A 72089-nucleotide genomic window follows, 5' to 3' on the forward strand; every position below is an offset into this window, starting at 1 on the left:
CCCACATAAATGGAGGATTTTTTGTAATTGCAAGAGACCCTGTTTCTCACCCCTCCTCCCTGCCTGCAGGTGCAAAGGCAGGGGAGCAACGAGGTCTCTGTTGAGCCTACGAGAATCCTTCCTTCATGGACTGGGCCTGTTCTGGTCCAGGAGTCAGCTTTGCCTGTTGAACAGCAGCCTGAAGAAGAGAAGGCGGAGTGACTCCACCTTCAGCTGATCAGGAAATGGGTGAGATGGCACTGGTGAGACCCAACTGGCTCTGGCATTCTTAAATGGAGCTCTCGGCAGCAGCAGCCTGTGGTTCCCAGCCCAACCTAGCTGCTTCCTGCTCTCCATCTGGACCCTTGGTCCTGTGAATTCTCTGTCCTCTGAACTGACTACGCAGATTGCTGCCTGCTCGACCCTCAGAATGGACTTGACTTCAGATGTGGATTCGGCTGTCAGGCCAATGTTTCTTGGAGACTTCTAGCCCCAGCCTCCTCGGCAGCGGGGCTCAGATGGGCCTGCCATTTTTAAGAGTATGCATTAAATGTTTTGTGTGAAGATATGAAAAGGTCATAGAGGGAAGAGCGGCCAGTTCCCAGTTTTGGAAATTCCCAGCACCTGAAAAACTCAGCACAAGAATTACCTTTCAGTCTTTGGTTGTACATTTCTTTCTATATATCTCAGGATACAGGTGACAAAAATGTGCACCCAGCCAATTGGCTCAAAGATTGGCATATACAGCAGAATGATTACAGATCATTTGTCAGCTTTTTGTGGTGCTCTAAACAGTGCTATGGCGAGGTTTTTGTCCGTGAAAAGCTACAGGTTGTCCTGTTGTGCAACAGTGTATGCTTGTACAATCATTTTAAGAGATGACCATAGGGAAGGCTATGTTACTAGGGAGGCCCTCTGAACCTTTGGCCATCAATGTTGTGAGAGTCCCTCTGCAGAAAACATATGGAAGCCACCGCAAAATATTGCTTCCTTCTCATCTACCTTGTGTCAGATGTCCTGACTTGAAATAGTGTGTGATAGACTCAAAACATCCCTACTTTCTTGTTGTTGTTACAATACTCCCTGATGTGATACAGGAAGATGAGTCCTGATTGCTGAGCCATGATAAACCTGGGTACAAATGTGGGAACCTGCTACACTAGAAATGTACCAAGTTGCAAAAAAAATCTTATTACTTAAAAATGCCCTAACTTATCCATAGTTTTGCTTTGACACTCAGGAAAGCACATTTACAGCAATTCATTATTTGTCCCCGTCCCCCATTTCATAAAGGGCAGGGTGAAGTAGTTCTTAGAGTGAACTTCTGGAACTCCCGAGATATTAATAAATGTTTTAAAAAATGAAATACTTTTGGATGGAAATTTGCATCATTTAATTTTGAAATGAAACAATTAGCACAGTTCATTATCCCATTATTGGATCTACTCAGGATCAAATCATGTGCTATGTAATGGATCTCTCCATGTAGTTTTGCTCTCCTAAATGGAATTATCAGTGGGCTAGGGAAAGAGGAGATCTAAGCCTTGTACTGTATTCCTGTTCCTCAGCCATCATGGCCCATGGTCAGGGATGCTTTTAGCTAGAAGTGGCAGCCAAGAGATATAGTTTTCCACAGGGGACCATGGGATTTGTAGTCTTCTCTGCTTCACGAATTGAAACTCATGATCTTTGTCAGCAAATACTGGCTGAGATGCATAGCATTTTTAGTTCTCCCTGCCTCCCAATTCAAATTGAAGGGAGAAAATGACAAACTCCCTAATTCCCAGCGGGAAACAACACTCCTTAGCACCAGTTTCAGTTAGAAGGAGGCACCACAAACTTCCTCCCTTATGTAGTGGACCCTCCCTGATGTTGGTTGCTCATGTTCCCTTTGCAAAATTAAGGTTTTTATTGCTTGGGAATGGAGGATTGGCAGGGGAGGACTGCCTAGCAGTTGAGGTGCTGAATAAACCAGTCAGATGGGTGGGGAAAAATAATAAAATTATTAGTATTATTATTATTAAACCATCTTTTAAGATGGACCCAAACTCAATGGAGTGATGCCTCTCCAATTGCCCTTCCAATTCACAGTTCATTTCCAAGTTTAATTGAAACATTCAGTACTGTCCTAGACACTGAAATGGTACAACCAAGCAACAAATTAATTGCATGGGGCTCCTGTTCATCTGTAGTAGGGATTGCTTATTACACTTCCTCCGAACCAGATGCTGAACATTCATTATGGCTATAGTTGATTCTTTCAGGTACCTGAATAAAAGTAATTTTTAAATTAAAAAGGTTACTTAATCTTTTTATTTTCAAACACCCCCCCCCCAAATACTAAGTTATTTGGCTTCATTCAAATGCTAGCAGAGCAACTTATTCTATTCCACCGCATTTTATCATAAAGCACAACAATTTATTCCACAGACTATTCCTAGAAATGAGTTGAAGAGGATTGTGCAGTGGTATTTGTTTGTTTGTTCCCTGTCCATTCTTTCTCCCTCAACTAAAATGCCTCTGATCTCCCTTTGTTGCATACCCTGTTGCATTGTGGGGGATGTGAAAGCGACCTCTCTCCTCCGTTGGGCCGTTGTCAGTTATCTTCTGCTGTGGATACATCGGGACTTGAATCAATATCACTGAAGGCCTCTTTGTTTGTGAAGGTGGTGCTTAGAGCCAAACTGTGCCGAGGGTTCACAGGGGCCAACTCGTTTAAAACAATATTGTCACTTTTCACAAGAGTGGCCTTGTCCATGTTCTCCTTACTATGCTTCGCAACAACGGCATCCAAGAAGTCAAATTTGGGTGACAAAGTGCCGCTTTCGAATAAGTATTTTGCCAGATAGGATACTCCAATGTTAGTGAAGAAAGAGGTAAGCATGGCTATTGTTTTAAAAGGGAACCTCTGAATTTGCTGTTCTTGATCATAACCAGGATACAAAATCAAGGGTTGCAAGTGCAAATACGGTTCTCCTCCAGTAATTCGGAGTATGACACCAAACAGATACCCTACAACGGCACCGTAGGTGTTGGTTCCTTTGATGAAGAGGACACACAAGAGCTGGGGGAAGATGATGATGTAAACCAGGTCAGAGCTGAGGTACCAGAGCCCATAAACCGACTGAGCTAGTAGGGCCATTAGTGTTGCTGCTGCTCCAAACACAAAAATGGTAATTCGCATGACCCAGACTATTTCTTGGTCTGACGCCTGTAAAAGAAAGGAATGGGATTGTATTGTTTTCTACCACTGAGTTTTCTTACAAGAATATCCATAAAGGACAGAAATATATAGATTTAACGCAATTAGCGGAAAAGAAACACTTGAATCTTAGACATCCATAACCAAAGTGACCTGAAAGGATTCTGATATTTATCAAGTTCACTCTTCAAATCTCCAATGACTACAGAGCTTTGGAGAGGAAATCCCGTTGTAGGACATGGTACTTAATATTACTGAAGTTAAGAACAGATCTCGAAATATCACAGACTATGAGCTGTATACAATAGAACAAACATTGGTTGCAGCATGAGGTTAATCTGGAGAGACCTAAACAGTGATCCCAGATTTGGAAGACACATTAAGCCAAACTATGACTTAGCTCAGTGCAGTGCCACAGCAAAATTAGAAGGGAGGACTGTGAATCATCTTCAACAGCTAGCTTGAACTGAGGCAGACGATCATTGCTCAGAATATACAACCACTGAGTATACCAAGAAAATCTGGGCTTCTTTGTGTACCAATTTAATGTGTGCTCAAGGTATTGAATTGCCTTCCCTTGTTCCTTATGGGTGGAACTGGGAAGGCATTTGCACACAGCCCAGAGTTTCAGGGCATCAGAAGCTGCAGTTGTAGCTTCCTTATATCCAGCACTATTTTTCTAGAAAAAGAGGTGCTGGAACTCACAATCAGCACCTCCCACATTCTCTTGGAATGGCAATGGCACCCACCTGAGAGATGCTGGAACTAAGTTCTGGTGAGTTCTAGCTGAAAAAAAACCCGCCCTGCTCATATCTCTATATTTTGTGCAGCTCAGAAACAATTAAGTGCTCATTTTTCTTTCTCTGTTCATTGTGTCACCAGCCACTATTGACAGCATGGTTAATCCTATCGCAGAACGAAACTGTGGTTGCAATAGTGAATCTTACACTTTGCCGAAAAGAAAGCTGGTAGATGTTCCGGGCAAACATGGAACTCGCCGATAAGATGGAAGAGTCAGCAGATGACATGACAGCAGCAGAAACTGCCCCGAGGCCGAAGAAGGAGATATATACTGGGCAAAGGTACTGGAGGACGATGGGTAAAATCATGTCAGCTTCATAGTTGTCCTTGGGGTCTGAATTACCATAGTCCGTCTGGTTCCAATCTGTAATGCAAACATGTGAGTATTATGACCAGATCCACTAATGAAGCTTCAACTTCTGCACTGAGAGAAGCGTTTGGAGCCCAAGGACTGCATTTCATTTTGGAGAAACTTTTTCAGGGGTGTCCACTGCCAGTGGTGGTTGTGGCCAGAGACAAAAGTTGGGTGGATCAATGGATGCGATTCTTACCTTTGACAACAGGCTACGTCGCACTCACCTAAAACTCAGGTTTTTACACCAATTCACGTCTCCTTCCAGACAAGCAGAGCACATTGTCACAGTTCAAGGACACCTTCCAGCTAGGCAAAAACTCTCAAGGAAGGTGTGAGGCAAAAGCAAGGAGAGGTGTTGCTTTGGCAGGAGCAATGAGGCAGTGAAACAACTGAGGACCAGATAAATCCGCCTGGAGGACTACATCTTGGCCCTGAGCCTGATGTTATCTACCTCTGCATTAACCCTTCTTTTATAAGAGTAGTATTTCCAAGTATGAGGGGTGTGTGTGTGTGTGGGTCTATCTATATCTCTATCTCTAATCTATCTATATGATTTTGGGATGGGATGGGATGGGGAGAAAAAAGACTTCCCAAGATCACCCACCTATATGTATTTTTTTTACTACTTTATTTTCCAGTTTCTAAAAATACACATAACTAACAATCCCCATATCCCCACCCGAAGTGCTGAATCCAGATTTTCTAAGGGTCAAACTAGATGCTACATGTATGGTCACATTTAATAAACAATTTGACCCTTAGAAAACCTCGATTCAGCCTTTGCTTGGTAGGTGACCTTGGGGACATCCACACATTTAACATGTGATAATGTAAATGTTCTATGCATCTCTGCGTGCTTTAAAAAAGGAACTTCAAGGGGAATCAAATCCAGACTGCAGTGCAGAGGACCTTTCCCTCCATGTCATGGTCCCGATGGAACTTCCCCCCTCACCTACAAAGCTGCTGTTTGCCCAGAAAGGAAGCTGCTATTTATGCCAGTACCAGCTTCCCTGGTGGGTCAAAAAATATCTTCAGCAGAAGGGAAAGTGCTAATCCCTTTCACCACTCACTGTGGTCCTGATCATTGTCCGAATACTGCATTGCAAAATTGGGATAAGTGCAAATTTCTATGGATAGTTATGTTTCATTTTGCATATTGTTTCAGAAAGTGCAAATTCTATAGATTTCCTTTTAAATGAGAATTGAATTGGATTTCTTCGCCGTCCCTGCAGTAATGGCATTCCCTTTGTACCCCCTGCTTTAAGTAACGGCGATCTGGACACTCAGTGTACCTGTTGATGCACCAATGGCACCAATGAGAATGGCAGGCACTGCCATCACAAGACATCCAAAAGCTGCCAGAAAGGATAACACTTGTGCATAGGTAGCAGAAGAGGAAGAGAGAACTCGCTGGAAATATGCTTGCCATGGGATTCCTCCTAATGTCTGCAAATAAAAATAAGGAAACCCTCCATCATTTCTGGGCTAACAAGAAGATCATTTGAGTTCATTTGAATGCTACTATTTTACTATTTCAGAATGATTTCACCCAGTATTTAAACCTGTAATCATGAAATAGCTGCACCTTCAGCTTGAAAATGTATTTAAAAACAAATATTGGAAGGGTTTTTTCATGATGGCAACATGTGGGATTGAGGCAAGAAGGTATTTGCTCCCATAAAGCTAGATTTGCTCAGGTACCATTGCTCCTTGGCCCAAGGGTCTAGAGAGCAGCATCAGAGGAGAACATGGATGGAAATTTTCAGCATCCCACACTTGTTAAAAACACAGCAGGAAAGGTCGACCCCTCAGTCTTTTAACATCAGGAACACTTGTGCTCTCTTATTTCTGAACAAAGTGTAATCCCCCCAAAAACCCTGGTTGTAATCCAAAAGAAGGGACACACACTTCCAGGTTTGACATGGTTGTAATCCAAAATGGTTGTAATCCAAAATGGTTGCAAACCAAGGTACCACTGTATTGGTATCCCACCTTCTCGTTCCCTTTAAGTACAGATTCAGTCATCTAATGTACCTCAGTATCCAGACAATCCAAATATTATAAGAGTTTCCTAAGTCACCTGCAACACTTTTTCAAAACTGCTACATTAATGCATGATAACTGTTAAGTGGCGTGTTGGTTTGCTTCAACATATGCTTAGATAATTAAAAAGCAGTAATTGAGCATCTCTTGCTTAGTTGGTTTGTAATTGTAGAGTTTTTAGAATAAAACTGTGAGTGTCAGGCCATGGTTTGTCACAGGAGTGCTCACCAATAAGAGGAAATTGTCAATCCACTTGTAGATATCAGGTTTTTTAATGGTTCCAAGCCAAGGCTCCTGAAAGACATTGTGTACAGCTGTGTATCCAATATCTGTCACTGCAGGATGGGACATGGCAAATGGAACACTGATCCACTATAATAAAAGAGAAGCTATCATTCAAAACTGGGCACTAAGGAAATAATGAAGAAATAGCAGCAATATAAGATTACTTAATATCCCCCTTTTTTCTTTTTAGCATTATTCAGGTCCAAATATAGATTTCTATAGCTAAGAAAATACAGGCATTACTTTTTCTGATCACCAGGATTTCTTTCAACCAGAAATAAAATTCGACACAGAACATAGGTAACAGCAGATTAAAATGGAAACATAAAATGAGTATATTGCAGACAGGATATTTTCTAAGCTGAGCTTATAGGGCAGGTGTAATTCCTGCCCTACCTTGAATGAGATTGATAAAGACCTGTGAATGTAATAATAATAATAATAATTTATTATTTATTATTTATGGATTTCCCCAGCCACTCTGGGCGGCTTCCAACAAAATATTATAATACAATAGTCTGCCAAACATTAAAAGCTTCCCTAAATAGGGCTGCCTTCAGATGTCTTCTAAAAGTCTGGTAGTTATTGTTCTCTTTGACATCTGGTGGGAGGGCATTCCACAGGGCGGGTGCCACTACCGAGAAGGCCCTCTGCCTGGTTCCCTGTAATTGGCTTCTCGCAGCGAGGGAACTGCCAGAAGCCCCTCGGCGCTGGACCTCAGTGTCCGGGCAGAATGATGGGGGTGGAGACACTCCTTCAGGTATACTGGACCAAGGCCATTTAGGGCTTTAAAGGTCACCACCAACACTTTGAATTGTGCTCGGAAACGTACTGGGAGCCAATGTAGGTCTTTCAAGACTGGTGTTATGTGGTCTCGGCGGCCGCTCCCAGTCACCAGTCTAGCTGCCGCATTCTGGTTTAGTTGTAGTTTCTGGGTCATCTTCAAAGGTAGCCCCACATAGAGCACATTGCAGTAGTCCGAGCAAGAGATAACTAGAGCATGCACCACTCTGGCGAGACAGTCCCCGGGCAGATAGGGTCTCAGCCTGCATACCAGATAGAGCTGATAGACAGCTGCCCTGGACACAGAATTGACCTGTGCCTCCATGGACAGCTGCGAGTCCAAAATGACTCCCAGGCTGCGCACGTGGTCCTTCAGGGGCACAGTTACCCCATTCAGGACCAGGGAGTCCTCCACACCTGCCCGTCTCCTGTCCCCCCCAAAACAGTACTTCTGTCTTGTCAGGATTCAACCTCAATCTGTTAGCCTCCTCCAGACACTCACACAGGACCTTCACCGCCTTCACTGGTTCTGATTTGAAGGAGAGGTAGAGCTGGGTATCATCCGCATACTGATGAACCCCCTGATGATCTCTCTCAGCGGATGCATGTAGATGTTGAAAAGCATGGGGGAGAGGAGAGAACCCTCAGGTACCCCACAAGTGAGAGCCCAGGGGTCTGAACACTCATCCCCCACCACCACTTTCTGAACATGGCCCAGGAGGAAGGAGCGGAACCACTGTATAACAGTGCCCCCAGACTCCCAGCCCCTCTAGACAGTCAGGAGGATGTTATGGTCGATGGTATCAAAAGTCACTGAGAGATCCAGCATCAGGGGCGTAGCCAGGATGAAAATTAGGAGGGGCAAGGGGCGGGGCCAAGGGGCAGGGCCAAGGGGCGGGGGGAGGGACCACAGTGGGGCAAGGAAAGCTCCCTTCTCCCTTGCCAGCTTTCCTTCCACCCGCACCGGCGATCGCGGAGGGGGAGGAGGGGATCAGAGCAGCCCGATTTCGGGCTGCTCCGACCCCCTCCTCCCCCTCCTCGAATGGCAGGGGCGAGGGGGCACCAGGAACAGCCTGAAATCGGGCTGCTCCGACTCCCTCCTCCCCCTCCGCGATCGCCGGGGCGGGTGGAGGGAAGGCCCCAGAGCCGCGCAAAGCGGTTGCCTGGCTTTCCCTCCGCCCGCCCCACAGCCAGCCAGGGAGAAGGGAGCTTTCTCCCTGGCTGGCTGTGGGGCGGGTGGAGGGAAAGCCCCAGAGCCGCGCAAAGCAGTTGCCTGGCTTTCCCTCTGCCCGCCCCACAGCCAGCCAGGGAGAAGGGAGACGTCCCTTCTCCCTGGCTGGCTGTGGGGCGGGCAGAGGGAAAGCCCCAGAGCCACGCAAAGCGGTTGCCTGGCTTTCCCTCCGCCCACCCCACAGCCAGCCGACTAGAAGGGACGTCTCCCTTCTCCCTTGCTGGCTGTGGGGCGGGCGGAGGGAAAGCCAGCCAAACGCTTTGCGCGGCTCTGGGGCTTTCCCTCCACCCGCCTCACAGACAGCCAGGGAGAAGGGAGACAGCACCGGGCGGGCAGCGGGGCAGGCTGGCCAGCGGCCCTGCTTCTAGGGGGGGGCAACTTCCCCCCTGCCTACGCCCATGTCCAGCATGTATTGTGCAGGATATTCTCTTCTGAAGAGTGAGGACACACTATGCAGTCTTTTACAACCAAAACGCATACACAAGCTATAAATCAACAAAACTAAGCTTTAAAATGGATAGACCCACCAAAATAAAACATTGATTTTCCCTTTCAAACAAACATCAAGCCAAAATCAAATGGCAATGAAGTATCTCTGGAAGATACTTGGGTTCTGATTCTGCTAAGTTTCCAATGGGAAAGAATGTGGACATTTCTCTGTGCACCCTTATCACATGAATTAAACACAAAGTTAAGGTGTTGCTCTGATTAATTTTGGATATAATAGCTGTAAAATATAAACTGACATATATATATATATATATATATATATATATATATATATATATATATAGTCAAAGCCAGCCTCTTGACTTGAAGCATAATAGGGATCCAGTGTAGGAACAGAGCAGTGGTCTAGTAATCACTCTTGTCAGAAGACAATTGTGTCTACCACTACGTATCATGGGCTGCACCACACACAAGTCATTATAGTAGTCCAGCCTTAAGGGTCACAAGGGAATCACAAAGAGTCCAGTGTTTCTCAGACTTGAGCCTTCAGCTGTAGTTGGATTACAACTCCCATCATCCCTAGCTAGCAAGACCATTGGTCAGGGATGGTGGGAGTTGTAGTTTAATAACAGCTGGGGACCCAAGTTTGAGAAACACTGTGGGAACAGTAATAGTATTCAATCTGGACAATTTGCTATTGCGGTAAGGTTGTCCTGTTGTTGTAAAGAGGTAGGCACAAAACATATTTGGTTCTAGTTCTTTCCTGACCAACAGGAGTCAGTTAAAACTGTAAACTTTGCAAAGGAACAAGGCATGTTCCTTCTGCACATACTACAGATACTATAATCATAATTGCACCTGTACAGTTTGACTGATGAGAACATAATTCCCTCCTTCCACCAACCCACAGAGTTATTCAGCACCTCTCTCACAATTCAGGCTTAAACAAAGCATTTGCAAGACAACCATAGTTTCAGACACATAAATATTATACAGAAACTTACCAGTCCAAGGAAAATGCAGAACAGCTGGACCACATCAGTATAGGCTACTGAGTAAAGTCCACCCACCAGTGTGTACAGAGTTGCAATTAGGGCAGAAATACCAACTGAAATATTGATATTGACATCAATGATCACACTTATGGTGGCACCTGCAGCAGAGGTTGGGGTTAAGGAAGGGAAACAAACCTATTTTAGAAATGCATGCCCTTTTCAATGTGTTTCAGTTTGCCCCAGTTTCTAAGACAACACTACTGCTTGCTGGAATCTTTTAGGACAGATTCAGAAATAGTCTAATCATTTGTAGGGAATTTATACTTTTTTTGCATTCTGCAAGTTTGTTTGTTCTACAACTATGTCTTTTTAGAAGTCCAAGGTACATTGATTTCTTAATTTAAAAAGTGGTTGCTTCTTGAAAATATATCCACGTGGTATTTTCTCAAAACTACCACTGTCAGGTTGCTCTTCCACATGATAGAGTGTTTCAAAGTCTCCACTGGCCATCATTAGAAGCATTCAGCGCTGGTGTGAAAATTCTGTAGGCCAAGCAGAAGAATTGCATGAAGCACTACCGATATCACCACAAACTATCCTGTTTGAAAAGTGACACCTGCATGTAGAGTTGTGAAAAGAAAGCACAGGAAAAAGGAAGAAGATCTGGCGAACCCTGAGTTCTGTAACAACAAAACTCTCCAAACTTGCACAAAGTAATTAGGAGGCAAAAATGTTCAGTGTATGCTGACATATTGTACTCTAATTTTAAAGGCAGCTCCAGTCTCTGAGATGAAATGCTAAAGGCATACCTAGAGGGGTAGGCGCCGATCTGCTTTGGGGTTTAAGTCAAAAGCCTGGGCCAGATTCAACTAAATAGTTGTGCTAGCAGGAATTAAACCCTCTGCTTTCTCCCCTTTTCCTCACCTCCATTAGCTGTGTGTGTGTGTGTGTGTGTGTGTGTGTGTTGTCAGCTCTCAGGGCAGTGCATTTGGGTGGGGGAAGAGGGGAGATAATTCCATCAGAAAAAGAACCTAAACACACACACACACACACACACACACACACACACACACGATCTCTTGAGTTGTGATCTGATAGCCCTAGATCTAGAATTTAAAAAAATCTATCCACCCAGAAGAGATCTTTTCCTTTGACATTCAATAATGCTATATGGCAGCTACACCTCCTATAGCCTCTCTTTCATGGAGAGGCTTCACGTGACAACTTGCTGTTCACTTTCTTTGGCACAATAGGGTCATCCACACTATGGCTCAATTTCACTGCACTTAATTGCTATGCACTTGATGGCTTGCCGCTGAATAGTGGGGTTACCTGACCCCACTTAAAATGTTGCATTTGAGGTGATGTGTCAGTTCTATCTGTGGTGTTAAATCTGCAACAGTCTTTCTGAGCATTCATGATCACACATGTATGAGTGAACCAACACTAAGTGGATTGGAAGGACCAACAAGCTTATGGTATACTTGAATATGTTGCTCTCCAAGGTCCTAGCTCAGAGTTGATTTTGCCCATGCATTTTGTTGCCTTAACACTTATAACTGATAAATTCCACCTAGCTCCTAGACTGCAAGTTGCCCTTTTATGAGCCTACCAGATTGAAAGGCATTCACAGTGCTCGCTTTCTCATTGTGAAACCACAGAAAATCTTTATTAAGTTTGAGCTGTGCTTTTTAAAAAAGAGGAACAAAAGAACACGTTTTAAATTCCCTGTTTAAGCCACTCAGTTTCCATCACCTCAGCATGCAGTTATTCTCAGACTCTTGAGCACTTGCAATAAAATTATGGTTAAAAAGCTCCCCATTGATTTCCAGTTAATCAGAGCACAGTTGGAAAGAAGGCTGATTATTTTATTTTTAAGAGTGCAACACCAAACAGCTTTATATATGCAGTTGATGTGTGTGTGTGTGTGTGTGTTTTTTTTAAAGTAGAGAAAGTTGCAAAGGTCACTTACAGTAATTCATCTGAATGCCCCCCCCCCGAAATGCTAGAAGAGCTATCTAACTTGGTTCTTGCAACAGAATGAAAAACATTCAGATACAAAATTCCACCAGGGACTGAAATTCAGTGATTTCAAAAACTCTAGATAATAATTTTGTACATGAAGTTTCAATGGAATGCATCATGCAGTTTCATTACTACCAGTTGAAAAAAGATCTTTTTCACATGTTAGAGAAGTGCAAACACACATTAAAAAAACACACACTCTCTCTCACACTCTTTATACAAAATATGAAATGCAGAAATAGCACAGACACAGGTTTATGTGTGCACAGACAATCCTGTAGGTATGTAGCATGTTAACTCTTTCATATGTGGGACATGCCACTAGCTCCTCTACCAACCAAACTAGATCCTAGATTTTAAGGCTGCAATCTTATACTTATCTGGTAGTAAGTTCTATTTAACTCATTGGGTCTTATTTTTGAGTAGATCTGTATAGGATTGCATTGCACATCATTAGTTCAGATTAAAAGATATACAGTGGTACCTCTGGTTACGAACTTAATTCGTTCCGGAGGTCCGTTCTTAACCTGAAACAGTTCTTAACCTGAGGTACCACTTTAGCTAATGGGGCATCCTGCTGCCGCCACACCACCGCCGCATGATTTCTGTTCTCATCCTGAGATAAAGTTCTTAATCCGAGGTACTACTTCCAGGTTAGCTGAGTCTGTAACCCAAAGTGTCTGTAACCCAAGGTACCACTGTATGTATTCTACATTATTTGATCAGTCCTAGTTCATTGCATGCAGCAGAATTATGAAAAAAAAAATTCCCATGAAATATTCTATGGTAATCAAAGTACAATACCCACACACTAGTAATGAAAGATATAATTGCTGTGTTTTGAGCCCTTCACTACAAAGGCTGAATTGTTTAAATCAACAAGAGCATTTTCAATTGCAATGTAATCTCTTTAATATTAAAACAAGTTGGGTAGCTAAAGCCTTTCATGATGAATCTTCTCAAATGTTACTATAAATAACGATGGTTCTTATTTTGCAGTCAGTTTTCTGATAAGCAAGTATCACCACATGACTAGGGTCACATGATTTTATGGTGAGCATTTGGATTTAGCATTTCTCTATGCCAGTGTACTTCAGGCTTGAGTCTCCAGATATTACTATACTTCAATTCCCACTGTGCCCAGTCAGCTTAGCCAAACATCAGGGATGAGGGAGTTGTATTCCAGCAACATCTAGAGACCCAAAGCCGAAGAAGACTGCTCTATACCACATGGATTGTTAGCATTTGTATTGATCGCTTTTCAAAAGTTGTCCTGGAGCCACTGATTGGATTTCTTGGCTCCATGCTAAAAGGTAAAGGGACCCCTAGTAAAAGGTAAAGGGACCCCTGACCAGTAGGTCCAGTCATGACTGACTCTGGGGTTGCGGTGCTCATCTCACGTTATTGGCCGAAGGAGCTGGCGTACAGCTTCCAGGTCATGTGGCCAGCATGACAAAGCCGCTTCTGGCGAACCAGAGCAGCACACGGAAATTCTGTTTACCTTCCCGCTGTAGCGGTACCTATTTATCTACTTGCACTTTGACGTGCTTTCGAACTGCTAGGTTGGCAGGAGCTGGGACCAAGCAAAGGGAGCTCATCCCGTCGCAGGGATTCGAACCGCCAACCTTCTGATTGGCAAGCCCTAGGCTCTGTGGTTTAACCCACAGCGCCACCCACGTCCCCACCCACCCGCATCCTTACCTAATTCTTTACCCGTATTCCTTACCTAATGCAGAAAAGATGGCTGCAGCCCAGAACATTTCCCCCATTACAGCAGGTATGAAGATAAGCCCTCCCATTCGTTTTCCATAAATTTGCTGAAAGGGGTCCAACATTGTCACATAGCCTTTGGAGCGCATGGGCTTTGCAAAAAACAAACCACCTGAAGCAACAAACATGAGAAAGACAATAGACATGAATAATAGCAAGTGATCTCAGACATGCCTGGTTCCATGTAAGCCCCATCTCCAGTAATCAATCAAAACCTGTGGTTCTGCACTATTTTAATATATTTTCCCATTTAATAGAAGACTTCAGATATTCAGTGGTGTCTTGGGGTTGCAGTGCTCACCTGACCTCCTGACAGCTGAGTCACCGCTGGGAGGAGAGGGAAAGGGGTGAACTGGCAGGAAGGTGGGGGGTGCAAATGGACTGGTGGAGGCAAGCCAGTGCATTTGCACCACACCGATCTCCCCACTGCCTTACCCCCACCCCCCACCCCCGTTTTGGTAAGTGGCGGTGATTCAGCAAAGGGGACCATGAGATTTTGATTATAAGTACCACCTCGAACTTATGGACATGTTTCACAACCATACATAGGCAGATGATTCCTGTTCTTGTCTCTGAGAGAAAACATCCTGTTCACATAGGGGGAAGTGAATGTATCGACTGCAAATTACTTTTCATCTAGATGAGAAGAAGGAAAATCCCTCCCATATTCAAGACTCTGGAACAGTTCCCTCCTTAAGGGCCACTGAGACAGACCTGAATGAAGTAAATAATTGCACCATTCAAATTCAGATTATGCCCAATTGCATTCTGTCTCGGGATGCAAGCAAAAATGTTAACTTTGTGAAGTGCTGAAAGCATTGAAAAGATTTTGGATTCTCATGAATTCCTTAGTTTGGTGCAGGCAACCAAATAATGATGGTGCTTAGCAGTTTTAATGTGCTGCTACATTACTAAGCTTGTGAGTAACATAACTGGTGTCTAAGCACAGACTAGGGCTTTCCCTCTACCCATAATAAACTGTCCAATGCACTGTTACTAATTACTGCCAAAGAAATGGCAATCTGGTCATGGGATTGGCTCTTGTTGCTGGCAGCCTTACTCATCATCACAAAGGTGTATTGAAAAAAAGTACACATCACAGAGAATACCTGTGACAATTGTATTAAAGCTCCCCTCCTCTCCAAGATCCTTGCAATGTGTACTTAAACAAGACTGCTGTTATATTGCAGGTATGTACTGCAACTTTGTTCTTAACACAATGCTATCACATTATTGTTGTCTTATAGTGCAACAAAAACCGGTCAAAAATAAACTGAAACATTTGTGGCATAACAAGTTACAGGATTTCAACAGGAAGTTATGACATATGTACTGATTCAGGTTGAAGCAGTGTGACTGCCCCAAACAGTGTTATAAGTGGGAATGAGTCTTACTGTCCCAATAACATCATGAGCAGAAAATCACCAAGAATGCACAAGTAAAATGATGTCCGGAGAAGCCCCATGTCTTACTGTAGGCCAGTTAAACATAGGTCCCATGGGCATGTCATGTCTCAAGTGCTGAGTCCCTCCTTCCCATTACCCAGAAATATGTCGTAATGAAAAGAGGAACAAGGAGACAGTCTTCTAGCTGGTGGGCTCAGAGAAACAATTCATTTTAGCTTAAGCTTCAACTATAGTGTATCAACTAAACTTGACATTTGCTTGGGTCGTAATTCCAGCTTACCTACGACAAGGCTAAGTGAATATCCAATGGGTGCCTGGGCCCAGGCCAGCCCATAGCCTGGTACATACACAGCCTCCGCTGTCCCGTTTATATAACCTCCTCCAACCCAGGTGGCTGAAGAAATGGAGATAAGCATTAAAGCATGTCATAGATATGAAAAAGAAAAACAACATCCTTTATTTGTGCATCAAACACAGAATCGTAGAGAGGAACAAAAGTTGCATCTCGGCTAAAGAATTCATACTGGTAGTAGATTTACAGCACATACTCAATCAAATCTACTAAGACATTCATTCTATTGAATTCAGCAAGGCTTACTCGCAGGTAAGTGGCTTGGGACTGCAGCCTTAGCTACTCTACAGAACTAGAGATAACTAAGAGAGAGAGAGAGAGAAAGGTAAACTGTAATAATCTAGTACACCCACCCATGTGTTAACCTTGACATCATTTGCTATTTTATTTCAGATGCATGGCTGAATTAAGCTTTGGCTTTACTCTTATGTTTTGCCTGCACACACACAGGAAATGGCAGCATCTGTGATGTAGCTCTCTCCTGAGCAGCTAATGAGTTGATTCTCAGTGGCGTCTCCATCAAATTTTTTTTTGGGGGGTGTTGAATGCTCTTAGGCAGCTCACAGACAGAACAGATATGTTATTGTTATGAGTTTGGTGGGGGAGGAATAGGCTGTATGCTGTATGCTGAGATCCTTTGCCTGGGTCTCCCTCTAGTTCTTGGAATAGCCAGGCTAGCTTCCTGATGAGGTGATTGCCTGGGTGATGGGCCATTAGGGGGAACAAAGGAAGTGGATCTGTGTGAGATGGCAAATGGGTGGGGCGCCCTCCCCCAACTTGTGGGTAGTTGAGAGCAGAGTGTAGAGTGATGTAAGCTAGAAGCAAAGCTTGATGTAGTAGTATAACATCATAACATAATGTGGGTAGTTATTCTTCCTGTGATCTTGCTGAAGGCAATTGCTGGTCTATCATCAGACTGCACACCACCACCTAGTTCCTGACTCACTGTGGGATAAAATCCCCACAGACTGAAAGGGATACAATAAAGCATTCATCCAGTACCATGTTTCTGGTGGTTTAGTGATGGATAACAGACATAAACAGAGGTTGTGTGGAGCATGTATCCTGATACTAATTCCGTACATGCTACCAATCTCCCCACAATGGAAGAGTCGCATGGGGAAAATAATGGCAAAACTTCTGTTGCTATCTGCTCTGCTTGTGGTCATGGCAGAGAAGCTTGCCGTGTACTTAGCATGGTTGCCTGTCAAGAAAATGCAGTGGGATGACACAGATGGTCAATACCGCTAACAATCCTTTGTGTGTGTCCGTGTGTTATAGATATATGGGTAGATTCTTAATCTTCTTTATTAAGTGAAGCACATACATGATCTGCTGAGTGATTTTGCCAATTACTGAAGCTCAGAACTGCTGACTCTTCAGGTTAATTTCATTTTATCAATATTCAGTTCATATCTGAGGTGTTTGGGGGTTGTTGTTGTTGTTTAAATCCATTAAAGAACACCACCACCTAGGGTGATGCCTTATTAAGTAATACTCAGATTAGACCGCTTCAAATTGGTGGATTTAAGTTACATGGGAAGATTGATTTCAGTGCCTTCACTCTGAGTATGACTAACAGCAGAATTCACCCCACGACTTTATTGTTATCTGTTCAACAGGAGGATTATCAAATACCAGACCTGCTTTACAGCCAATTTCTATACTTTGCCAAAAACATTCCTGTCAGTGCGAATGACTCCCAAGTCATTTTCAGACAAATTTACTCACCCCCCCCAAAATCCATGCACTAAGATTGTTTCATCTCCCTTAAGCAAAGTGCTGAACTGTATGCTTACCTCAGAGACTCTGCATAGAGCCGAGGGTTTCTACAAGCCACAGTCTGTCTCCTATGCAACACGGTTACAGATAGATATTGCCAGAGTCATGCAGCTGTTATCATTATGCCATATAGAGATTCATTGTATATTGTTGTAGTAGTTATTTACAATTCTCCCTCACGCTTCCTCACAAGAAGCCCAGTTCAGCAAACATAAAACAAAACAGGTTTGTTTTTTTAAAATGTCCACCCCCCCCCAGCCTTCTTTTGGAGCCCATTTCTTACACCCGCAGTTGGTGTTTGGGATATAAATTTAGCAAATCAAAAACAGTATCTGAATCTGGAGCTGTCTTTCATCTGGTTTTAAGAGCATTTGCTAGGGCGACAAATGGCAGAGTTTTGATTTTAATATCAAGGCGGTCCCTCCCCACCCCTGGTAATCTTAACTCAGGGTATTTTAAAATTAGGGAATCTTACATTGAAATAAAGTTACAAATTCAGTCAACAAAAGGGAAGAATACATGTAACTATGCAAAAGGGTAGGTAATTAAGGAGAGAAGGAAACAGACTGCAATCTTCTGCCTCTTTAGAGTAATCCCTGTTTAACACAGAGAGTTGTCTCCAATGCCAGTCTCCTCCTCAGAGCCCTACCCACTGACATTAAAGGACATGACTAATTTAGGTGCATTCATTTCAAAGGTCTACTCTGAATATATTAGTTGGATATAACCCTGTGAGCCTTACTTCAGAGTAAACACATAGGATTGTATTGTTATTTATTACAGTCCATGGGGGTCTACTGTGGATCAGCTTCTGGGGCAAATAGAATACAACAATCTAAGAACAAGCTCGTTGACTATCTTGGGTGTGTAGACAAAATGTGTAGCTGAATTGTAGACAAAAGTGTGCACCTGTATTTTAGTGGAATGCAATCAATTCCAAACTCAGGAAGTTCATTTATTTTGGAGATGAGATTTTAACTTTTTTTAATACTAGGAAAAACGATTATATATGTGGTGCTAGTTAAATGTGTGTTTGCTATTCCTGGTGTCTAAATCTGTTTAAATGTGTTGTTTCTTTTTAGTCCCGCCAGTAGGATTTGTTTGCATTTTGTGAACAGACACATTTAGCTTTGAATTCTTTTCTAAAATTTAGATGTTTTGCAGTCTTATTTGTCTTGTAGATATCATTGAAGACATTTTGCCACTTTCTAAATATTTATTAACACCAGTAATCACAGTGGACAGCTGGTGCTTCTCCTGACGAAACTGCCTGCAAAATTCTCATAATTTTCACGGCTGGCAATCAGTTCTGTTGACAGAACTGCATCTAGTTTCCTTTGAAATGTTAGAACCTTTTATTCCTGGCTGACAAAACACAGATCAGCAAACATCCCCCTGGCTGCTATTTTACAATTTGCACACTAAAAATCACTGCATAATTACTTACACTGCAAAAGTATAAATGCCAGCATAATTGGGAATTATAACCCTACCAAATACTCTCTTTTCTTTACATGGTGTATGAGTGGGTTCTGTAATGTGGCAGCTGTAGTCACCCTGGAAATCTTAGAAACTCCCATGGCATACACCAAGGTCCTCTGCCCTCCCAATTTTTAAAATTTAAGTTTTCCAGGAGAGGTATTTAGCTGTGGAAGTATGGCCTGGTTTTTTTTTGTCTGCATTTCTTTCATTTGTGAGGTGTGTGTGTATGTTTTGCCTATTTGGGGTGTTGTTGTTCAAAGTATCGCCACTTTTTCTTCTGTGAAATGAGTATTTTGTGGTGTTCACAACTGTTTCTTAGATTTTAAAAATGTGTCCCTGGACCTAAAAAGGCTGGGGACCCCGAGTGCATGGCTCCAGAATCTAACATTTTAGACAAAGAGTCTTGCGACTCTCCACTTCATCTGTGCTAATGCCACAATAAATTGATTAGCCTTCAAGACTCCTTGTTGATTTTGCTTCCACAGATTAATGTGGCCACTACTCTGGAATTTTTGTTCACAATAGGCAGCCTTTCAAATCATGAGCAATAATTACTCCTTGAAGTAAAAGGAGAATAAAGGCTCCAATTTTTTAATCAAAATGGTGGAAGAAGGCAGACTTTTACTTGCTTTAACTGATATACTATTTTCCCTCCCCAATGACAAATCTGAACCCCAACCCAGCCCGTATTTGAATGAAAATTTAAATGAAATCAACAGGAACTCATCCGTTCAACATAGTTATGCAAATTAGTGCTGGACAAGTTTAATCGTAAACCTGAAACGACTGCAAAAAGAGGGGAAGAAAACAATGAAAGAATAATCAAATTTGGAACTGAAATGGTTTTTCTTTCAAATGAATTCATCTTGTTTCTGGAGCAAAGCCCTTTATAACAAGTAGAGTGGGGACATTTCATATCTCATGCCATTTTGCATCAATCTGAAATGTCACTTTGGCAATTCTTGTAACTGAAGGCCCAGCCACAAACATTTTAAACATTTTGGTGCATGATGACTCACCGTTCGGCTCCTTTGCCCTCTCTGATGATGTCATCATGGAGTCAATGCGGCCTGACATTGTGTATAGGAAAGTAGACATGTAGATTGACCCATCATTTTCTTCTGATATCTGTGCAACATGAAGGCTACAATCCTATGTGACTCACTTGGGACTAAGTCCCATGACACAGAGTCAGACTTACTTCTGAGTAAACATGTACCAGATTGCATTGCATGAATTACTTAACTATGTTGGCTTAACTGAAAATATCTTGCCTAAATTGCTTTGAGGATCACCATGTGAAATCCCAAATTATTTGGTTAAATTATAATAAGGCTGGCCCAGTGAAATTCTTTGTGAAGCGCTACTGTAGTTGATGGCTATGTTTGGTTTAGATTTTACTTGGTGCACCTACAATGGCATCTGTCAAATATTTTGATCCTTCCCTATATGCAACATGCTTGTCCTATTCCGTGTAATGTTCAGAAGCAATAAAAATATATCTATAAAAGATGCAAGCCCCATTGATAAACTGTTCTGGCTCCTGTTGGATATTGTGAAGGTAATAGGAGATGCGACTCATTCATTAGATATTCGATAAATCATGGTTATATCGACCTGTTCATACTGCATTATTCAGTAAGCCCAGTGGGGTGCATTTTCCAGAGGTAAAAAGAAAACAGTTCTCAGTGTGACTACTCAGAAGCAACTGGTTGAAGCCTTCCTGTCAGAACTATTTATGTGGCATGCAATTTTACTGGCGGCTAAGCAGCATCGTGAAGTTCTGCCTTTGCAAGGCATACATTTAAATTCATGTCAGATGAAGGATGTAGACACTTGAATAACAGGTAAAAAGAGAGGAACATACCAGTCATGGTAAATACACCAACCAGCAAGCCAATATCTCTTCCGCCAACTATAATAGCTTCCCTACGATCTCCATCACTACCACTGTTTTTGGTTTTCCATGCAGCCCATATTCCAACAAAGAGGATAGCCAGGTAGAACACAATGATAGCAATCAGTCCCGCCACATGAAAAGCCATGTTGAAGTCTCTCGACACTTCTCTGGATTGCTATTTCATTAACATGAGAGCTAGACAAAAGGTAATAACATATTATGCATATCAGTTGTACATGGCAAAAAAACCCAACAACCCTAAGTCCAAATCAGACAATAACATGATTGTCTTATCCTACAGTTCATCCTGATATGATTATGCTACTTCAGATGTAACCTCTTTTGTTTCAGATAATCCACACACATTTCCTAAACATTGCAACATCTCCAAACAAATATTTCAATCTAAAAATCAAAGTGTCGGCTAGAAACTTGGTTGAAATAAAGTCACTTTATTTAAATCTTTCTTATAGATGATAAAATCGAAATGTCAGTTCAAAATCAAAGAATTCTCCACAAACCTCAAGAATATGATAAAAGCAGCTTAAAATGGTATACAATGGTGAGCACATTTACTTTTTTGGTTAAAAAAGAGCCAGCTCTTCCTTAACCAAAAACCAGTATAACAAAACAAATAAATTATAGCTCAAAGAATGAAGGTCAGAAACGAACAAGTTATTTCTGCCACTTTTGCAAGCGTAGTTTTCATTTTCATAAGAATGACATTTCTGTGCCTTGAGAAGGTCTGCCTCAAGTTTGCCATTAGGAGAAACTCATCACTAGAAGATTTAAAGTGTTAATAGAATCCAACAAAATCAATAGCTCACATGAATGAATGACAAAAAAAGAGTAGAACTATTATCAACAGTTGATGTACCTTAGACTGTGCCTTCCCCCCCCATTCCTTCAGAATTTACTTTTGCTTTCACAGCTAACCTACATTTAACATGGAATTGAAAAGTGTGTTTTCAATCAAAAGAAGAATGTCCATGAAAGGTTTTCTGTGTGACATAAATATTTAAGTCTCCGTACCGTAAGAATCAGAGTAAAGTGTGATCCAATTAGCTGACATAAGCAGGGGCATCCAAGTGGGGCTTGGTAATTCCTTTCCCTCTACCCAATCATTAGTGACTATTTCCTTAGAAATTGTTGATCAGCTTCTAAAGTTTGAGCAAAAGCAGGTTGCCAGAGGTGAGATTTGAGTTTACACAGCCAATTTCTAAACTCCCAGACTAGCGTCAGTAACAAGTTAGATTTATTGGATTACTCACAACCCTTGCAAAAACAGGCATTGTTCCCGGCACAACTATCACCTCCTCCCAACTCCCCCCCTTTTGTTTCACATATCCTCATCCCCAATTCACCTCTTTTTCCAGCAGATATCCTCTTCTCCCTTCTTCCTCTGTGCTCTGCCTCTACTTTCCCTTGATCTGGCATCAAGCAGCTCAATCCCAGCACCTTGTGTTCACCCACAGAGGCAGAGTGTGAGAAGCAGCTTTCCCTTTCTTTAAAGGGACAGGCACAATTGCAAAGAGCTCCAGTCCTACGAGAATTTCAGGCTAGTCTGTACACATCCAGGGTCCTGTGTAGCACAGAAGGGAAGCCAGACATCTTCCCTAAGAGGCTGAATTTCCTCACTTTTGGGGAACTGGTGCCTTCCCTCCTATTTCACCCTGTTCCCAATGGTTCTGTGAGACTACAGCTATGGAGGCAGAGCATCAGCCATCCTCAGTGGGAGAATTACCTAGGGCTCCACTCTCAAGGGAGCAGCAATTCTTTCAGGAGCCGATCAGGAACAGCAAAACAGAAGGCCCTTGGCCTGGATTAACCCAGTTTACCCAGCCCACTGAAACAGGTGCAGAAAAGATGCTGTTTCCCTTCTCCTCCCCCTCCTATTGAACCTATGCTCGTTTTGGGGCCTGCATGTGGTTATTGGATTAAAAGAGGCGATTCCATTATAAAGGAGTGGGGTGCGGAGATTGCATCCGTCAGAGCTGGGACAAACACGTCACAGGGCAAATGGGGGCTGTGGGGCAGAAATGACTCAACAGAGCGTGATCTGCTACGTGGGGGACAGAATGAAGAGAAGAGTGGAAAAAGACAATGAGTGTGGGAACGGAACATGAGACAAAATGCCAAGGGGTGAGTTTTAGGGTCCAAGACTGTATACTGAGCAATCGGGAAAGGGAGACTTCGTCAGCAGTAGAAGTTCCACTGTGTGTGTGTGTATTTGTGTGTTTGTAACATTGTTCGAAAACATTCAAGCGGCTTAAGTAAAATGATTAGATTTATTAGATTTTTATCCTGACTTGCCTGCACAAAAAGGAAAGAGCATTCATATTACTTTTGCTGAATTCAGGAATTTTAACATCAGTATGGGGATTCTCTATTGTCCCAGTAACTTGGTTGTCATAGTGTTTTGCCATAAAATGGCAAAATCCGTGCAAACCAACTCCTATAATTTCCATCCATTCCCAAATAATCTATTTTTAATTTTAATGTATTTAGTTTTGTTGTTGAGTTGTATTTTAACTAGTTGTTTTATATTTGGTGTTAGCCGCTCTGAGCCCGGCCTTGGCTGGGGAGGGCGGGGTATAAATAAATTTATTATTATTATTATTATTATTATTATTATTATTATTATTTCATTTGCCAAGAAGACAGAGTCAAAACTTAAAATGTTTACTCCCAGTGTATGAGAAAGCAGCTGTGCAGCAGTGTAGATGCAGAGCCTGGGAGTAAGTCCCCCAACATATGGAGGGACACAGGTTCCCCATCCCTGCTTTAGTAAATAGCTCCAGATGGAGTTACATATTAGTGACCCCATCATAAAATGAGTGCTCCTACTATCCCAGATTGTTTGGGCATCTTTCTCTGGGTGGTTAGTGTGGGATATTACACAGCCAAACATAATAGTGCATATTCACCAGTAAGAAAGGGGTTAAGGATCACAAAGTTCTGTATTGGTAGACAGGGCCATCTCAAGCAGGTCGGGCGCCCTGGCGCCATGATTGCTTTGGCGCCCCACCCTGGTGGGCGGGCGCAGCGTCCACCTGCTGACCCGGCGCCCCGCGCCACCAAAACTACCCCTAGAGCCAGGCCTGGGTAGAGAAGACTCAGATTGGTTGTGACTTCTCACCTTGGGGGAGGGAGGAAGCAAGCAAGGGTTGTTTCCTGTTCCCCCCCCTTTGAACCATGTAACTCAGCAGACATCTGAGGCTGGGGCTCCAAACTTCTGTATTTCGTAACCAAGAATACCTTACTAATGTTTCTGGTGTAGCATCACAAAAGCACTCTGATTACTGTAAGTCAGGCATCCCCAAACTGCGGCCCTCCAGATGTTCTGGCCTACAACTCCCATGATCCCTAGCTAACAGGACCAGTGGTCGGGGAAGATGGGAATTGTAGTCCAAAACATCTGGAGGGCCGAAGTTTGGGGATGCCTGCTGTAAGTAAAGCATTTAAAGCATTTAAATTTACTTAAGGATGTAGTCTATTCACTTTGAGATGGGTAGAGGTGGGAAAGTACATTATCAGTGCTTAACACTGGGATATTTGCAGGTCTAACAACCTATATGTCCCACACTTTGCAAACACTGTACATATTTCTGTTTAAAATGCTACTGGGGTCTAATTTGGCTAAAGAGTGAGTCAAGCCCACATTATTTAATTCAGGCAGTCAGCTTTTTTTTTTTTTTACTTTTGTAGTTTCCCACACAAGTGGGACTTCAGAATTAACTGGTATCCCCCAGTTATTTCCCAACAATTAGATCATTATATATGAATATCCATCCATGGCTCAGGCTGCTGATTTCTAACCCTTAAGCAACCCTTCATTTTCCTGCCTGCAGTCTTTGCTTGTGCAAGGGACATTGCTGATCAGGCTATAGGCAGGAAGAGGAAGGAATACAGTGGGAGGGGTGGGCAATCATGAAGATTGTGTGGAGTATGGGCAGAGGAAGCCCATGTCTCACGCAGTTTAATTGTACCTAGTCTGCTCTTAAGAGGGCTAGGATCCAGACTGCCTGAACAATGGCAGTTTTCAGGTGCAAGGGCACATTATCCAGGCACTTGGCTTGAGATAAACAAAACAAACAATAATAATACTGCAAGAAGTTGTATTACACTTGTTTTATTTATTGCCATACTAGCCTGAAATCCTAAGGGCATTTTTGTAGAAACAAGTTTCCACCGAAATCAGTGAAACTTGCTCAAGTTTGCATGCACAGGACCGGCTGTATAGATCAGAAATCACAAAAGGATATATAGATGCTTGATTATAGCTGCTGGGTTTACATTTCAGAGACATTTGTTTTACCTTATTAAATCTGTGCACTTGTACTGCACACAGGCGTTCTCACAGCGGCTTACAAAACTAGCTGAAAAATTCAAATGACAAATTCTGCAAAATCCGATATTTGCCCTATTCCTTACGTGCCATATTAACAAAAGTCTACAGGACTTTTTAAGTAGGATATTGCAGGTGAGACATTCAGCACATTCAGCTTACTGACTTCCTTGAACAGAACTGACATTTGAATAAGTGTCCTTAGAATAACATCCCTTGCAAACTTAATTCCTTTATGGTGCAGGCTGTTATGCATCCTTAAGTGATGGAACAGATATCTTTCCAGGGGAGTAGACCAACATTTTTCATTTTTAAATAAGGCTATGTAACATGGAAAAAGAGTGAAAATATACCCAATGAAGGTATCATAATGTGGCAGGTGGCAGTTGTGTTTTGGGTTCACCCCCTCCCTTGAAAGTATTCTGATTAGTTACCCTACACAAAACAGGCTTAAGCAAAGTACAGTACTGTAGTGTGCTTTCATATGGAGTAGAAGACTATTACCCAAATGAAAGAAGCAACTAAACTGTCTCATTTGCTCTCTGTGAGTTTATGACCAAGAACCTCATCACTATGATATATAGGCTCTCTGGGACTCCAAGAGCACACGAGCCCATCCACATCTTCCCTCAAAGCAATCAGTGACTGTTGATTTCCTTCAGAAATATTTTCCATTTCCATGCCTTCCTTTCCCCTCCCCCCTCAATTCCAGGCAGGTGGTTTGTCTAATCAATGGCTGGATAATTTCTTTGGGGACTCTGTAGTTGCTTAAAGAAATTGTACTGGGACACTCAAGATGAATGACATCCTGAAAGCCACAATTTCAGTCTGTGGCCTTACTTCTGTATGTATGTATGCTTTCTGATAATTCTGCTGTAAAGCATTTCTTAAATTAAGCATCTGCCACCCAAAAAGTTTGTAAACCTGGCTTTAATGGGAAAGCCTATCCTAACAGAAAGCTCAATTTTCAGTTTGATTACACATAGTTTGCCATTCCTTGTTTTATATTGTTTTAGTATTTTTAGCACATGGTGTTCTGATCTCCTTCTGGAGGAAAAGTAGGCTATACTTGACAATCAATACAATAATAAGACTGAGATAAGTGCCTTACTTTAGCCATGGTGATTGGCTGTGCAGAGAGACTGATCCTTGTGAGGACTGCACATAGGCTTGCCAGACTCAATAGTGGACAGGACTTCTGTGCCTTTAATTGCCCTGCTCTCTTTTGAGTCTGGAAACTAAAGAGAAACCAGCAGACCCTTTGCTTGGAAATTAAACAACGGGTCTGCTGGTTTCTCTTTAAGTTTTCCAGACTCAAAAGAGAGCAAGGCAATTAAAGGCACAGAAGTTCTGCCCACTATTGAGTCTGGCAACCCTAACTGCACACTTTAGAACTAAGCCACAAACTCCCCAAAAGCATAGTTAGGAAGGAGCTGGGGTACTAACAATAATTAGCCTGGTCTCCTAACCTCTGCTACAGGTTCACCTGTCACCTATCTGAAGGGTGAAACCCCCGTTCTAGGGTTCACATCTCACAATCTGGATCCTGGACACACCCTGTTCACTCTTTCACTAAAGTAGTAGATGAGCTCTACTGCAGCTCTTCTTCCCTATTCACTCTGTGGTCCTGTTATCAGATCCTTTCCTCACCTGCTATGGTCTACAGATTTCAGGGAGCAGATTAGGGAGGGAGCAGGAGAAAGCATTGCAAATGGTGGGAGGAGCCACAGCCATTTTGTCTTGCTCCTAAATGAGAGATTAAAAAAAGTTGTGCTTGACCATCTGGGTTGTGGAGTGGAAATGTTATCCTTTCCCCATTCAGTCCAATTGGAGTAGGGCGAGTTGAGAGGCTCCTTGCAGTGTTAAGCAAATAGTCCACACAGCCAGCAGAAGGAAGGACAGAGCTAGAATTAGAAGTGGACCAGCCCCTTCACCTTTTGTGATTGACCCTAAATTGATGCTAACAGAAAGATACGTATATTTGGGCTAAAATTGCAAGGAGGGCTTGTGGAGGATTTTATGATGGCCTTCCCTCTCCCCTCATCATTTGATCCATTGTGGGATAAATGGATGGTGCAGCCATTTTACCATTTTAATACCATGTTTGCCTTGCCTAAAGGCTTCATCTCTACATGACAGCTGTGATGCACAGGGCCTAATCAAGGGGCCTCAGTTACCTCACTGACATGCTACTCCTCACCTCACTGAAAGCCTAAGGCAGGCATCCTCAAACTGCGGCCCTCCAGATGTTTTGGCCTACAACTCCCATGATCCCTAGCTAACAGGACCAGTGGTCGGGGAAGATGGGAATTGTAGTCCAAAACATCTGGAGGGCCGAAGTTTGGGGATGCCTGGCCTAAGGCCAACAGCCAAAGCTTTGTTTGGCACATCTTTATATTTTTTTCATACCTTTTATCCAGTACTGTTCGTTGACCATGCCCAAAGCATGTCCGGATAATACTTCAGAGGGCCTGCATATTATACCTGTGTGCTGAATAAAGGAGAATAAAGAATCATATACAGTGGCAACTTGGTTTAAGAACAGCTTAGTTTATGAACAATTTGGATTAAGAACTCTGTAAATCTGGAAGTAGGTGTTTTGGTTTGTGAACTTTTCCTTGGAATAAGAACATGTTTCACTGCCTGTTGAATGTGTTCCATTTGTAAATTGAGTCAGCCGCTGCTATGGGAAAGCACGCCTTCGTTTAAGAACGCTTTGGTTTAAGAACAGATTTCCAGAACGGATTAAGTTCGTAAACCAAGGTACCACTGTATAGAGAGAACATATTTGCTTATTTAGTTTGTACAGGCTGCCCAGGAGGACTCCCCTGCCGTCAGTGCCTGAGGTTCCTACCTCTCACCACCTGGCCCAGGGCAGGGCCTGACAGGCCTCATAAGGACTTCTGCTGCCGCCCAGGAGGACTCCCCTACTTGAGGGCCTGAGGGCCCCATTCCTGCCTCTCACCACCTGGCCCAGGGCCTGCCTGACAGGCCTCATAAGGACTGCTGCTGCTGCTGCTGCTGCCGCCGCCGCCCAGAAGGAAACCCCTACTTGAGTGCCTGAGGGAATGGGCCCCATTCCTACCTCTCACCACCTGGCTCAGGGCAGGGCCTGACAGACCTTATAAGGACTTCTGCTTCTGCTGCCGCCCAGGAGGACTCCCCTACTTGAGTGCCTGAGGGCCCCATTCCTGCCTCTCACCACCTGGCCCAGGGCCTGCCTGACAGGCCTCATAAGGACTACTGCTGCTGCTGCTGCTGCTGCCGCCGCCCAGAAGAACTCCCCTACTTGAGTGCTTGAGGGAATGGGCCCCATTCCTACCTCTCACCACCTGGCTCAGGGCAGGGCCTGACAGACCTCATAAGGACTTCTGCTTCTACTGCTGCCCAGGAGGACTCCCCTACTTGAGTGCCTGAGGGCCCCATTCTGCCTATCACCACTTGGCCCAGGGCAGGGCCTGACAGGCCTCATAAGGACTTCTGCTTCTACTGCTGCCCAGGAGGACTCCCCTACTTGAGTGCCTGAGGGCCCCATTCTGCCTATCACCACTTGGCCCAGGGCAGGGCCTGACAGGCCTCATAAGGACTTCTGCTTCTACTGCTGCCCAGGAGGACTCCCCTACTTGAGGGCCTGAGGGCCCCATTCCTGCCTCTCACCACCTGGTCCAGGGCAGGGCCTGACAGGCCTCATAAGGACTGCTGCTGCCACCCAGGAGGACTCCCCTACTTGAGGGCCTGAGGGCCGCATTCCTGCCTCTCACCACTTGGCCCAGGGCAGGGCCTGACAGGCCTCATAAGGGTGGCGGCTGCTGCTGCTGCCCATGAGGATTCAGAACACCGCCGAGTTCTTTTTAAAATGTTTTTTTTAATTTTTTTTTTACCTTTTTAAATTCCTTGTGGTGTGGGGGTGGGATGGAAGTTTAGTTGGGTTTGGGAATGTGTTTAATTTTACTACTTTTGTAATTTTTATTTTTGGTTTGTATTGTTTTATGGTGTTTTGTGTGTGTTTTATATAGGTTTTATTTTGTTCTGAAGGGGAGGGGTCAGGGCTGCCTGGGAGTGGGTCCCTGCCAACAAAATGGCTGGGGCAGGTTCCACAGAGTGTGTCCCCCCCCTCTGTGTGTGTGTGTGCGTGCGCACTCAGTCCAGTCTACCTGAAGGAGCGTCTCCACCGCCATTGTTCTGTCCAGACACTGAGGTCCAGTGCCGAGGGCCTTCTGGTGGTTCCCTCGTTGTGAAGTTACAGGGAAGGCCTTCTCGGTATTGGCACCCGCCCTGTGGAATGCCCTCCCACCAGATGTCAAAGAGAACAACAACTACCAGAGTTTTAGAAGACATCTGAAGGCAGCCCTGTTTATGGAAGCTTTTAATGTTTAATAGATTGTAGTATTTTAATATTCCGTTGGAAGCCGCCCAGAGTGGCTGGGGAAACCCAGCCAGATGGGCGGGGTATAAATAAATTGTTATTATTATTTATTACAGGGAGGAGAAACATGTGGATTCATAACATGGATTTGCAATGTTTAATTTGGACCTGGTTCACTCAGCTTTTCCAGGTCTTCTCCAGTTGTATTCATTTTTGACGCTGTAGATGGAAGTGCCCATAAAGAAGTGAGACAGAAAGGCCATAAATTAGTCTATTTTCACAAAGCTGCTTTTTAGTACACTGGTGCTTCTGCAGATTTATTAGGAGGTTGTTGCAGCCTCTGCTTTTATAACTTTAAACAAATTACACAGAGATTCTATGCTTCCCCTCTTCCACCCCCAGCCCGGAAAGCTTTTTATAAAACCATATTTCAAAAGTGGTTCATAATTTATTATGTATACACTGGAACTATGCAAGCGACACAGTTGTTAGACCTAATGAGAAAACATGAGAGGCCTTGTGCGATTCAAATAGATGACATAAAACCTACAAGAACCTGAAATCCTTTCAGCTAATGTTTAAGGAAGCCTCACAAAGTCAAAGTTAAATCATGCTTCTTATTCCATTCTTTACTCATGCCAGGGCTGCCTATATTTAGCATGGGGGCTAATTCTATCAGTTTTTACTGACAAACCCCTCACAAAGTCTCACAAGGGCCCTCTCCTTTCTGTTACTCATGCTCCATAGGGTTAGGGAACCTTTGGTTACCCAGCTGTTGTTGTTGCCCCTCAGATCCCATCAGTTCCAGCCAGTGTGGTCAAGTGTCATGGATGATGGGAGCTGAGATCCAGCTACACCAGGAGGACCACAGGTTCCCCACTCCTGTCCCAGAAGAAGCGTTTCTGCAACTTGGTTGAATTTTTTTTCTTTTGCCCTTTCCTGAAAGCACTCAGGCCAGGGTTGTTTAGGCAGCCAATTGCACTCCTCTTGGGTACCATTTTGTTTTCTGCATCTAGGTCACATGTGCTCTAGATCTATAATAAGTAGTCACTCTGTGAATGTTAGTCTTTCCCCTCTACATTTACATGTATTAACACTCTACCTTTTTTGTATTTAGAATCTTTCTATTATTCAATTATTTGTTATGTATTTGAACTTGTTATGAATGAATGATCGAATGAATGAATGAATGAATTCCATTTTTAATCCACCTTTCACCATCAGGTCTCATGGAGTGGTAAAGGTAAAGGGACCCCCTGACTATTGGGTCCAGTCGTGACCGACTCTGGGGTTGCAGCGCTCATCTCTCCTTATTGGCCAAGGGAGCCAGTGTACAGCTTCCAGATCATGTGGCCAGCCTGACATAGCCGCTTCTGGCGAACCAGAGCAGCACATGGAAATGCTGTTTACCTTCCCGCTGTACCTATTTATCTACTTGCACTTTGACGTGCTTTCAAACTGCTAGGTTGGCAGGAGCTGGGACCGAGCAATGGGAGCTCACCCCGTTGCGGGGATTTGAACCGCCAACCTTCTGATCGGCAAGCCCTAGGTTCTGTGGTTTAACCCACAGCACCACCCGCGTCCCCATGGTGGGGTACAACAACTTAAAAATCAATATTAAAACAAATTACAGTCACATGTCTTGTTTTTGTTTTCTTGATATTATGTTGATATGGATATTTTATTTATACATTTTGATGATGTGATACTGTCAGATCGTTTGAGATCAACACCATTGATGGAAAAGCTATTCACACATATTGGATGCCCGGAGCATGCGTGGACTATGCCTGTCTTGAACAATTTTGAAAACAATGTCCTTTTCCATCAACATTTTTTTCAACCACACCTTGATTAGCATTTGGTAGTGTTGCCAGGGTGTAGATAACATTGCTTTGGGATCACATTTTGCCCTTTGAGGGAAAATGTGCTGATTTTGTGAATTTCCCTTTTTGCTTTATTCTTGCCCTTTCTGTTAAAAACAAAAGCTTGTACATCGGATTACAATATCTGGCCTTTCAAGATATCACAAGTTTATGTCACGAAAAGGGATATGACAGGCATACAACAATGAAGTCAGAAAAGAAGAGAAAAGGAGGGGAATGGCCAAGGTGCAAGTGAAGGCTGGATATATTGGGTTGGGTCTGGTCCACGTTGTTCCCACTTGGTTCCCACTAACACCAGTGAGATGAGTTAAATCATAACTAACATTTTGCATTGATTTTGGCAGGACTTGGGTGCAGTTAACTTAGACTGGATTCTACTTATTTACAGTACAATAAATAGGTACCGCTCCGGTGGGAAGGTAAATGGCGTTTCCATGCATGGCTCTGGTTTCGCCAGAAGTGGCTTAGTCATGCTGGCCACATGGCCTGAAAAAACTGTCTGCAGACAAACGTCGGCTCCCTTGGCCAGTAAAGCAAGATGAGCGCCACAACCCCAGAGTTGTTCGCGACTGGACTTAACTGTCAGGGGTCCTTTACCTTTACCTCTACATGCTCACCTAGAAGATATCCCACTAAATTAAATAGTAAATAGGTATAGGATTGCAGCTACAATATATCTGAAATGTGACTACTACAAACATCCAAGGACTAATCTTCCCAAAGCTACTCAACCATTTCAATTCCTTTTGTAATCGTTTTAAATACCATATTCCGAGGAAAGGATTATGGCTCAGTTCAGATAAAAGATATGCAGTTGAGGTTCCCCAGAAGTGACTATGCAATTGGATGTAATATGTTTATGTAACATACCTAATTTGTTATCCAGCAGGTGCAAATGCTATTCCTATTTTCTGCTTATTATATGCTGGAGAAATAGAAAGCAAACAGCTAATCAGCACCATGGACAGAGAGCAAAGTGCCCCATTCTTTTTTGCATTTACTTTTGAAGTTTTCAAACTGGACCTGCTTTTTTAGGGGGGGAGAGGTGGTCCTCAAGAGAAAATGTTAAAACAAATCTTGCTTCAAAACCTGTGTTGCTGGACTCCAACTCCCATCACTCCCAGACAACATGTTAGGTGATTAGGGGTGATACACATTATAGTACAACATCTGGAGGGCTACAGGTTAGTCATCTCATGTTATAAGTGAATTTCACTTGACTGAGAGACCCTCTTTATAGAATGATTCTATTAAAGCAACCTTCCTCTCAACCTGATGTTGTGAGGACATTTTGGACTACAACTCCCATCAGCCCCAGCCATCATGGCCAATAATCAGGGGAGATGGGTGCTGTAGTCCAAAACATCTGGAGGACATCAGGTTGGAAAGTCTGTGTAAAGCAGGCATAGGCAAACTCGGCCCTCCAGATGTTTTGGGACTACAACTCCCATCATCCCTGACCACTGGTCCGGTTAGCTAGGAATGATGGGAGTTGCAGTCCCAAAACATCTGGAGGGTCGAGTTTGCCTATGGCTGGTGTAAAGCATTATTAAAACAGCAATCTTATACACACAAGGCTGGGAGTGAGACTGCCAATTTTGGGGATCAGAAAGACATTATCCAGTACACTCAAAGGGATTGTGAGAGGATAGCATTTGTCAAAGAAGGTTTTGTGCCCTTGATTTTTTTTAAAAAAAATAATCTGAAGGAAAACTAATTTGGTTGTTTTTATAACAGAACACACCCCATTGCTTTCCTTTCGTCTCCCTGGGCCTGTCATTCTTGGTGACAAAGGGTAGGAAAGTGGAGAAAAAGATGAGTTCCACATTGAAATTCCTGTTTCCCCATCTACCTTTGCTATCTCAAAAAATTAGAGAACATGAAGAGCCATAGCTCAGTGGTAACGCATGTGGTTCCAACCTTGGCATCTTCAGGCTAAGAAAGAATGTCTGGGCCGTATCTGATGCAGTAATTCCACTGGTGCAACAGCCTTCTGTTACCTCCAGAATCTTTGCACTAAGTCATCTCTGGAGGGCTGGGGACCATTGTACCATGGAACCATGCTGGTGCAGCTATGGATACAACTCAGTGTCTGAAATCCTGGGAAGCCACTGCCAGTTAGTGTAGACAATATGTCTATTTAGTCCAGAATTTATAAACATCCTTACATTCAGAGAATACATGAATGGTGTGCAGAAACAGAACACAAAACCCTATAGAGATAATAAAACAATGTTAAAGCATAAACCCTATCAAAAATTAAGAACAGCAACAATAAAATAGACTAATTTGGGAAGGCTTAAGAGACACAGGGAACCTGGTGGAGCAATTGCCTGGTGTAATATAAGGCAGCTTCGTGTTTTCATATATTCCTATGCTCTTTCATTTCAGCTCCCTGAATGTTTTGCTTTTTAATTCTTTTGTTGTACTTTTAGATTTCATAACAAATGCTGCAACCGAACACAACTAAACCATTGTACATCCATATATTATCAATAAATCAAATATTGGGATGCAAAAATAAGAAACGACCCCTCACTCTATAAATAAAATAAACAAATTTGATCCAGAATCTCAATAATGTTTTAAAGAAGGCTAGGATATGTCAGTTGACTTTTTCTCTGCCAAAATCTGTTATCTGACAATGACTCGTCTCTTACATGCTCCCCCCCTTCCTCACATCAATCTTTTATGCAGCAACACAAAAGGAAATATAGCCAAGCATGTTAAATGACCTGAGGAAATATGGAGAGCAAAACAGGATAATTTCACCGGGTCTATGAAAAGGCAGAAAAACTATGCTATGAAGGCAATTGAGCAACAGCAACAAAAACAAAATGGTAAACATGGATGGAAGCTTGCCCAGAACTCAGCTAGCCACCTGAAATTTGTTTGTCCAGATGACAATAATCAGGGCACCTGTTCCATCAAAATTCCAATCAAAGCTATGAACTTGTATGAATTATAGAAGCACAAACAATACTGTAATGTGAGTGCTATATTGACAGTTCTTTTTTGATGGCTTCAAAGTCACCCTCATCCCAATTGAGTAAGGGAGACAGACAGACAGAAACACAGAGAGGGGATGTGTACACATAAAGCACATATAAGTAGATACCAATCCAGGTCTGTGGAAATCCAGGTGTTCTTCCAACCTCAACCTGGGCAGCCAAGTTAGTTTTGTTATCTTTTACAGGATCTGCCTACTGCAGAAGATTATTTTAGGGCATGTCATTCGATTGCCTCCTATTCATAAAAACCTACTGGCCGATTACATTTCTGTTATCATGTCCTGAAATTTCTCCACTTTCTTGCACAGGTATAATCATGTACTCTTGGATGGAGGCCAACTCTGCTCCCCCCCCCCTCTGACAGAGGGGAAAGTGGTTTCCCCTCATGGGTGCAGACATTATAATGTTGCCTGTTGGATATTAAAACTGTCAATTTTCTTTATTTGCAGCAAAGTAAGAAGTAGTATATTCTATCTCATGTTTGCATTGATGTGATTCCCATCAGTTTACTGCCAAGCAAGCCGAATGAAGCAGAGCAGAGTTGTGCAAACATTTTATTCATTGAGCTGGAATATTTATTTATTTTTTAAAAAAATTGTATGCTGAAATATTTCAATGCCTACCTTTCTTGAAATACCTTTAAAGTAATTCCTTCAGGATGCCTGCCAACTTCTGCATATAAGCTATTGATTGTTATTGTTCCTGTTTGCTCAATTTTGATAGGAATGGAACTCTGGGATCCTGAGAGAAAAACTCCTGTCAAGCAAGGATAATACTTAATGCATTTGATTAAGTAAACTCTAGTCCAGGCAAGTTTATGCTTCAATAAATGTTATTAGTCTTCTTAAGAGTCCTGTCTGTTTCGGCTAACTCGGAGGATGTTACTCAGATTGCAGTTTTGTACACAGTGTCACAACTTTTCCACAAGTTCTGAGCCAAGTTTATTATCTGAGGACAGCCTTCAAGTCCATGTGAACAGTTTCAAGAGAGCTGACAATGTTAACAGGCATTTTTGACACCAGAGGTAAACGACAAAATGGTGTCTCACCAAGCCAGAGAAGAAGGACTGAGTGAAGGAACGGGGGGGGGGGGGCAGCATAAAGATCTACATTGAAAGCAAGTGTTGGAGAAGACCACCAGCGCCAACAGGTCACTGTAGATGTTTAAATGGGGGAGGGGGGGTTAGGGGCATACCCAGGATCAAAACTAGGGGGGAGGGGCAAGCCATGGTCATTCAGGTTGTGACATTTAAGCACGGAAAAGGCGAATGAAACCAAAATTTAAAGAAAATTATATATAATTATAGCAGTGCTTTATTACGGTAGTTATTACAATTATTTGCTTGAAATTTTTATTCTAGTTACATGTCTTATACTAATATCATTTTTCTTGGGTTTGAAGAAAACTTGTTCAAAACTTTCGTTTCAATCCAGTCCTGATTTTCCTTGAAGAATTTCCGATGGACGCTCATCAAACACAACCCAGTCAGTCTGTCCTCTCCCATTGTACTTCTGAGCCAGGTCTTTACCCTTTACAATTTAATTTTCTACAGAAATTACTTAACTTACCTTTTTGGAGCCAGTTTCTTATATCCATTTAGACAGCCTCGATGTCTTCTAAATGTAAATAAGAAGGTAAACTAATAGCGGGCGGCTCAGTTTAGTGGTAGGCGGCTCTGTTTAGTGACGCGGAACTCACTAGACCCCCCCAGGAAGATTTCCTCTTCTCTCTGCTAGAGCCCGATAGAGACCTCTCCCTCCCTTGAATCCCAATGGTTGGCTGACATAGATTCCTCTACCATTCGCTAGGTGGCTCTAGATACTTCTTGGTTTTTACACCATTTCAGTGTGGTAAACAACTGATTATTCGCCATCGCCCTACCTAATTTTGTTTCGTTTCATCACTTTATAACCATTTTATTTATTTTTGCTTCTGGGGGGGCAGCTGACCCCCCCTGCCCCTCGCTGGGTACGCCCATGGGGGGTGTTACAAAGAGGCAGCAGATCTGGCCTCCAAGGAGAGCACTTCAGCTGTCGCTGCCACCACCAGAGCAGGCGATGCATTCAGTGAAGGCCTAATTTGCTGCCTCTGTGGATCCTGCCACCTGAGGCAGTCACCTGACCTTGCCTCCTGGTTCAGTGAGGAGTTCCTCAGTTCATCATTCAAGATACCCCATTTTATTTTCCCTTTAATGAACCACTGAGGATGCTCAGACAGGCTGCTTTTTATTCCTTTTTTGGTTTTTGCTCCCATAGGTGTTCTCTCTCTCTAATTGTTGTTGTTGTTTTACTTCCGCAACCCTTGACGTTTCCCCATGCAGGTGTGTGGGTGGTGCCGTTTTGGCGACGGCAAGTCCTGGCACTTGGAGAACTACTTGGAGAGATATACAGTGGTGTTTTCTGTTTGAAATTCAGACCAGAACAATGAGGCTTAAAAAACAAAACAAAACAAAACAAACACCCTCCGATTCATGATGTGCTTTTATTTTATTTTGTTAAGGACATTGACTATAAAAATTAAACAAAGCATTGCCAAACACAAATGCCAATGGGATAAAAACAGCCATACTCCTGGACAACGTTGGCTCATGCATTTCTCAGATGAGGCAGTGAGGCTTTGAATGGTGACTTTTGCGTTGTTTTTCCATGAGGCATTTGAAGTTTTGTTCTCATGCAAATCATCCCAACGGGAACATCTGCACACTTTACTGGATGCCAGTTCCATGAGAGCTTATGACTCCTGATCAGGCATAGAGCTCAGGGGGGTAAGGAAATAAATGGGAGAGGAGAAGTCTGGGTGTTTGGTTAGCGAGGAGCAAAAGCAAAGAAAGAAAGGGCACTGGAAGGTGTGGAATTAGAGGTGTTTGTTTGTTTGTTTGTAGGGGGTGGGGGTGGAGTTACACTGAAGTTTGGGAGTACTGACCAAAACAAAATGCCTTAAACCTATATCTATACTTATAGAACTTGTATAGTTCCATATAAAATCCATTCGCCTTGCAGAATGCTTAAAGTGAGATTTTAGAGCAGGCCAATAATATTTTGATGCCTGAGGCGAAGGACGGCATCCCTTCACAAGTTGTCATGCAGAAGTCAAGTGGATTGGCAGTTGAATCTTGATTCACCTCTGGTGACAGGAGAGCATCGTTTGCCACACCTGAGGCAGCAGGCCAGATTAGGGACAGCAGAGGTAATTGGCAGGGAGTCTGTCAGTTTTGGTTCCTCTCAGTTTCTCATTTTTCTACTCTGAAGTTCAGGACTTCTCCCCATTCTGGCACAGTTTGCATTTTTAAAAGAAGTCCTCATGAAAACCCACCAGCATTTTACTGCAAAATTCTCCTAATATACATAAAAGGGTAAAGGGACCCCTGGCTATTAAGTCCAGTCGTGACCGACTCTGGGATTGCGGCGCTCATCTCGCATTACTGGCCAAGGGAGCCAGCGTACAGTTTCCAGGTCATGTGGCCAGCATGACAAAGCCGCTTCTGGTGAACCAGAGCAGCACACAGAAACGCCGTTTACCTTCCCACTGTAGTGGTACTTATTTATCTACTTGCACTTTGACGTGCTTTCGAACTGCTAGGTTGGCAGGAGCAGGGACTGAGCAATGGGAGCTCACCCCGTCACAGGGATTCGAACCGCTGACCTTCTGATCAGCAAGCCCTAGGCTCTGTGGTTTAACCCACAGCGCCACCCGTGTCCTAATATACATACGGTATTTGAATGCAATTTTGTTTAATACGCAAAGCAAAAGCCTACAATACAATGCATTTCTGTATGTCCTTTTTTTGGGGGGGGGGACTAGCGTATGCATTTATATGCACACTTTACTTCAGTGTATGCATTTTTGTAAATGGTACAGTACTTGCCTGGAGAAGTGCAACTTGCAGCTTTGCTTCAATCCTCATCTTGTTTCAAACAGTGAAAGTTAGGTAAGTTTGCCTTTAAATGCAAACTGACTCAATTTTCTGCCTTATCCCTATTTCTGCCAGAGGTAGTGGCTTCACTGTGGCTAACGGCAGGGCCAAACTTGGGGCCAGGTTGTGAAGCTATTATTATTATTATTATTATTATTATTATTATTATTATTATTATTACAGCCCTCCATCTGTAGATCTCAGGGCAGGTCACTGAAAAACAAAACAAAAAACCAAACAGACAAACAAACAAACAAACAAAAATACAACATACAATTTAAATCACACTGGCACATTCTTAAAACAACCAGGCGTTGAAAAACGTTTGGAATAATGAACACAACAGACTTTAGAATTGTTAAAATGACTTAATGGGTCTTTATTATTATTAAAAAATGGTAAAGAACCCCTGACAGTTAAGTCAGTCGCAGAATTAGGTTGCTGTTAAATTTCAAAATGGCCTCTTACCTCTGAGTTGGGAACAAATTTGACACATAGTTTCATGTATGTAATTAAAAAAAGAGTCATGCCTGCCATACTGATCATCAATGTTGTCCATCAGGAAATTTGAAACACAAATAGTTCTTTCCCCAGACGTCATGACAAAAGTTGCTTATGTGGGATACAAGCAGCAGTAAAATAGGTAGCATAGTGTCCCCTGCTGGACAAAGGTAGCATATTTTGAAACTAAAGAGAAGGCAGAAAATACAGGTCGCTAAGGTTCCAAATGCATCCCTATCTTATTTTATGACTTCCCTGATATCGTATGTGAGCTGGAACTTCTCTGTGATTCAAATCGTTAAGGTTTGTGACTGTGTGGCATCCTAAACAGACTTGGAAGTAAGTGCCATTTCTTTGAATGCAATCTATAACAAGCAAGGGCTGCTTCACACAGAGGCTGTAATGCTGTGGATAGCAAAAAGCCCTGTTAAACACAACACAGCTCTTGTGCAAATCTGGCTCCATGGATGTGTGAGGGTGAGGGTTCCTGGGGAGGAGCATATTGTGGCCACTGGGCTCCTCTCATTGGTCCTTCTGCCGCTGGCGGGTCTCACCTTTCTCTTGCCACATGTACTCCCCTTACGTGGCATCGACCTGAGCAGGGATGAGAAACCTTTTTTTTTTCCCTAGTGGCCACATTCCTTTCTGGACAACCTTCTGAGGACTGCACACCATTGGTGGGTGGAGCCACAGGCAGAAATGGGTGGGGCAATTGATGTAAATTGGACTATTGTACAGGCAACCCAACCCACCCCCATTTACGCAGGGGTTACGTTTTGGGCCATTGCACGTGTTGGTAGAGCATGTGGAAGCCCACCCTGCCCCATTCCACTCCCCTGCCCATTCTGCCCCATTCTGCCCAGTTCCACCCCCTTTCCACCCTCTTCCCATGCCAAACACGGCACGCACAACAGTCCCGACCCCATAGGCACTTCTGGTGAAACCTGAGGGAAGGAAGTGCCAGAGGCCTTGGACCCAACGGCGCCCTTGCAGGACCTCAGGATCTGGAAATGGTTGGTGATGGGTAGATACTCCTGTAGATACTCCGAAAGGTAGGGAGGTGATTTTGAAAAATGCATTTAATACACAGAGTTGAGTGTTCAGCTATCTGTGCTTGTAGGTAGCCTTGCATTGGGGTGGGGCTTTAAGGTTTGGGAGAAGGTTGTTTTAAGGTATGGGAGAAGGGCACGTAGCAGCACCCGTAGGGATGACAAATGAAGAAGTAGGAGAGACACAGGGCATGTGTGGAGATTCATTTGGGATAATGCCATTATCCAAGGGGCTGGGTTCTATAGCTTCTCTCTGTAAATACTGAATAAAAATAGGATGGTAAGAAACATTCCCTTGTCTTTGTACGTTCCTGGGCAACCAGCCAGGAGTTGGTGGCAGCAGCCTGACACTTGGAAGCCACTGGCCTAGGAGGGATAAAGGTAAAGGGTAAAGGGACCCCTGACCGTTAGGTCCAGTCGCGGATGACTCTGGGGTTGTGGCGCTCATCTCGCTTTACTGGCTGGCTTCCAGTTCATGTGGCCAGCATGCTCTGGTGAACCAGAGCAGCGTATGGAAATGCCGTTTACCTTCCCGCCGGAGTGGTACCTATTTATCTACTTGCACTTTGACATGCTTTCGAACTGCTAGGTGGGCAAGAGCAGGGACCAAGCAACTGGAGCTCACCCCGTTGTGGGGATTCGAAACGCCGACCTTCTGATCAGCAAGCCCTAGGCTCTGTGTCGCCACCTGTGTCCCTAGGAGGGATATCTAGATCTAGATCTAGATCTCTGTATCTGTAACCATTTGGCTCTTTCTTTCTTTCTTTCTTTCTTTCTTTCTTTCTTTCTTTCTTTCTTTCTTTCTTTCTTTCTTTCTAAAAAAAACAACAACAGTTTCCAGAGACAGATTTGAATGGCAAGAGATCTGTGGTTGATTTCATCCACCACTAACTTTCCTGGTCATGAGCAGCAACTGTACCAAGCTGTTTGGTGGTAGAACTGAGCCCCTTTCGAGAATATTTGCTGCATGTCTTACATAATCCTGAAAATTATAAAGATGAAAGACATTAACTAACATGTGTGTTGCATTAGCAGGCAAATGGAATATCTTTCATGTGCAATACTCGATAGTAAGCTAACAGCCTTGAAATGACCTCATCCAGTATGTATTTTTGGCCTTAGATCAGCATGTGCCGCCATGCATGGCCCTTTTAAAGGTTCTGCACAGTAAATCTACATTTCACAGGAAAAGGCTCATGACTCACCTACTGTAAATTTCTGTTTCCCTGCACGCCTTTGCACAGAAGATCTTTGTCTGCCTGCTGTAAATAATTGGCTTGGCTGCTGGCCTCCATTGTTACTTCCTGTGACTCAAATTAATTGAGACACAACTGATGCTGAAGCCTGAAACAAGAGCTACTCCAATAGAGTTTTTAAACTGACTAACAGCACACCATTTAGACATCAATTCCAATTAGCTCCACGACTGACAGCCCTTTCCTACATTCTACTTCTGTTCTTCTGTGCATTCTTCTTTGCTAAAAAATTAATTTGATTTATGAAGACTCCATTTCCTCAAGTGGCTTGTGATGGGGCTACCAAACTTGACCCATAGGTGGATGGGCACAGTGGAGAGAAGTCTTCTTAGCTGCAGTCTTCTGGCACAATCTGTTTAATCTCCCCTGTGCCAAGGATTTCCATCCACTGATGTGCTTTAAAATGTCAGAGTAAGTGCATATCTCTATCTTTTCATGGTTAAGGCATGACTCATCTGCGCCAGCTGATCTTCTGTCTGCATTCTTGCTGCAGAACATGGAGTCTTGTTGGAGTTGTTCCAGGTACAGCTAGTTCAACAGCATCCTTGGCAAGGACCTAGAAACCAGGAAAGCACTGGGTGGTCCACCAGACAATGGCCATTAACCCAGCAACCAGGGCCGTCTTTACCCAGGGGTGCAAGGGGTGTGGAGCACCCAGGCACCGAATTCTGGGGCGTGCCAGGCTGCCTCGCAGCCAGCCAAGCACCAAGAGGAGCTGCAGGAAGACTGCGGAGAGGCGGAGGAGGATGACGAGGGCAAGTGGCGGCGGCAGCAGCAGCAGCAAGGGGAAGGAGTATCTCCACCTCTGCCGGGCAGCGACTGTGAAGTCAGCGAAGATCTCGTAGCCGATGTGGTGGCACCCCAGAGAGTTACTCACCGGCAGAGGAGGTGGCTGCTGCTTGCCCTCACCTTCCCCGTCGTCCTCCTCCACCTCTCCACAGTCCTTCTGCAGCTCCTTTCAGTGCCTGGCCAGCCGCAAGGCAGCCTCTTTCCCGCCACAGGGGCTCAGGACAATGGCCAAGGAGTGCGGGGCAATTTGGGGCGCTGGGTGGATCTTTGCATCCTGGAGGCACATATGCTAAAGGCGGTCCTGCCAGCAACCTTTGGGGGTGTTTTTCTCATGAGTTTGCTATTTATGATTTGTAGCCTTGTGGGAAGTGCAAACAGGTCAATGGATCATTTTTTCCTTTTCCTTTTTTCACATGTGGTGGACTTGCAAGAAAGCAAGGGCATTTTGGGAAATGATACAGAATGAGGGTTTTTTTTTTTAAAAAGATATTTAAAATGATTGTGTGTGTGTGTGTGTGTGTGTGTGTGTGTGTGTGTATATATATATATATATATATATATATATATATATATATAAAACTCTTTTTGTTAGGGGATTACAGGGGTAGAAATCCCCACCCCAAATGTTAAAGTTTTTTATGTGTGCAACAACAGCAGCTAGGATTCTATATGCACAGAAATGGGAGGAAGGAGACATTCCAACAAAGGAAGAATGGATAAGTCAAGATGATAGAGTATGCAAAACTGGCAAAATCAACAGCAAAATTAAGAGAATCTAATGAAGAGTGTATTATGGAAGAACGGGCACCTTTTTTGGACTATTTAAAGAAATATTATAGTATGATGAACTCAGGAGTAGGATTTGAGCTATGGGCAACAACTCCATGGAAAAGGGGGTGGGAAGTCGACAAAAAGAAGAGAATAGACAAAATTGTGTTTTGACTATATATGTTAGAAGTATTGAAATGGAATAAAATATAATAATTTTTTTTGTAGCCTTGTCTTTTACAAAAACAGGCAAAACGTAAATAGATAATGGTAGTGAATGCATGTCTTTTTTCTAACTAGGTGTGGTGGAGTTAATTAATTATAATTAAATTAATAATAATGACAAAAAGTTCTTACCCACCCTTCATTATAAGATCCCAGGGCAGATAACAAGAAGAGTCAAAAAAATGCAATATTAAAACACATCAAGGCAGTGATAGTCCTCGGCCGAATTTTGACATGAAAGGCCAGTTGGCAGCGGGATTGCCTGCCTGGAATTGACCGAAGTGATCTAATACGAATCCTAATCAATACAGTTAAAGCCCTAATTTCAAATCCAATACCTTTATTAGGCTCTGAGGGAGAATGGCTGGGGTTATTTTATTTTATTGGCCTTTCCATGCCACTTTCCTTTCAGCAGAGGGCGCTGTAGGAGAAAAAATCCTGACAAGGATCCGGTAGCTTGAGCAAATCAAAGGGGATGTGTCTGAAGTCTGGGCAGGCGGCTGCGGAAAACAACTCCTGCCGCTCAAATGTCAAATCAACATGGAGGCAAATCATGCTATTTGTTTCGACTGCCCCCTGTCCCGCCTGCAGAATAAGCCTTCTGGTGGTGGTTCCAAGAGCTCATCCATCATGAGAAGCAAAAACATTTAGAGGGTTTGATCTTGCCTTGGTGTAGCCAATTAAAAAGTTTACGCAAACCGTCTCCTCCTCGGGGAAGGGGCCCCATTAGCTGACACTTTGGACAGCTCCTGCAATTTGTCTTTCTTCTCTGGACGGCTTCTACAATTTGTCTTTCTTCCGAAGAGTGAAACACCAGCCTTTTCCTTCTAATGAGGTTCGACTTCGGCTGCCGTTAAAAATAATAATAATGATTATTTAAAAAAAGGAAGTTGTTTTGGAATCAAAATATAAATACAGTATCTCTGCATACAGTATATTAATCCTTCTAACAACATGGCAGTCGGCCAGCTTCTTGGATAATTCCACCCTTATTCCTTTTAGGAGGTGGCTGACTGCACATTTGTGCAACTCTTATGAAAGGAGAGGATTTTCCCCCTCCTCCTCTGGAGGGGTCTGCCAATGACATCTGCAGCTCAGTTTCTTGCCACCTTATATTGCCTTGCCAATGTCCCCCCATCCCAAATGCAAAAAAGGTGGTCTAAGTAAGAGTTCAAGCGCCTTCTTTCCATTTTTCTTTTGTTTTTGTTTTTGCGTGTGGCCAAATTAATTCCCTTCCAAATCTCATTTGTTCAGACTCTCTAACAGTGATAATATCTTCTTTTGAACTGAGTATAAAAATGGGGGGGGGGAGAGAGAGATGTGGAGAGGAGTAAACAAAACACCACTTATATTCACAGACTGGGGTCCTTCCTCTCTGAATCGTATGCCTGTTCTCGAAAGGAATCTGCAGCAGTGGCTGTGATCCAGAAAAAAAGAAGAAGAACGCGAAAGGGATTTGCTTGTGTGCCTCTCTCTTCATAAAATATGTACTCTTTATTTCTCAGTTTCCCTTACAAATATAAAGTTCAGGGCCATATTATGCAAGTAGTATCTTAAAAACACTACAGTACACAGCTGCCAGTAGTCTGAAGGGGAGGTATTATGGGAAGGGGTCATGTCATCCACCATGCACTTTGCACTTTTTTTTTTAGTGTTTTGGCCTGTCCTTGAGATCTGACAATGCCTTTTGGTTGCCTAGATGGAGGATAGAGAGAGAGCTGTGTGCAGTAGAAACTGTCCTCCTGTACAAGGGTAAAATGCATGTTCATTGCTCTCTGCCAGCTCTTGCCTTTGACCATACCTGGGTTTTTTTTGTGTGTGTCTCTTGTCCTGCTTGTTGCTGGAATGCGGTCTCTGGTAGGTTGCCCAGAAGCAGATGTGGGCCTCAGACTGGAATATGTGTTAGATACCCAACATCAAGTATCTATCTATCTATCTATCTATCTATCTATCTATCTATCTATCTATCTATCTATCAGCAGCTCTACTTGGAGATGCGAGAGATTGAACTGGGGAAGTACTGCATGGAAAGCAGAAGCTCCCCTAAGGAGCTACAGCCTTTCCCCAGACCTATGGAGGCAGAATCCAGATGGGAAGCTTTTAACACCTTTGGCAGAACAAGCCATACCTGAGCTTCTACAGAGTTGACACAAGTAGGATGATGGTACCTTTCACCTGGTCTATATGGGAAAGGTTCAACCATAACAGAAGTCAAAGAACTCTGAATAGGAAAAGTCAGGAGATGCACTTTTAAAAAGAGAGAAAATAATAATAATAATAATAATAATAATAATAATAATAATAATAATAATTTACCCCGCCCGTCTGGCTGGGTTTCCCCAGCCACTCTGGGCATCTCCCAACAGAATATTAAAAACATGCTAAAACAGGCATCCCCAAACTTCGGCCCTCCAGATGTTTTGGACTACAATTCCCATCTTCTCCAACCACTGGTCCTGTTAGCTAGAGATCATGAGAATTGTAGCCCAAAACATCTGGAGGGCCGAAGTTTGGGGATGCCTGTGCTAAAACATCAAACATTTAAAACTTCCCTAAACAGGGCTGCCTTCAGATGTCTTCTAAAAGTCAAATGATTGTTTATATCCTTGACATCTGGTGGGAGGGTGTTCCACAGGATGAACAATGTGGGTGGAGATGCTTCTTCAGGTATACTGGGCCGAGGCCATTAAGGGCTTTGAATTGTGCTCGGAAATGTACTCTCTTCATTTATAGTCTCTCTTCATTTCATTCTGTTCTGGAATAGAATGCTGTTCTTTATTTCATAAAAAATGTACATTGCCATGAAATATGGATCGCTAGCAGGTACAGGCTTACAAATTCAAGCTAAATTATTTCTGTTGGTTTTATGATCTGCAGTACGGAGCTGCAGGTCCCAAACTGTCTTTCTGGGAGTTTTAAACATTTTAAAACAAAGGACAAAAGAAAAGAGAAGAGAAGAAATAGTTGCTGCATTTCGGGCTCAAGGCAGAGCAGTATATTCAGAGAACATGGTAGGGCGGAGATGTAACTGTGGGATATCAGTATGAATAGTTTATAAATACCAAAGTACTGCAAAAGGTGACCAGATGCTGGATGGTCCCAACTTGTAGCTGAGAAAGGGATTGGGAACCCAAGCGCTTCAGGCTACATTTTGCATTTTTAATCTTCAATAAAGCAGGTGGCTCTGAAAACAACGTTTTAAAGGAATACACCACAGGACAGGAAAGGGCAGCGAAAAGGAAACCAGAGGTACAAAAATAAATATTTGTATTCTACTTAATGATTGGATTTGTCAAGTGCCATAATTCATTGGCTTGGGATATGACCTTGGTGATCCATAATGCTTGCTTAAGAAACAAGCATTACAGTCTTTCCCTCCACCCCACCTTCTTGTATGACCCAGTTTTAACCTGAGCCAGATCAAATCTTCCCTCCAACCAACCAACCAACCAACCAACTCCTAGCTCCTTACTGAGGGAGACCAAGATGATAAAGGGTCTGGAAAGCAAGTCTTATGAGGAATGGTTGAAGGTGTTTGGATAGGAAAAGAGGAGTCTGAGAGGAGATAGGATAACCATCTTCACATGGAGGATGGTGCAAGCTTTACTTCTGCTACGGAGGCTGGGACCTGAACCAGTGGATTCAAGTTACAAGAGATGAGGTTCTGACTAAACATCAGGAAGAATTTTCTGACAGTAAGGAATTATTATACCTCTGTGAAGTAGGAAATGGAAACCACAGAAATGGTTGAGTGTTGTGTTTTTTTTTTTTGAAAACCTCAAAGTTGTTGAGCTTTTTTTACACAACATATAGCAACCAATATTCCAATTTCTGTCCTCCGAACATATGTCTGGGGAAGAGGTCTTTTCAGAACTCTTTAGACCCTTAACAAACTAAGGATACTTTGGTAGAAGCCATGATGGTTTAAAGTGGTGTGATGTTGCTTTAAATCTATAGTGCAGATGGAGCCTTACTTCTGAGTAGATCTGTACAGTAAAGCCACAATTTGCACACATTTAACTTGTGTGCATTCAGCTTTATTGGCTTGCCAAATTTTTTTCCAAAAATAAAAAGGGGAAAGGCATCTGGGGAAAATAACTTTGGCAATCCCACCTATCATTGAACCCAATGTGTTCTGACCATACACAATTTTGGATTTAGGTGGCTGGGGAAACCCAGCCAGATGGGCGGGGTATAAATAATAAATTATTATTATTATTATCCCTAGAGCGTTACCCTCACGTATGTTTCTGACTTACTGTATAGCATTGCCCTGAATGTTTCTTTTCCATGTACAGTAATTATTAAAAGTGCAGGAGCCCAGTCCTCTTTCGATTCTGGCCTCCCTAAAGATCCACATATTTATGTGACCTGCATAATGGTTCAAGAACCCTAGATTTAATTTCCAGTGTCAAGCTGCACTTGAAGTAAGACCCACTGAACTCAGTAGAACTTCTGAACAATGCCTAGTAGCCTTCACGAATTCCATGAATTCCCTGGTTCCAATTTCTACTGATATTGTTTCCCCATCAGTTCTAACCTCCAGTTTCCATCCACTTTGGCCTTTGGCTGTATAACCAACTGCTATGCACACCAATTGCTTCAGGAGTTCAGAGCATGGTCTATTTAAGAATGCAATGCCACAGAAAATGTACTCCCAGTTGCTCTTTGGTGCCCCTCTTCCCTGCTTAGAATTCGCTACCTCCTAGATAATCCGTCAGTTTTAGCTGCTTTAATTCTACCTGTTGTTTTATCTCCATTTATCTGCAGCGAGATCAGTGAGAAGATGCTAAGAAGCCCAAAGTGGCGGTGGATTTAGCCTGAAAAAACCAGTGCCTTTGTGACTCTAGCTAAGCACCATGGCTTGCTAAATCAAAATACGTCAGGTCATCATGAGACTTTAGCTCCACATCAGAAAGCTGAATGAGAACACCATCGTGCCCTCAGATTTGAATCTCAGAATGTCACCTACCACGGGCTGCCTCTCCTCTAAAATAATGAGATATGAACCATTGGCTTAAGGCTGTTCTTGACACAGAATATTATTACATTACTGAAAGTTCTCTAGAGTAATCTTCAATCTCTTTCTGTGGGCTTCTCCTCAGCAAGATTTTATTTTTATTCCCCACCTAAGACTTGCTGTCACCTTTGCTATTTCTTGCTAAAATATGAAATACATTGGAAAGAACCATTTTCTCTCCCTCTCTCTGCCCCCCCCTCCCTACCCCCCTGATTAATGAAAACTCAAGCTTGAAATCCATTTGAAGATTAAGGGCACTGTCTCCTCCATGGAGCTACAGCAAATTGAATGTTATTTATAATTTATAGGAATAGTGAGTAGGAGGAGCACTTCTGCTTTCTTCCATTAATCTAATGAATGTAATTATCCCCTAAATCTGATGTATGTAGGTCTTTCTATGGAGGAGAAATAGCTTCTCTATAGATTTTTCAAAAGAACATTATCACTAAAACACATTAAACTTCTGTGAATGTACTGCATTCTGTGGTGGACCGAACACCAGTGAAATAATATAACACTTCCAGGTTCTAGGTTATTGCAAAATGTCCTGTGAGTGTGTAAAAGCAATATAGGATAGGGCAGAAGATAGATCTTATAATACTAGAACCTCGGATGAAGCTGAATGTTGGCAGGGCAGAAAAAAAAATAAAGTTCTTCGTACAGTGGTACCTCGGTTTAAGTACACAATTGGTTCCGGAAGCCTGTACTTAACCTGAAGCGAACTTTCCCATGGAAAGTAATGGAAAGTGGATTAATCCGTTCCAGACGGGTCCGCGGAGTACTCAACCTGAAGCGTACTTAACCCGAAGTATGAGTGTAATTGGTTCTGGAAGTCTGTACTTAACGTGAAGCGTACTTAACCTGAAGCGAACTTTCCCATTGCAAGTAATGGAAAGTGGATTAATCGCTTCCCGACGGGTCCGCGGAGTACTTAAACTGAAAGTACTCAAACCGAGGCGTACTTAAACCGAGGTATGACTGTACAGTGAAAAGAAAGGAAACACACACATGTCAGCATTGCACTCAACATGAAGTGCCTCCTGTTAAAGGTAAAGGTAAAGGGACGCCTGACCATTAGGTCCAGTCGTGACCGACTCTGGGGTTGCGGTGCTCATCTCGCGTTATTGGCCAAGGGAGCCAGCGTACAGCTTCTAGGTCATATGGCCAGCATGACCAAGCTGCTTCTGGCGAACCAGAGCAGCGCACGGAAATGCTGTGTAGTATATATGACTGTGTGGGACCCAGGTGGCGCTGTGGTTAAACCACTGAGCCTAGGGCTTGCTGATCAGAAGGTCGGCGGTTCGAATCCCTGTGACGGGGTGAGCTCCCGTTGCTTGGTCCTAGCTCCTGCCAACCTAGCAGTTCGAAAGCACATCAAAATGCAAGTAGATAAATAGGAACCGCTACAGCGGGAAGGTAAACGGCGTTTCCATGTGCTACTCTGGTTTGCCAGAAGCGGCTTTGTCATGCTGGCCACATGACCTGGAAGCTATACGCCGGCTCCCTCGGCCAATAATGCGAGATGAGCGCGCAACCCCAGAGTCGGTCACGACTGGACCTAATGGTCAGGGGTCCCTTTACCTTTACCTTATGTATGACTGTACTGTGCATAGTGAAATTATGTTCAGTCCCACAAGAGACAGCCATGGCCACTAACTTAGATGGCTTTAGAAGACAATTAGGGGGGAAAATGCGGAGGATAACACTATCAATGGCTCCTAGCCACGATGGCTGTGTCCTGTCTCTAGAATCAGAGGAAGCATTCCTCTAAATACCAGTTCTTTGTGTGCACAACAGGAGCGAGTAGTGCTGTTGCCTTCATGTCCTGCCTGAGGGCTTCCCAAAGGGCATCTGGTTGGCCAACTGTGAGAACAGGATGCTGGACCAGATGGGCCTTTCACCTGATCCAGCAGGGTTCCTCTTCTGTTATTAGGATCTACTAGGAAATCTCTGGGTGATCTGCAGTAGACCGGCAAATGTTTCTGACTTTCAACTATCTAATGATGGCAGCAGCAACAAAGCTCTGCCTCCCCTCAATAACAGGATGCTGAAAAATAAGGCAGGGTAGTGTGGTGAAATGGCACCAGGAGTGGATTTTTGTGTGCAAACACTTGTAACCTTGGTTCTCATATTGTAAGTAGAAAAATTTGTAAGTAGAGTTATTTGTAAGTAGAGGTACCACTGTAATTTATTCTATCAATATTGTCAGTTTGCATTTCTTGGTACAGAAAGTATTGATCTGATGAGATCTTTCCTATTCGAATTAATTCAAGAGGGTTCTGGAAGCTTCTCTGTGTGAAAGAAACAAGCATAAGGTTTGTGATGTTTGGGTTACTCCTTCAGAGAAGCTGAGTGCAGCTGGTTTGAACTGGTTCTGTTATCTCTTATGTTCAAGGTCATGCTGACCATAATAAGAGGCCAGAAGGAGCCTGGCTTTTTGTATTCTCTTTCTAGCTCTCTTCCTTTTGGTGTGGTGTTCTGTATATAGTGTTAAGGTTTAAACTCATTATAAGTTATTGTAGGTTTAAGTTAAGTCTGCTGCAACTGGATTTCTTATGGACAGTGCCAATCCCGAATGTATTGGATTTGTGACCATTATGCTCATTTGCCTTCAGTAGCAATAAAGCTCTGCTGGATGAAATATTAATTGCCTCTGGTTTATTTTTGGGGAATCCTTCAACGTGTCTAAGTTTTTACTTTGCTAACTATATGCCCGGAGTTCTGGATCAATACTGAGTAGAATTTTTATGACAAATATATGGCAACTTTTTAAATAAATAAATAAATAAATAAATATGGCCCCCAGGCATGTTTGAGTTAAATGTAGGTCTCAGGTCTGAAAATATGGAAGACTACTGGGCTAGCACAGCGAAAGAGATAAGACTGTCTTCCATTCCTACACTCTTCCCAGACAGGCATATGATTTACACCAATCTCATCTGCAGCATCGGAGGCATGAAATACTAACAGTTGAGAGTAGATGCCACAAGAAAAACAACAACTGGCAGTTGTTAGCAAGGAAAAGATGATGGAGGTGGAGAAGAGCTGCTCCAATTAGGGAAAGAGTTTTTAAACTGAATCTTGTGGGAGAGAGGCCTGTTTGTTGGCACAGGGAACACACACACTTTGAGACAATTAAAGGCAAGTGGACGGAGCGCTTTTAAAAAAGCAGAGACTTCCATTCAAGGGGAGGGAGGCCAGTGACTCATATTCCATTTCAGGTGTGAAGATGTCTTAAGGCCAATATTTCCAGAGAGTTAAGTGGATTTCATTTCCGGGACAACCTGCTTTGCGTTCACTACCCCGAAAGAAAGTTCCAATTAGCTCAGATAATAGTAAAAGTAAACTGCTTTAGTTCGGGGAAGAGAAATTGGCAGTTAAAACATAATAGCAGGCTTGTAAACATGCTTGTTATTCTTAGTGCTTGATAAATCACCCCTTTTTGGCTCCTGCAGACACGCGGGAGCGCTTACCTCTTCAAACGACTCCGGCAGATCAATTCAAAATTAGTTACATATAGTTAAGCCACCTTTTTATCTTCCTGATAGGTACCGGTAGTGATTCATTTATTATGCTTTTATTTCTCAGCTATTATGGGGAAAGGGGAAAGGCAGCGGAAAGGAACAGGGTCGAATGCGCAACCTGGACACCACCACTGCCTTTGGGTGGCGGGGAGTGGCCTTGTTCTCTTCATGCACCTTTAACAGCCATTTGAGACACAGAAATCTGCAGGTGGAGGTGTGCTTGATGTGGGCCTGATCATGAACTCATATTCAGAGGGGTCAAATGCAGAGGCACAGGGATCATTTAAAATAAAGATGGCAACCTGCTATTGCTTTGTAGGGAATAGGGCTCCCTCTTCTGTACTGGAGAGTATTGCTTGGCAAGTCCACAGGGTACTTGATGCAGTGGATTTCCTCACTGAAACATAGTTGTGGCCAAATCTTTGGCCACATGGCCGTCAAGTACCCCACACCACTTGCTCAGGAATTGATGACCAATTCCATATGGTGCTTCTTCTCCTTCCTCTATCTAGTTGTATCTCTCATTTGCACCCAAAATGGCAATGGTATTGAACTTCTCAAAACTTCCACAAAAAAATATTGTTGTGGGGGACTCACCTTAAATTTTCAGTGAAAGGCAGCCTCCGATGGCCTTTCATGCGTCACCAGATCATTTGTAGACATAGTTCACGTGTAACTTGAGCTGAGCCAACATTTATCAGAAGACATTTCCTGAGAACATTCCTGAGATTTTTCTTTTTCTCCCACACCAAGAACAAGAAGGCACTTGATAGAATTTTCTCCAAATATTCCACACCGTGTCGTCGTCCCCCCCCCCAAAAATCGGGTTCATTACCCCAGAATGACACTAGATCTGGAACATTGTAGAGAATGCAAAATTATGGCCAGGACAGTAACACAGCTGCTGCTGCTGCTTGCACCAGGACAGGCACCCCCAAACTGTGACCCTCCAGATGTTTTGGCCTACAACTCCCATGATCCCTAGCTAACAGGACCAGTGGTCAGGAAACATGGGAATTGTAGTCCAAAACACCTGGAGGGCCGAAGTTTGTACCAGGAGAAAACCCTAAAAACCGTAGGAAGAACAGGAAAAAGTTGTGTGCCACCCCCTGGGGAATATTTCATTTCCCAGGAGAAATATGGTGAAATTGTCCCTAGTTTCTCTGCTCACAAATATAGTGGGGAATTCCAAGACACTATTTTGCAAAAAGCTTTAGGTATACTCACTGAGAATGCTATGCTGCCTTCCAAGTGCTTTCACATGTACTCAGTTCCATGAGCTTCTTCCATGCACTGCAGACTTCTTAGGCCTCTGTTATCAGGTGTTATCATCGAAGGAGCTGCTGTATCAAATATTGTCCCCATTGTCTCCTATTCACCAATATACTACATAGCTGGTTTATTGTGAGTAATTTTCTTAAGAATAATGACACTTTGGGTCCTATATGTTTTTGTCTTTTATATTCCACGGTAATGTTTCAGACTCATAGATATAATAGGGCACTAAATTTCCTGGCAGCAACTTTGTTATATGTGCTATTTGCTGACGGATCATTTCTGCAACAGTGTTATGTTGGTGTAAAAATAGTCACCGCTACATAAAATGAGGAACTCTGCTGATCAGTATTATATGATTTGTCCTAGATTCGTATGTAGGCTGTGCTTATATATAATAGTTTTCTTCATTAGAAGTTTCGTATAATCACCCCTTTTTTATTTCTTGATTCTTTACAGCGGGGGTGGGGGTGAACAGCTCTGTCAGTGGGGTTGATTCTGATCTCCCTCATCCAATGGGTGATTTTGGCAGTGGGCAGTAAGGTAAAGGTAAAGGGGCCCCCGACCATCAGGTCCAGTCGTGACCGACTCTGGGGTTGCGGCGCTCATCTCGCTCTATAGGCGCTCATCTCGCTCTATGACAAAGCTGCTTCTGGCGAACCAGAGCAGCGCACGGAAATACCGTTTATCTTCCCGCCGGAGCGGTCCCTATTTATCTACTTGCACTTTGATGTGCTTTCGAACTGCTAGGTGGGCAGGAGCTGGGACCAAGCAACGGGAGCTCACCCCGTCACGGGGATTCGAACCACCAACCTTCTGATCAGCAAGCCCTAGACTCTGTGGTTTAACCCACAGCGCCACCTGGGTCCCTAAACATGCCACAAAGGAAAACAGGGAGGTGCATCTTTTGGGGCAGTGTTCCCGCATGACTCGCAGAGTTGGAAGAGCTCCTAAGTTGTGTAGTTCTTTTTTCCTTGACATCTGATGGGAGAGCATTCCACAGGGAGAATGCCACTGCCAAGAAGGCCCTCTGTCTGGTTCCATGAAACTTCACTTATTGCACCACCTTCTTCTTCTTCTTCTTCTTCTTCTTCTTCTTCTTCTTCTTCTTCTTCTTCTTCTTCTTCTTCTTCTTCTTCTTCTTCTTCTTCTTCTTCTTCTTCTCACCCAGAGCTGAGTAAGATTGTTTTCCATAAACATGGCTTTAAAAATGAGTCCGTAAATAACTGTGGAGGCCAATTCTGGATCCACACGTCCTTCCACAGCGGGGACACAGGTTTCCGGGTGGCAGTTGATCACAGTGAGGGTTTACCAAGTGTGCCTTCCCCTTAGCGCGTTTTTGGAAGGTGCCCGTGCATGAATTTGTTTTATGTGTGTTGATCAGTGCATGCTGACCAACACACGGTCTTCGCAGTAAGGCTCTATACTGGTGGCATGAGTAATCATGACGACTGGTAGATGCTTATCTGCTGCAGCCTTCATCTGCCTTCACAGCCGTTGTAACATACTGCTTGTTATCTTCTGCCTGTTCTGCCGTTGAGGACTTTTTGGATTGTTCTTTGTCTAGCTCCTCCCCTTGACCTTACCACCTTGGGTGACCCTGCTGCGAGTACAAGACTCCTGATGGCTTCACTCACAAGGGTCATAAGAACAAGCAAGCCCACTCACCACAACAAGGTGATGATCCAGCGATTGAGGAGGGAACCAGCAGAAGACCCTCGGAGGTAGACCTCAGTGTCTGGGCTAAATGATAGAGGTGGAGACACTCATTCTTGACACTCCATCTCACTCTTCCAATATTCTGTCACCCTTTGGAGTGACTGAGAACTGAACCCAGAATGGTGCTGTGTACATCGAGGGGCGAGGCTATGCAAATAAGCTCAAACTTCATTCTTAATGGCTGGGGTCAGCAGGGGTTGGCCAGGTGGTGTTCCTGAGCGAATTCTTCTTCTTTCTCTTATACACATGCAAGGCTCCCATTCTTTCCAACGGGGAAAAGTAAACAGCTGCAACTTCTGTGCAATTTACAAGCTGTGCACGTTCTCCCACTCATCATAATGTGCTAGTCATACATGAAACAGCAAAACCCAGAAATTTTAGAAATGTAGTGCTAAAGCAGAGAGAGGTATCCCTTAGACTGCAGTAATGTTGTAGTCCCAATCACTTCCTTGCTGCTGGACACATGGATTGCATAAATTAAGCATTCTGCAAATGTTTATTTTTGAACACATTTACACAGTGTTATGGAAAGCTACTTCAACTAATTAATAGTATCTCTTTTCAGCTAAATCATTTTGAATTTTGTAACATCTGTAAACAAAGAAAAGATTACTTTAGGTTGGCTTCAGTTAATAACTTGCGACAATGTCCAAAACGGTTACAGCGAGCCCTTTGTCTTGTTACATTTAAGTTTCAGGCATTGCTATGTTTGGCATGCTTGTTTTAAACAACTGTCAGTCCCACGTTTATTCATCTGTTTTCAAGGTAGGAAAGGAAAGGAAAGGAAAGCTTTCTGGAATAAACACAAATTGATCATTTATTCAGGAGACAATAAGCAAACAGCATCTGGTTCAGAAGTACATGATTATACTGAAAATAAACAATTTCCCCTCTGATAATAAAAATGGCTGGTGATATCATCAAGCCAACTAGGCAGCCTCCTAGGGCATAGAGCAGTGAATACATTAGAATGGCTTTTTATGCATTTATGAAATAGATCTGGACTGCACACCTGATGTTAGTCATATTGAACAAATAACAGTGACTGTACGTTATGCTGATGTAATGAAACCATCAGATAATGAGATGGTCTGAGCCTGAGGTTATTATAAGAGAACATTCCTTGGGATTTGTTCCAGTAAAGGAGACTTACAGGTGCCTTTATGACACAAGCTCTTCTTGGACAGCTTGAGCAAATGGGATTACCAGTTGAGAATCTATGTGGTCAAGGTTATGATAATGGGAGGAACATAAAAGGCAAAGAAAGTGGTGTATAACAGAGAGTCCTGGACGTAAACCCACGCGCCTTTTCTGTGCCCTGCAGTGCACACTCTTTAAATTTGGTAGTCAATGATGCCACTAAGTGTTTTCTAGAAGCAACTATGGTAGTTTCTTCAGTTTGGTTCAACAGATCTGTAACTATTTCTCTGTACTGTATTGACTTAGTGTGGGGAAACTGTATCAGACTTAGGTATAATTGTTAAGCCATTGAGTGAAACAAGATGGCAGGGTCAGATTGATGCTTTGAAACCACTGAGATATCAACTTGATAGTATATATGATGCTAGTCACAGCTCCAACCTTAATACTTGACTCCTGGCCCATCTCAGTAAGTGGCAATATGGTATACCACCCCACCTCACAGACTGCTTATGGGCTGTTGCATTTCCTAAGGAGTCTTTGGTGATGGTCTTTGTCCAAAGCATTTTGAAAGTCTACATACACAACAATGTCTACCAGATCACACCTATCAATATACTTACTGCATGCTCAAAGAGTGCTGAAAGGTTTGTGTAATAGGTTCTACAATTAACACTGTTAAGTGGTCTCATGAAACAGCAACTGCTGTTGATATTAGTTGATGGGAAATATTCTCAATTTCAGAGCAGAGTAATGAGGACTGGACAAGCTATATGTCTAAATACTCTCGTGTGGAGTAATTAACAACTGTTTTAATTAAATAAATGCAGTATACCATGTCTTACCCATTCTGGAGCTATACAGCAGCTGCTGGTACTTGGGACCATCTTTTCCCTACAGAACTGTCCGCAGACAGCTTCTGGGTCATATGGCCAGCATGACAAAGCTGCTTCTGGCGAACCAGAGCAGCGCACGGAAGCGCCATTTACCTTCCTGCCGGAGCGGTCCCTATTTATCTACTTGCACTTTGATGTGCTTTCGAACTGCTAGGTGGGCAGGAGCTGGGACCGGGCAACGGGAGCTCACCCCATTGCAGGGATTCGAACCACCGACCTTCTGATCAGCAAGCCCTAGACTCTGTGGTTTAACCCACAGCGCCACCTGGGTCCCTTATAGGAGCTCAGCAAAGAAACTGTTCCAGCCAGAACTCAGCCAGTTTCAATGTCTAGTCTGAATCTGAATCAAGAGCCCATTTATTGGCACATTATACCCCAACCTATTTATTATCTTCCTCCAAATTGTTCTCAATAGGTCATCTTACAAACAAGTCCACTTCAGACTAAGATCTGGAGAAACTGAGTGAGGTCCTCTTCTTCTTCTTGTTGTTGTTGTTTTTGATGAGTTAGATTAATTCAATTGTATCTGTTTTTGCTTCCTATTTCTCAATCTGCGCAGTCAGTGTGTCTGTCAAATTCTCTTAGCCGTCTTGTTATTATTTGGTCAGTCTCTCCTGCACAGCCTTACGCTGCTATTGCTACACATTTTTAATTAGTTCCACCACAGTCATCAGCTTTGTGATTAGCTTTGCATCTTGGAACACCTGGTGTGACTTCAGAAATTACTTGCCATCTGGCCTAATATCGGATAATTATAACAACATAATGGCAGTTTTTTTAAAATGCTATTTGCTGAGATACTTGATAATTTCTCCACATTCAATGTGCTATGTCATTTGGCTGCATTTAAATCCAAACATCCTCAGCATTTTAACTTACAATGTCCTTTCTGGGGGTTTTCCCAGTGGAACATCACTTCGAACTTTACTTGATTTTAATTGCAGGTCTATGTCTAAAGGACTTTGTGAACTGCTTCTTGAAATTCACTGGGATGATATTTATTCAAGAACTTCCATTGCATATGAATAAATGAAGTGGCAAATAGGACTTGCCTGGCAAGCAAATGCTGAGACTACTCCAGGGGGCCATTTCTGAAGCGTACGCAGAAATGGAAGGTCTCTAAATGGGCCATCAGTGTATCCTTCCTTTCCTATACAATGTGGGAAGGGTGAAAGTCGCTGGCAGATGATATTTGGCACACAGCTATAAATAAGTCAATATCTTGTGAAAATCAGTGGGTCGGGTAATGGGCTTCATGCAGTGTGGCTCATTGTATGATTAGCTCTCTTTATGGTTTTCAACTTTTTCGCGCAAGTAATGTATCTAAGGAACAGGTCCCTCACATACAGAAATTTCCCTTAGTGCCATTTTTGCCGGTAATGAAAGCAATGCGTTACTTATGACAGTGTGTGTGTGTGTGTGTGTGTGCATTGATGAAATGTTTTGGCCTCTTGAAAGATGTGATCTAATTCTTTCTTAGTATTAACATTTTGGAATACCGCGTTCTCCATTATGGCAGATTAGGGAATGGGCCTGTATGACCCATAATGTCCCTCCCCCTCTTACACTTTTAAAAGCAACGCTCAAGTCTATTTCAGAGAATTTGATGGTTTTTGCACACATTGCTCACAAGGTATTCTTTTTCAGTATAATGGCAAGAATATCCTGCTGTAGCTCTTTGTGCCATCATATCTGAAGATTCTCCCTCTCTTTCTCCCCCCCCTCCCCAAAATCTAGGGACTTCAACATTAAGCGTACGTACAAATCTTCACAGAATCAGTCAGGAAATATTACAGAAAAGCTGAAGCGCTTTTCCAAAAGATGAGTGTAAGACTATAAATAGGAACCTCTTTTTTGGTGTGTGTGTGTGTGTGATGGTAGTAAATCTGCACAATGCAGCTTCAAAAAGCTTATTAAATCAGCCAGTCTACTATTTCATTTCATTTCTTCATACAAAATTCATAAAATACTCATTGTAACATAACGATATCAAAGTCACTGGTATACTTGTGGCAGACGTATGAAACTAATATGATGAGAGTGAAGATAGCTGCTCAGACTTACATTTAATGGGATTATGAAATATACTAATGAATACAGAACAACCTGTAAAATATCATTATGTGTTCAAAGCTGGGACTGTTTGAATTACTTTTGAGTCAAAAATAATAGTATGTTATTGATCATTTTCCTTTTTATCTCCCCCCCTTTTTATTCTGCACTACTTTGCTTTGTTCTGTACCAGGAATCTTAGACGATACCAAATCTAATTATCTTTTCAAGGCCAGAGTTTGATTGAAAAATGTTGTGAGCAATCAGAAAGGTAACAATATAGAAATAGATTTTATCAGATTATTTTAATACCACACCTAGCACCTTTTTACTTTTTGCCTTGTGTGTTACTTTGACGGACAATCGGCGTAAATATATTTCAAAGAAATACACACATAAATGCATGTGTTTTTAATTTTCTTTTCTAGATTAGCTAGTCATCCTTGGGATTCTTTTGTATTGTTTTACAGGAATTTATGTTTTATTGCATTTACATATATTGCAGTTTATGTGAGTGGATGGTATATATAAAGACTTTTATAAAGCAAGCAAACAAAATGGTAATCTTTTGTTGACCCTCTTGGGAACTGCAAAGAATTTTTTTTTCAGAAACTATGTGATGATTTTGTTCTTTTTTTCCCAGGCAACTTTCCCTAATGGAATGCAATTTTGAATGCTACCTTCAGTAATGTACATGTCTCGTGCATTTAATATACATTGAACACACACTTTCCTCTAATCATGCTATTTTCCCCTCTGGGAAAGGGCAAATTTACCACACTCTCCTACTCTGGAAGAAGATGAGATCCAGGAGAGAAAAGTGGCAAGAGTATGGGGAAGTGGCAGAGTCCAGGCTATTTAAGACAACTTTGCTCCACACTCTTCCGTTTCTTTTTTTTGGGCGGCTGCATTCCCACTTCCACCATGTGGGCTTTGCTAGCCACTCCAGGAATTTTTGCTAGTCACTCTAGGAATTTTTGGGGGAGCCACTGATAGGCCCTTGGGACTCCTTCTGAATGCCAGTTGCAGGGGAACAAAGGAGAGAAAGAGAATCCCATAGGTGTCTCTGGGTTTTCCATAAGTATGTGGCTCCCCCATAGGCATTTGGTTGGCTTCTGTGGGAAAGAGGATGCTGGACTAGATAGGACTCTTCTTACATTTTTACCTTTTCTCAGCCTCTGGCCATCCCATCCGTGGGGTGTTGTTCCCAGCCAAACTGACAACTTTCCTTCCCTCACAGAAGCTGGATTGAAAAGCGTCTCCCTCCCAAGAAGCTAAACGTTCTCACCAGTCATCACATTCTGGGTCATCTCACCAATCAGTTGACAACACAACAGAGATCACGAACTTCAGTTGTTCTCTGTTTGCAGCATTCACCCTAATGACCATCACTTGAAAGACTACAACATGCTTCCTGAATGAACTATCTTAGCTGCAGCTGGCTGGCTCGAAATGGCTGAACAATCGTTCCTTTGTCAGGTTGTTGGGATCACTTAAGCAGCTGCTATTCCATAAGAACACATGTCTTTCTATATTTGGGCCCCAAACAAAATACTTCTCTCATAGCAGCCTAAAGGCCTATAGATGAAGTGTTTGTAACCGTTATAAAAACATAATTATATCACAACTCTTTGGGCAAGGAACAGACATGTAACTCAGGACTGCCATACCTGGGAAGGTCACCTAGAGCTGCTTTATGTGGCTTTTAATATTTACAGCATGTATTTAATATAATGGCAGCTTGTTAACTTTTCCTGCCTTGCTTGACAAGTAGGTTATAGGGAAATCTTGGCTGGGACCCAACAAAATTCTTAAGCTCATGCATGGAGCCCTTAGGATCCCCTTTCTTCCTCTTGGAACTGCTGATTCCCAGCTTAGATCACAAACTACCTTTGAGCATCAGTTCCTGAAGTAGTTTTCTATGCAACACAGAAAGGGCGGCAGGGAAGGAAGGGGGTTTGACAAAAAGCAGACAGCCTTGAAGCTCCCTGGGGATTATGATGGAACTAGTTCTATTAGATGTGTTGTTGTTATTTAATTTATATACCACTTGTTGTTGTTATTTAATTTATATACCACTTATATTCCAAAATGGCTTCTAAGCAATTTGCAAGTACAGAGGACCAGCCCATCTATGGACATTAACCACAGTCAACTGCTAATCTGTGTTGTTAGATTTAATAGAAGTACTAATATTCCTTCAGTAGCACCTTAAAGACCAACTAAGTTTTTATTTTGGTATGAGCTTTCGTGTGCATGCACACTTCTTCAGATATCTGATAATAAAATATCTAATAAAAACTTAGTTGGTCTTTAAGGTGCTACTGAAGGAATTTTTTTATTTTACTTCGACCCAGACCAACACGGCTACCTACCTGTAAATAGAAGTACTGTTTGTGGGGGATAGGAGGCGGGCAGGTGTGGGGGACTCCCTGGTCCTGAATGGGGTAACTGTGCCCCTGAAGGACCAGGTGCGCAGCCTGGGAGTCATTTTGGACTCACAGATGTCCATGGAGGCGCAGGTCAATTCTGTGTCCAGGGCAGCTGTCTATCAGCTCCATCTGGTACGCAGGTTGAGACCCTACCTGCCTGCAGACTGTCTCGCCAGAGTGGTGCATGCTCTAGTTATCTCTCGCTTGGACTACTGCAATGCGCTCTACGTGGGGCTACCTTTGAAGGTGACACAGAAACTACAATTAATCCAGAATGCGGCAGCTAGACTGGTGACTGGGAGCGGCCGCCGAGACCACATAACACAGGTCTTGAAATACCTGCATTGGCTCCCAGTACGTTTCCGAGCACAATTCAAAGTGTTGGTGGTGACCTTTAAAGCCCTAAATGGCCTCGGTCCAGTATACCTGAAGGAGCGTCTCCACCTCCATCGCTCTGCCCGGACACTGAGATCCAGTGCTGAGGGCCTTCTGGCGGTTCCCTCGCTGCGAGAAGCCAAGTTACAGGGAACCAGGCAGAGGGCCTTCTCAGTAGTGGCACCCGCCCTGTGGAACGCCCTCCCAGCAGATGTCAAAAAGAAAAAATAACTACCAGACTTTTAGAGGACATCTGAAGGCAGCCCTGTTTAGGGAGGCTTTTAATGTTTAATCAATTATTTTATTTTATTTTTCTGTTGGAAGCCGCCCAGAGTGGCTGGGGAAACCCAGCCAGATGGGCAGGGTATAAATAATAAATTATTGTTATTATATTATTATAATTTCTCTTATCCTGCAGTTTTATATGAGAGTGTGCTGTTGACTGATAGGAACACAGAAAGCTGCCTTAGATATGTCATCTAGCTTAGCGCTGTCTACACTATTATCATAGAATCATAGAGTTGGAAGAGACCCTAAGAATCATCTACTGGAGCCCAAGCTGTCCCATGTGGAGATTGAACCTGCAACATTTGCATTTTCAGCACCCTGCTCTAACCAACTGAGCTAAGTCAGAACTGAGCTAAGTCAAAATTCACAGTTCTCTGAATTTTTTCTAGCCGATTAACATATACAAAACGCATATATTAGAGAAAATGAGATATGAAAAGGCATTGCATTAGGGAAACTTGCTTTGAAAAATGTGCATATTAGGCAAAAATTGCACACACAAGTGTGTACATTAGGAAAAGCTGAAATGGTGGTGAATTTTCACTTTTTTAAAAAAGCAAACCAATGTGGAGAAATGTACTTGAAATTGGAAAAACAAGAAACCCAAATTGACAGAATCACCATATCTCCCTGTTGGTGAGATTCCAAAAGGGATCTGGCTATCCACTGCTGGAAACAGAATGCTGGGCTGGAAACAGAATGCTTGTTCTTATGGCTATTATCTTTTAAGTTCTATTATTTCATGGAATTTGTTTCATATTTGGTAGTATGTCATAATGACAACTGGCTTTGTTTTAAAAATGAAGGTGCCCCTTTTCAGCGTGCTTCTCTCTCTCTCTCTCTCTCTCTCTCTCTCTCTCTCTCTCTCTCTCTCTCTCTCTCTCTCTCCTCTCTCCTCTCTCCTCTCTCCTCTCTCCCTCTCCTCCCTCCATCCCTCCAACTTCTTAGTACTGTAGTATTTCTCTTTCCAGAAATTGACTGGCAACAATCCATCACAGAACCAGGTGTGCCACAGCCCTTTGAAAACAAATGGGCTCATGCACACCTCTAACTCTGATTTGGATTGTGGCCATAACCTTTTTGAATTTTTCATATTGCAATATCCATGCCTTAATTTCCTGACATTCTATGGCTTTTCCTCTTTGTCATCCGGACCAATTAGCCGTTCATTACTGCCCAACTCTTTAAACAGCTAATGGATATGCTTAGCCTATTTAAGTCCAAGTTAATGAAAAGCTCGGTTATTCAACAGCCTCTCTGGGTGCTGGTTTCTCATTCTAGCACAATTAAAATAAAAGGCGCACATAATTTTGAGTTAAACTTTTAGGTATTGCTGAATTATTTCTGATATTCTCAGGCAGGTTTCAAAATCTGTGCCAGGCACCCAAGCTCTTTGCACGCCTCTCTTCGCATGATCAGGTAGCTTCAGTGAAGCTGCTTAGAGCTGCATTTTCCCCAAATTTAAAGCTGACCAGCATAATTCCCAGCATTTCATTTAGCATATTTCCCCCTTCCCTGGCCTGCCAACTCATTCTATGAATGGCACAACTGACTGACACTCAGCCTCCCTCACTCCTGTCCACACACAAGTTGCCCTCTGCCGGCTCAATGGCACATTTGGAGATTATAGGAACTGTCAGTGTCAACACAAAATACCGATTGTACAGGAGAAAAACTGCAGATACTCAGACTCAGACTCAAAAATAGACAAAAGATATAACCCTGCAAAGCAAATAAAACAGAGACAAAGCAGGAACCTCCCCCCCCCCAAAAAAACAGGTGGCAACCAGCATAACAAAACAAAACAAAACAAAAAAGTGCCAAAATAACTAAGCAACTGGGGGAGGGTATTAATGGTTTGTGTATATCTGGAAGCAGCCTGGTGCTCCCAGGCTCCATGTATAATATATAATGTATAATATATAATTTTTATTAAGTTTTTCTATTTTACATTTTATAGTATTCATTTGAACAACCATAAAATATCAGTGGCTTCCCTTCTTCTCCCATGGTTCAATTTGCATGCCATAGATCCCTGCATATTTTACATGAACTACTAAGCCATTCAGTATTCCGTTTTTACATCCATCCAAACTTATTTACACTGTTGAATTTATCTTAATGCTGCCAGTGTTTTCAAATGTACACAATTCCCCCCCCCCGTATATTCATTAAACATTTTCCACTCTTCTTTAAACGTATATTCTGCTTGTTCTCTTATTAATGGAGACTCCAGGTTTTTAAACCTTCTTGCTCACGACCTTCCATTATTCCTTCAAACATGGTTGCAAGATTGAGCATGCAAATAATATGGGGCCTCTGGGTAGTGCATTGCATCAATATTCAGCGGGGTAATTGTGCTTTAGAACAAACAATACTACATTAAAAGCAAGATATGTCTTTGCTTTAGTAAGTGGGGGACTATTCATAGATCAGTATGTGTTTAGTGGAAAATGTGAAGATCACCCTGTTCTGTCTGTCTGTCTGTGGGGGAACATGATGCAAGAAGTTTGGAAATTGGAGGCGAGGGCCAGTTCTTATTAACATGAAGAAGACACCATATTTTACTGTGATCTCTTGTTATAGATTGTGTGGAGTAACCATTCAAGTCCAAAGAGGTGCTCACCACCACAGTTCTTGTATCACAAATTGCATTCACACGTGACACAGGCATGACCTGACCCTCGTGAAAACATTGCACATTTCTCTTTGTGACTTATGCAATGCACATTTTGCCATTTGGCGGTTCACTAGTTTTAAGCCTGCTCTAACCGCTTGTATTGCTTGTTGTTGTTGTTGTTGTTGTTGTTGTTGTTGTTGTTGCTTAAATTGGTCCATGTGAACTTCTGAAACTTCTCACTCAACTTTTGGGCAGATCCAGACCTACTCATGCCTACAATACACCCATTAAAATCAATGGAACTTAAGTAAGTCCCTCATGTCATCATGACTCACAATAAGTCTATTGATTTCTATAAAGCAGGAATGGTAAACGTGGATAACCTCTTTTGAATTTCACAATTTAAGAAGAGAAGAAGAAGAGGAGTTTGGATTTTATATCCCGCTTTATCACTACCCAAAGGAGTCTCAAAGCGGCTAACAAACTCCTTTCCCTTCCTCCCCCACAACAAACACTCTATGAGGTGAGTGAGGCTGAGAGACTTCAGAGAAGTGTGACTAGCCCAAGGTCACCCAGCAGCTGCATGTGGAGGAGCGGAGACGCGAACCCGGTTCCCCAGATTAGGAGTCTACCGCTCTTAACCACTACACCAACCACACTGGCTTTAAATTTAAGAATTTAAAATGTGATTCTAAAGGGATATTTAACCAAATTTGTCATACCTTTGCTTGCACACACATACTTCTCTCTCTCTCTCTCTCTCTCTCTCTCTCTCTCTCTCTCTCTCTCTCTCTCTCTTTGTGTGTGTGTTTTTTTAATCTGAGTGCAAAACAGTCATGATTGTTGAATTGTACCCAAAGAAATAGACTTCTGTGCATGGTGAATTTTTTTTGTTCAGGAAGGAACCTTTTCTCTACCTTCAGCTGGCTGTTTTATTCATTGTTCCCCCCACAAAAATAAACATCACAAGTAAAACCCTAAGTTTTAGAAAGCAGTTGCTGTAAGGTAAGGGGTAAAGGTTCACTGCCCTTGCAGAAACTTATAGACACCTTAGCAGATCTCAGCAAAAATATTCAGTGCTGCTCCTATATTGCAATTACTGTATCTGTGATATTTCAAAGGAATGGATATGATTAATTCATAAAACATGGGCTTCATAAGTAGACATTTCATAAGAGTTCTTATCCAAAGTTATACTGTGCTGTGCTTTTAGTGAAAATGCAGCCGTTACTTTTAAGTCTGCTTATGAAACATTTATGATGCATATTTATATGGCTAGATTGCAGAAAAATTCCACGGCTTGAGAAATAAATAATACCTCCCTCGTCATTTAATTCCCAAGTATCACAGTTCTTTCAGAATCCAATCAGAAAAAAATGTAACTTCATTTGGGCGTAGAGATTTATGTACTTATCATACTAGCGCTCTCTCTTCCACCCATAAAGAAAATTTAACAAATTCAGCAGAAATTGTAGTGATGTAAATGAATGGTGGCAGGTCACAGTTTCAAAATTATGTTTCTGCAGTCCTGTTAGCCTACAGCCATTCAGCAGCCACATAGGCAGTTTGAACAAGACACGCTACATTTAGGATCTGGGAGACAACCAGAATTCATCCAATATTATCTGCAAAGTTGACACTTCTAGTCTTATATTTAACATGGAGAGACAGTATCCCTTTGAAACACAGAAATGTAGAGTTGGAAGGGACCGTGAAACCCCCTGCAATGCAGGAATCTTTTTGCCCAACGTGGGGCTCGAACCCACGACCCTGAGATTAAGAGCCTCATCTTCTACCGACTGAGCTATCTAGTTGTTACTTCATTAGACATGCTGACCGTTCATTGGCACCTTGAAATGAGTTCAAAAATCGCTGCTAATAATGTCACATTGCCAGTTTACAGTTTAAATGGATGTAGCTGTAAAGGAATTTGTGCAAAATAGTGGAAAAAACTAGGGTGACCTATTTGACTATAAATCAAGTGCTTAGAATAATGGAAGGTACAGAAGGTCATACGGTCTGACTTCTTCATCCCACGAGGCAGGACTTGTTATCTACCATCCCTCCCACTGATCATCCTATACAATCCAGACTTGGCTGCTCCCCCCCTGGCCTCTGCTACCCAGCAACAAAATATATGTAAAGGTAAAGGTAAAGGGCCCCCTGACCATCAGGTCCAGTTGTGTCCGACTCTGGGGTTGTGGCGCTCATCTCGCTCTATAGGCCGAGGGAGCCAGCGTTTGTCCGCAGACAGCTTCCGGGTCATGTGGCCAGCATGACAAAGCTGCTTCTGGCGAACCAGAGCAGCGCACGGAAACGCCGTTTACCTTCCCGCCGGAGCGGTCCCTATTTATCTACTTGCACTTCGATGTGCTTTCGAACTGCTAGGTGGGCAGGAGCTGGGACCGAGCAATGGGAGCTCACCCCATTGCAGGGATTCGAACCGCCGACCTTCTGATCAGCAAGCCCTAGGCTCAGTGGTTTAACCACAGTGCCACCTGGGTCCCTAAGCCAAATCCCACAGGAAGAGCAACACCTTACCCCCCTAGAGCAGGGATAGGGAACCTGCAGCCTTCCAGATGTTGTTGGACTCTACCAGTGATCAGGAATGATGGAAGCTGTACAGGCATAGGCAAACTCGCCCCTCCCGATGTTTTGAGACTACAATTCCCATCATCCCTGACCACTGGTCCTGTTAGTGAGGGATGATGGGAGTTGTAGTCCCAAAAACATCTGGAGGGCCGAGTTTGCCTATGCCTGCTGTAGTCTAGCAATATCTGGTGGGTGACATGTTCCCCATCCTTGTCCTAGATGGATCTGGAGAAAGATTTTGGCCCAGTCCCAAACAGAGCAGTTGTGCACTTAAGCAATTCTAGACATCAAGCTGGCTGCTTTGGGGCAGCACTCTAAGAGCACTTTGTTAACACTGGCATCTACGTATCCTTCCCCATCTACAAAATGATTCATTACTTCTTTAGCCCAATCAGTAGCATAGCGTGGGTTACCTGCACCTGAGGTTGGAGGAACACAGACAGAGTATGCAAAGTGCATTCAACTGCCCAACAGCATACACTTCACCCAGGAGATCACAGCTGCAGAGATAAGAAAAGAAGAGTCGCACCATTACCTGGAGAGGTCATTTCCTGGTTCGCATGGAGAAACCATTTTCAATGGAGTCCAACGATGGAAGCATGCAGCTGTATTGAGGCAGCACTGGGTGTCAAAATTTTGCACCCTCTAACAATTTAGCACCCAGGGCCACTGCCCCTGTGTCCTCCATGCTATGCCACTGAGCCCTACATCTTCCAATGAAGCTGGAGGCAGCATACATGCCCCCTGTCATCGCCACACCAACTCTATGGGGCAGGCTAGGCTTAGTAAGTGGCCCAAGATCACACAGTGAGCTCCAGGGATGAACCTGGGTCTCCCCAGTCCTAGTCTAACACCTAAACAACTGCACCCATGGAGACCAAGTGCTGCCATTTAAAAACTCTGTACTGTACTTAGAAAGTAGAGTCACAGAATCTAAATTTCAGGATACAATTTACTTAATGCTGCCTAACACCAATGTCTTTTCTTGCACTTAGTTCTTCAACTTTCTTTGTCCAACGTGCTGCCAATACCACATGAAGAGCTAATAGGATTCTGATATGATTGTCGGAAGACACAATATTCCCCCCAAATAACCTGCATTGTTACACTGGCTTATTGGCTTTAGAAGTCATTTTCCACAATTTTACCCAGAAATTCAATTAATAAGAGACAGAAGGCAAATGAATGGCTTTTAAATGATCCCAATGCCATAATTTTTTCATAAGGTTTATTAGTTTCTGTGTAATTTTATTAATTTAGTGTAAATGTGTATTGTTGTTGTTTAGTCGTTTAGTCGTGTCCGACTCTTCGTGACCCCATGGACCATAGCACGCCAGGCACTCCTGTCTTGCACTGCCTCCCGCAGTTTGGTCAAACTCATGTTCGTAGCTTCGAGAACACTGTCCAACCACCTTGTCCTCTGACGTCCCCTTCTCCTAGTGCCCTCAATCTTTCCCAACATCAGGGTCTTTTCCAAGGATTCTTCTCTTCTCATGAGGTGGCCAAAGTATTGGAGCCTCAGCTTCACGATCTGTCCTTCCAGGGAGCACTCAGGGCTGATTTCCTTAAGAATGGATAGGTTTGATCTTCTAGCAGTCCATGGGACTCTCAAGAGTCTCCTCCAGCACCATAAAGACAACAAATGTGTATTAGCTGCCACAAAATAACAGAATGCTATGGCCGTTGATGGAAGTTATTGAAAAAGAAGATGGTCATGTTTTACCTTATTTTTTTAGAGAGGCATTTACAATTCTACTGTTAGGAGTTATTTTGGGTGCATCATTTTAGACACAGATCTATGATGTGCTCATTTTAATGCTGCTAAGTTGCTTGTTGCCTTTTTGCAAAGGTGACCCACATATTGGCTTGTTGCAGGATCGCATTATCTAGTGGCAGCTTCCTATGTCTGTGTGCACATTTGAAAAATGCCGAAATCTTACAGAGAAGCTTTATGTTATCACCAACGATTTATCATTCGGGCTATGCGGCAGATTTGGACAACACTTATATCTGATAACTATTTGATGGCGATAGTGAGATCACTGAGGCATGCATATCCCATCACAGTCTCACAGATCAGCCAAGCATGCCCCCACCCGCATGTCTCTACCATTCACTTAGAGAGGCCCTCTCGTGTCTGCTGCACAATTAGAGAACTTTTTGTGCTGCCACAACAGCTAAAGCAATTTTTTGCGAGCAATATAGAGACCACCTTATTTCAACTGGTTTTCGGTGGTGATGTTAGCCCTGTCAACAGCTTAAGAGGGGCCAGGTGCAATCGAAAGGAGGGATCTCGACCCTTCAATATTTGTGCAACAAACAACAACTGTCCTGTTTCAAGTGCTTTATATTTATTTATTAGATTTCTGTCCCTCCCAAAGGAGCCCAGCGTGGCAAACACCCAAGCGGTAAAGCGGTACTATTTCAAATAAAGGACAAACAAATTTAAAATATGATTAACCATTGACAACATTTGAAACCAGGAAAAAACATGTAAAGCTGTCACGTCACATTCCCTCAAGGTTAATAATTTCAAGGTTGTCAGGATCAGCTTCTTTGGGTCATTAAATGCTTGAGTGAAAATGAATGTTTAAAAGCTATTTCTGAAATAATAATAATAATAATAATAATAATAATAATAATAATAATAATTTATTATTTATACCCCGCCCATCTGGCTGGGTTTCACCAGCCACTCTGGGCGGTTTACAACAGAAAAATGAAATAAAACAATTAAACATTAAAAGCCTCCCTAAACAGGGCTGCCTTCAGATGTCTTCTAAAAATCTGGTAGCTGTTTTTCACTTTGACATCTGATGGGAGGGCGTTCCACAGGAGAGGCGCCACCACCGAGAAGGCCCTCGGTTAATAGTGAAGAAGATGGATGGATCTCAGCAGGGAGGGCACTGCACCAGGAAGGTCCAGTCAGGAGTCAGTGCTGACTGGACAGTTCCCAGCAGTGGCACCACCCAAAAGTCCTCTTCTGCCAATGGTAGGGCCTGAGGTGCTTATTATTGGTGTACTTTAAGTGTTGGTTCCCAAGCTATTTAGGGCTTTGTATCCTACTACACCTGGACTTGGGTGTGCTAATTTACAGGGTCTCATCAGGGTGACCCAACTTAGCTGCCTATTGTTCATCTTCAAGAGAAGCCTTGCAATATAGCACATTGCAGTAGTCCAGGCAAGAGGTCACCATAGCATGGGCAACTGAAGCCAGGCTCTCCTGGACCAAGAAGAGGCATAAGCTAGACATAAACACTCCAACCACAGAAGCCATTTGACATATTGGAATCCAGACATGCTTTCAACAAGTGTAACTCATTTTACTTCATTATCAGACAGAGAACTCAGCTATACAGTCGTACCTCGGCTTAAGTACGCCTCGGGTTAAGTACGCTTCAGGTTGAGTACTCCGTGGACCCGTCTGGAACAGATTAATCCACTTTCCATTACTTTCAATGGGAAAGTTCGCTTCAGGTTAAGTATGCTTGAGTTTAAGTACTCCGCGGACCGTCTGGAACGGATTAATCCACTTTCCATTACTTTCAATGGGAAAGTTCGCTTCAGGTTAAGTACGCTTCAGGTTAAGTACAGACTTCCGGAACCAATTGTGTTTGTACACCGAAGTACCACTGTACGGTACAGCTGCAGATAAAACGTTCTGAGTGTGTTTTAAGTGCAATATACACCAGATGGCGATGGTGAGTCTTATGGAAAATTCAATGTATTTTTAAAACCACACACTTAAAAAAGCATTTTCAGAACGTTTTTTTAATATGTGCATATAATCCCTTGATGACATGGCTAATATAATTCAGGTGGAAACCTGAATTGTATTAGCCATGTCATCAAGGGATTAACCAGTGCCAGATATGCCATCATTGGCCAGCAATTGCCACCTACTGTTTACCAGACAGTCTTAATATGTACAGTCCCCATGTAGAGCACATTGCAGTAGTCCAAGCGGGAGATAACTAGAGCATGCACCACTCTTGCTAGACAGGCTGAGACCTTACCTGCCTGCAGACTGTCTAGCAAGAGTGGTGCATGCTCTAGTTATCTCCCGCTTGGACTACTGCAATGCGCTCTACATGGGGCTACCCTTGAAGGTGACTTGGAAACTACAACTAATCCAGAATGCGACAGCTAGACTGGTGACTGGCTCCCAGTACGTTTCCGAGCACAATTCAAAGTGTTGGTGCTGACCTTTAAAGCCCTAAATGGCCTCGGTCCAGTATACCTGAAGGAGCGTCTCCACCTCCAACATTCTGCCCGGACACTGAGGTCCAGCACCGAGGGCCTTCTGCCGGTCCCCTCGTTGCGAGAAGCCAAGTTGCAGGGAACTAGGCAGAGGGCCTTCTCGGTGGTGGCGCCTGCCCTGTGGAACGCCCTCCCAACAGATGTCAAAGAGGAAAACAACTACCAGACTTTTAGAAGACATCTGAAGGCAGCCCTGTTCAGGGAGGCTTTTAATGTTTAATAGAGTATTGTGTTTTATTTTTCTGTTGGAAGCCGCCCAGAGTGGCTGGGGAAACCCAGCCACATGGGCGGGGTATAAATAATAAATTATTATTATTATTATTAATATACAAGAATAAATGGACATGAGAACAGCAGAATTGCCAGTTCTTGACCATTTCAGACTCCACAGCTTTAAAGGCGGTAAAGCATCTGTGTCAGGTGCAATTTTAATTTACTTTCGTTTTATACAGCAGCGGTAGGGCCTGTGCCAAGACCTCCCCATTTGGGCACCCTTAGGGTGATTATTGTGATGTTCCTGCAATTAGGGATCTGTGCTTTGTTAAGCAGCTGGCTAGGTTGATGCTAGCTTCTTTCCACCATCCCTCATTATTTTATTTGTTCCCCTGCAAGCAAAGGACAAGAGCATGTGATTATTACTGTGGGAACAACCGGACTGCCAAATTTATGGAAGACATTATGTGAACTATAGCTTAGTATGCACCATTACCTTTTAATGGGCAGGAAAAAGATGTTGGGTGATTTTTATTTTTGGTATGATAGCAACTAATGCAAAGAGATTATTTGTGCATCTTTTCTTTAGGGTCTGTGCTGAATAAGACCTAGTTGTGATAAAGAAAATGGGTAGCAAGCCACTAAGTTTTTATTCAGAGCAGACACTTTGAATTTAATAACTTAGTCATCATTATTATTTTCACTAGTTCTGCTATGAGTAGGACTCAGT

General features: G+C 43.0%; 1 protein-coding gene across 1 annotated transcript; it reads right to left on the minus strand.

Moving 5' to 3' along the window:
- Positions 1-2063: 2063 nt before the first annotated feature.
- Positions 2064-21032, minus strand: SLC5A7 (solute carrier family 5 member 7). The gene is made up of 8 exons (XM_035116029.3): positions 20809-21032; positions 15606-15719; positions 13876-14031; positions 10134-10282; positions 6609-6752; positions 5630-5783; positions 4129-4346; positions 2064-3190 (listed from the first exon to the last, which is right to left on the minus strand). Exons 1-8 carry the CDS (start codon positions 20984-20986, stop codon positions 2576-2578), a joined length of 1728 nt encoding a protein of 575 aa, XP_034971920.1. The 5' UTR covers positions 20987-21032; the 3' UTR covers positions 2064-2575.
- Between the last annotated feature and the right edge of the window lie 51057 nt (positions 21033-72089).

This window comes from Zootoca vivipara, chromosome 4, assembly GCF_965207765.1.
Source record: "Zootoca vivipara chromosome 4, rZooViv2.hap1.1, whole genome shotgun sequence".
Taxonomy (NCBI): domain Eukaryota; kingdom Metazoa; phylum Chordata; class Lepidosauria; order Squamata; family Lacertidae; genus Zootoca; species Zootoca vivipara.

Excerpts from the sequence above, each read along its gene's own strand:
- SLC5A7 (XM_035116029.3), bottom strand. The coding sequence starts at position 20,986 with ATGGCTTTTCATGTGGCGGGACTGATTGCTATCATTGTGTTCTACCTG. Across the intron at positions 10,283-13,875 it reads AGCCATCTTTTCTGCATTAG|GTGCCACCATAAGTGTGATC; the intron begins GTAAGGAATACG and ends CCTCTGCTGCAG. Across the intron at positions 3,191-4,128 it reads AGCTTTCTTTTCGGCAAAGT|GCGTCAGACCAAGAAATAGT; the intron begins GTAAGATTCACT and ends TTTCTTTTACAG.